The sequence below is a fragment of the Archocentrus centrarchus genome, chromosome 1, assembly GCF_007364275.1.
Source record: "Archocentrus centrarchus isolate MPI-CPG fArcCen1 chromosome 1, fArcCen1, whole genome shotgun sequence".
Taxonomy (NCBI): domain Eukaryota; kingdom Metazoa; phylum Chordata; class Actinopteri; order Cichliformes; family Cichlidae; genus Archocentrus; species Archocentrus centrarchus.
The window spans coordinates 29,980,868-30,050,550 of record NC_044346.1 but is presented as its reverse complement, the minus strand read 5'-3'; the positions used below and the strand labels follow the sequence as shown (position 1 = coordinate 30,050,550).

Here is a 69,683-nt window from a genome sequence, read left to right as displayed (position 1 = left end):
CCGAGATTATTCTCAGCAAGGTGTGTCTCCATTTTTCACCTTGGCAGCCAGCTAAACTAACTTTAAGCTTGGGGTAGAGGCTTCTTGGTTTTCTATGATTAGGCTCACTTTTGGACAGCTCTAGGCACCACAGAGGAAAGGTTGTTCCTATTATATATTTTCGAAGTCTACTTGGAGTCCGCCTGGAGGACGCATGCATAATTGGTCTATGGGGACGATCCAATAGACCTTTGCTTGCTTATAAACTATAACACTGGCGTTACACCCTTGTGATTTTAAAGCTGATCACATGAGTGGTATTATCTGTTTGAAGTGACAAATGCTTTATTAAATGATTGGTTGCAAAGTAAGATATACCGCATGTCATCTCAAGGTAAATAACATACTGTAAGGTCAAGATCTTACAGTAATATAAATGATCCTAGCAGCTAAAAGACAGGTTTTAGCAGAGCTTTCCACAAGTGTTGGCTGGCAACTAAAGAGCCAACTACTCATTTAATTAAGCCAGCTACTTTATAAAATAAAAATTTCCTTCAAATAACATGCTTTTGACAGGCACGTTATGATTTACTCTACATGTGCATGTTCACTTCAAAGTAGTGGGAACATTGTGACAGAGAAACATGCCCATCTGTCTGTATCAGTCCCACCCCAGATGCTCTATGCATGCATGTGCACACAGATGAGAAGTTGTGTACTCTTGAGTAGAGAACGCAGAGTCCTCTTCAGTTTTTGACATATGTTAGCAAAACACTGATGACAAAACTCATTAAGAATAATGTTTGCACAGACTGGAGACATCGTCATTAGGTGCCATGTTTTGGAAAGCTCATGTGCCAGCAACTTTACAATTGTGCAATAAGCATTAAAAAAAACCACTTAAAATGTTGCAGTTTGCACACAGAAATGTTTATGGGCTTTGTAACCCTGGTGGGTTGTGATCTATAGACTCTGTGGGCTGTGGGTGACAAGCAGGTTCCAGTTTCTTTTTCTTAAACACCAAAATGACGGGAAAGTATTTTCACTGCACTCTCTGTGGCACATGTCACCGGGAGACTGTCACACTCATATTTTTCTCACTATTTTTCACAACAGCTGGAGGTAGGAACCAGAATGATTTTCAGACAAGGGTGGGTGGAGGGAGTTCAATAAGCAACTTTAAATGTTACACAAATAAATATATAAAATAGCAGCTCTGAATGGTCTTGAATATTAATACACATTATCATAAGCAACACAAATTAGTATGGTAAAAGTTGTTAACATAAACTCTTATTCATCTAAATGAAACTCAGGTTTCATTTAGATGAATAAACTACTAGATCTTTATAACCTAATGAACCCAAGTCTCCTTTTACAAATACATGTTTACAGTCAGATAGAAAAAGTCATTACTAAAGCAATAATTAAATCGAGTGTATACCGTTATTCCAAAGCCATCCCAAGATATTTCTCAAAACATGAAGTAAACAGTAAGAACTGATAGTGATGTGGGAAATCAACATACTATTATTGAAATGGAGCTATTCTGTTTATTTCTAGCTCCATATTTTTATTTTATTTTTTTGGACTCTACTAGAGTTGTTTTGCATGATTCACAGTTCATTATAATTTGTCTTATTCTGGGACTTGGTGCAGCCCCTCAGTTCATCCACTGTCTGAAACAAGCTGTTTTAGCCCCTGCCCCTTTAAGGCATCCTCACTTTAAGTCAGCTCAGAAATAAAAGATTTGAATAGCAGGTGGGTGTGGCTTCTATGCTTAGGCAAGAGTTGTGTATCTGAGATGACAGTATTAAGGACTTCTGCTCTCTTTGACGTCATAAAGATCCAAGAGTTGTATCTTATATTTTGATTATTCATCTACTGCCAGTGTCATATCCCACCAGTCCCCTTGGTGGGATATGTTGGAAAGTTGACACAGTTAAATTGGAATAAGAAGTGAATGAAATTGAATGCAGCTGTTCCTTGCATGGCTGCAGGGTCTTTTTTATATATACAGTACCAGTCAAAAGTTTGGACACACTAATCCATTTTGATTAGTGCTAAATATAATTTATATATAATTTGAGTTCATGTATGTGGGGATTCATTGGAAGCATTGAGTGTAGGGTGAGTGGACATTTTAAAGGTTTGGTCCAAGTAATCCAACCATGAGTAGTAACCATGTTAGATGCACGTATAGACACAATCTGACAGTAACAAAGGCTTACAGGTTGTGAATGCATCCTTACTAGGTGCACGTATTTGTCTCACTTTAAAATCTGGATATACTGTGTTAACAGTAAATTATGATGAATAAAACAAGCAAATTTACATATTTGATATTTTACTGTAAATAACAGATTATCATAATAGTTGATCTCTTATTTTTTGTGCATTTGATTATATTTTTTTCTGGGGCATCAGTACATTAGATGATATTACCCATGTACACAATTCATTATATACATATCATGAAATATACGCATACTACAACATTTGATATGTTATCTTAAATTAACTTAATGCTGTTTTTTTTTTCTCTCTTCCTCCATTCCTCCATCTTTGTCATTCCTGATGCTATATCTACCAGGGGTATAACAAGGCGGTAGACTGGTGGGCACTGGGTGTACTCGTCTACGAGATGGCAGCAGGGTACCCACCTTTCTTTGCTGATCAGCCCATTCAGATCTATGAAAAGATCGTTTCAGGGAAGGTGAGTTTGACTGTCTGATTAGCATTTTGTGCTAACATTTGATGCGTTATGCAAGAGCACTCAACTACTGATGTGATGTTAGTTCATTTTTGTTGTAGAAAGGTATTTTACTTCACTTTTTATATAAATATAAAAAAATGTAAAAAAAAAAAATATATAGTTTCAATATTGAAACAGAGACCAAGTAGAAGCATCTGTTTTCAGTATCAGTATCGATGCCTTGATGTCAACTCTTACAATGTTCACGTTCTTTTAGTCTGTTTAGCCATTTTTTCCTTTTTTAGTCTCAGAAAATACTTTGTTGGTTGTATTATATATGTTCTGTACATATTGATGTTTCCAGACCTGTTAAAAATCATAAATTCTTTAAGACATCACATTAGAGAACCCAGTTGTTAGATCCTTGATCCAGCATAATAAATCTGATCAGAGAAGGTGTAAGATGAGCATATAGCCTTCCATTATTTCCCATGCATTTAAAAGGGGACATATTATGCTAATTTCTGGCAATAATTTTATTTTTGGACTTTACTAGAGTAGTGTTGCATGATTCACAGTCCAAAATAATACTTAAGTATCTTATAACAGGCCCTCAGTTCATCCATTGTCTGAAACAAGCTGTTTTGGCTCTGCTTCCTTTAAAGCCAGAGCTATCTGCCCTCTTTGATGTCATGCAGATCCAAGGCTACGTCCATACGTGCACGGGTATTTTGGTAAACACTGCCTTTTCTGTGCACTTTGGCTTTTTGTCCACACGTAAACGACAATTTGGATCAATGAAAATGGAGCGTTTGAAAAATCCTTGCCAGGGTAAATCTTTTTGAAAACTTCATTTCTGCATTTACGTGTGGACAAGGAAAACTGAGATTTTGTCTTGCAGTGTTAAGGGTGTGTGCCTTTATCTCCTTTTTTTGATGTCAGACTATGTGCAATGTTATTGTTTGTGGGATTTTGACTGGCCAACATTCACAGTTGGATTATATAGCCACCTGTTGCTTTGGCATGCTCTTGACAGTGGTTGAAATTGTTTTTTGTGTTTTCATGTGGACGGAGATATTTTTAAAAACAAACTTGGAAAAGTTTTAAAGAAAAATACCCGTGTAAGTGTGGACGAAGCCAGAGAGTAGAAAGAAATGTTGAAAACTGGGTGTTAAGAGCACTCTTATACATTGGCCATGTATCCACCATTTTATCAATGTGTATCTGTCAGGTAATAAGGAAAAGGATAAGCCCACTTTAAGTACAGTCATGTCAAAAAGAAAGTTTTCATGGAACTATGCAGTTCTGTGAAAAACTAAGTACAAACTTGGTGTTTCCAGTAGCAGTAGCATCATCTACGCTTGATTAATTGCTCATTAGTCTTTACCACCTACGTAAAGGCAGACGTTCAGCAGTTTGCGGGTCAGGAGTATTCCGGTGTGTGTTAACACAATGCCATAATCTTGCCAGGAGTGATTGTTACAGCAAATTCCCTCCAAGGTCAGACCGTGCAATGCTCAGAGAAATTGCAAAGAAGTAAAGAGTTACATCTCAGACTCTACAGTCCTCAATTAGCATGTTAAATGTAAAAGTTCATGACAGTACAATTAAGAAAAGACTGAACAAGTATGGCTTGTTTGGAAGCGTTACCAGGAGAAAACGTCGTCTCACTAAAAAGAACTTGGAGGCATACATCTGAATAAGACTTCTGCAGCACTTGCCTCATTGTGTGTGGAAATGTTCTGACCCCATGCATAATGAGTTTGCACACAAAATCACTGTCAGATTTCTGAAACCTGTGCACTTTTTTCTTACTGCCATGTTAGTTAATCATTCTAAATCAAGGGACTAGTGCTTGCTGTATTCAATCTGCATACTATCTACATACAGCCACACCCCCCATTTTTCTCTATAAGGAAACAAGTTTACCTGAAGGTGAAGTGGAGAGAGTGATGATGATGATGTAAGAGAGAAGCCTGCACCGCTAAGGCAGGAAAGCAGTAGAAAATCCAACTGGAGAAGCTTAAATAATAATGTCCAAAGTCCAAGAAAAGGGGCAGCTTCCGCAACCAATTAAAATAAATAAATAAAAAGCAGCATTGGGCTGAAATATAACGGGGTGCTGAATATCGTTTGGCCTGAGACACTCACTGTGACTCAAATTTTTTAAAAAAAGAAGAAAGAAACAGTTTGGAATCAAAATTGATATGAAAAAGAAGAAGAAAAGAGGTGGAGAACAATGATCTGTCAGCCCCAGATAAGAAACTCACTGCAATGAAAACATCCAGCAATAATAGAAGTTACTTTTACATGGAATGTGTTATTAATTTTATTTTAAAATTGTAATTGTAATAAGTGTTTTGTGCCTTATGGTGTTTTGGAAAACTAAGTAAAGACCAAAAGTCAATAAAATAAATGAATAACAATTATAATAATAATTGTTTTTATTATTAGTAGTAATAGTAGTATTCATTTTAAAGTCTTGTGTTAGGTTTGTTCATACACCGGGTCAGAGGAACCTCTAAATTTAAAGTATAAACAAGTTCAGGTATGAAAATATTGAACGTTTCACACACTGATCTGTGCATGAAACGTTCATACACATGATTTACACACTGATTTGTGAGTATGTTCTGTTAGTAAATGAAGGCCAATGCCCTTTGGACAGATGAGCTCAACGTGGAGATGTTTGACCATAATGCACAGCACCGCATTTGAAGAAAACCAAACACAGCATATCAGCACAAATACCTCAAACCAAGCAGTTCTGTGAAGGAGTGATGATTTCATTTGTTGTCTTTCCTTAGGTTCGTTTCCCATCTCACTTTAGTTCAGACCTGAAAGACCTCCTAAGGAACCTGTTACAGGTGAGGGCAAATATCTCAGAGATTTAGATGTAAAGGTTAAATTTGTTTTTCTTTAATGTGACAGTGAGAAAAATATGTTTGCGTTATCCTCAGGTGGATCTCACAAAACGTTATGGAAACCTCAAAAATGGGGTCAATGACATCAAGGGACACAAGTGGTTTGCAACAACTGACTGGATTGCCATCTACCAGAAAAAGGTATGTGTTTCTGAATATACTGTGTATGTGAGAATCCCCCTTCCCTTCAGTTTGTTTTATAATGGGTGTCTTTGTGCGATTTTAGGTGGAAGCTCCCTTCATCCCCAAGTTCAAAGGACCAGGCGACACCAGCAACTTTGACGACTATGAGGAGGAGGAGATCCGCGTCTCCTTCACTGAGAAATGTGCCAAGGAGTTTGCTGAGTTCTAATTAGAAAGCAAGAGAGGAAGAAAGAAGGAAATAGGGAGAGTCAAAGGTAGGCTGGTCAAGTGGGAGACGTAAGGAGAAAGTACTGTCTCCTGTCCAATCACAAGCACCAGCTACAAAAAGAGGAAAAATGAGATAGAGAAGGGAAAAAGAGCAAGGAGACTGATAACCAGCAGTGTTGCCTTTTCTGTTGTGTTTTTGTTGTGTTTTATTTATTATTCTGTCTTATTTATGGATCCCTTTATAATGAAGGTGTACTTCATGGGTGTTGAGAACCCAACTAATTTGGAGTTGCCTGTACACATTTTCACCCAAGATCTTCCCTTTTTCTTTTCTTTTTTAGTCCATGCTCTATTCATATTTGCATCACAGCATAGAGAAATCAGCGTGTCTGTGCTGACCTAGTCCAGTCTCTTAGTCATTACATGAAGACCAGCGAGTCTTTTGCAAGTTCATGTCCCAGTCTGGAAAAAAGTTTCTTAAATTTGACAACTGGCTAACATGCTCTTTTTTTTTTTTTTTTCCTTCAAGCAAGAAGGGCATGCAAGTGGCAGGTTTAATGAATCGTGCACACATATGTGCTTTCAGCTTAGATAACTTTACATTTTGCAGTTTTGGCTACATTTTTCTTTCAAAATTTAAACTTTACCCTCTCATTTCATAGACACACAACATACCCTAAGGCTCGATGGCTCAACGGAAAAAACAAAAACTGATGCGTTGTGTGCGCAAACAAATTTCAGTGAGAGACAGATGACGCTTTAAGGAAAAAAAGTCAGTTACGTTTACTGTGTAACTATCCATCTACTCTTCTTATCATTCTTAGAATTAGTGCATATCTACAGTACTCCATTTTAAATGTTATTAGATACTAGTGGCTCCATTGATATCATGTCACGCTAACAAACAAGGAAATATGAGTAAGGGAATGGAATTAACTCAGTTTTAAGGGTGTTGTGAAGAAACACCGTAACATAATGGTATCTCAGGTTTGAACATATCACTTAATAGATATTTTATCAACATAAAGCATTAGGATCAGCAGGTAAATCTGTGATATGGATTTGGGAATTTAAAGTTTTGGTTAAAATTAAGAGGAATAAAAGGGAACATTTAGACTTTTGGTTAGCGTCTTCCACAGTTTCCCCTTCCAGAAGATTTGATTTTGGTAACTAACTTGACAACTTTGTTTTCATGAACGCACTTCCTGTCTTGGCTCAGAGTTTACTTACTAGTCACAGTGATTCTGCTTTCTGAACCAAGCCTTCAGCCCTTGATTACTCCAACTGAAAGAGACCATTTAAAGCAGACTACCTCCCAGCTGGTGGCCTTCAGAGTATTTGGACCCGTCACTGATGGCAGTTTAGATAGTGTGCTTTATGGTCTTCGGTGGAAATATGTATTCATGTCCATCTCATCTTGTCACCCATCCATTATTTCTTATTATACTTGTAAAGTAGGACCACACTTCATGTGACAGTCTTGTATGTGACAGCAGCTGTTACTGTTTTATGTGTTTAAAACATGCACAGTTTTTGTTTAGTTTTGGTTTTTTGTGTGTTGGTGATGATGTAAAGAAGACTGGCACTCCACTTAAGAAGATAGTGAAAGATAGAGCACCTGGTGGTGAATCAAACTAATACTGAGAAGAGAAAAAAATATTAAAAGCGCAAGGTATACAACCTGCTGATTTGAAGAGTACAACAAATAGCACTTTGGGTGTTCAGTGTCTCCTTAGTTCTGGAGCTATGGTTACAGAATACTTAAACAATGACCAACAGAGGGTTGTTACTGTAGGATTTGGTCATATACAATTTATGAGATAAAACAAAGAGACACTGATGTCCATTTCAGACATCAAAATGCCTTCTTTATTGCTGTAATTTAATGTGCCACAATAATGATGATATTCTAATTCGGTTAATACAGGCGCCTTGTTTTTTTTTTCTCTCATCATTATAAACTGGATCATTTAAATTCACATACTTCCCTCCTGTCTGAAACAGTTCAGACACAAAAAATATAGCAAGCATTTTCTTCAGGATACACATTTGTTATGTGTAATTGTTTGTGTGTATCATTTGTAATTTGGAACAATATTCAAAACAACCCAGGAATTTAAATGCCGAGTTCTTCTTCTAATTCTTTTTTTTTTTTTTTTTGGCCCACATGGCTAATTGTCCATTGCCATATTTACTTGCTTGGGCCTTGGGCCTCTATCAAAACCTGTTTCTCACTCTGTGCATGACCCCAGATTTACAATGTGGTAACTTTGTTTAAAAAAAAAAAAAATTTAGGAATGTGCATCACAGAAGCACAGTATCGACTGAAGGTCTTAAAAGACTTTTGGTGATTCAGCTTTACTCTTTAGTAAAACTTGCAGCAGAGGCTGAATTATCCTATTAGTGCCTTGCGTGGGTCAAGCTCCAAAACACAACGTCCTACATCTCCCACATCCTTTAAATTCTAAAGAACTGACCAGTTTGTAACACAGGCTGTTTGTGACTCTTCAAGGCCCATCAGAGGTATATGGGTGGTGTGGCATAATTAATTTACTTTAATTTGTTTATTTGACAGAGAGGAAGATCAACAGAAATGGAACTATATCTAGTCCTGGGTAAACATTTTCAGAATAAATAGACATATGCTATAAAATCTCAATACACGACATAATACATATCACATCCAGTAACAAATAAAGACCTGCTGTAACACATGGTAGACAGAAGTGGGTTCGTCTCTAAGACAAGAGCCTAAACATCTGGTAATAATGCTGGATCACTTGTAAGGCTACTGGATATTGTGCTTATGTGTGGCATATTCTCAGAGTTCAAATGACCATAAACCAAATGTCACAGTAAACCTGGGGTTTCTGAGAGAAACAAACTTGAATCCAAAAGGGTCTACTGTCTCTACTCTATTATAATTTTTCATATTCAGTGGCCAACTACTGAACTATGTTTCCATTTCTTTCTCACTGAGTCAGAGTAACCAGCTGAAAAATTCCAGATTTTTATCAATGAATCTGACGTCAAAATCATAGTGGCAGATAAATGGTGGCAAGAGCTGCAGGCTGCAAGCCTACTTGTAGTCATCAGCTGGCTTATTTGTTAATTTGCAAACTATTATTATTATTTTTATTTGCATCACTTCTTGAGACTTCACATTCGCTGTATTTCCTCCATGTCAGGTTTAATGTTGAATATATCATCATGGACAAAATGTTTGAAGTTATAATACAATATTATTATGTGTCTCCTCGATGTTTTTGCAGTGATACAACTTCCTCTCCATGCAGGCACAATGCTGGTACATACTGTCGCACTTTTTAGGGAAATGAGACCCCAAATGTAAACCATATTCACCCCCGCCACAGACATACTATACAAAAATACACACACACACACACACACTGCAAAGGGAAGCGTCTAAAGTCACGGGAACAGTGACATAAAAACACGAAGTGTAATATTTTGCAACATGAGTATCATTCCAATAAAGTTTTACTTGTAAAATTCTTCTGAACTCCTGGGTCCTCATTGGGTGTGGAGCTATTTAAAAGTTGCACGTTCATAGAAAAGTGAGTGGATGTTGAGGTATTTTAAGTGTTCTCGGTGGGAGGTGTCCTTAGCTTCGAGGTGAGACATACATCGCTCCGGCTTGATGCGGAGCGAAGCCGTCATCCACCCATCTGTTGACCGCGCGGCTCAATTTAATTCGCCATAACGCTCAAAAATACAGCAGGCAACTACTCAGCGTCTCCTCGATGGAGGCTGCACGGGTGTTTCTTTGTGTTAAAACCGACTGTGCTGTTATAAACCGTGGGATGATCAGATTAAGACTGCGAACAAAGAACGTGGCTCTGAGGGACTGAAAGCGAGTCAATTCCACCTTAAATGGAATTTGCGTCTCTGGCGGCAATAGACCTAGGCGCCATCTTCGGTCCACCTTAAGCGCACAATGTGGCCAACGAACGCAAGCGTACCAGCTAGGCTTCCGTCCTCATTCTCCAGCCGGGGATCGCACTTTGGCTTCCCAGCTTTGACACAGCGTCACTTGTGAAACAACAGAGGAAAAAGACGCACTCGGGCCAAACCCCATCCGCACCAGCAGGAGAAGATGTCCGAGCCAAACAAGTACCGAGAGTGGATCCTGGAAACAATCGACTCTCTCCGCTCGAGAAAAGCCCGTCCGGATCTGGAGAGGATTTGTCGAATGGTCCGGAGACGACACGGGTCTGACCCAGACCGAACCAGGACAGAACTGGAAAAACTGATTCAAGAGCAGACGGTACTCAAAGTTAGCTACAAGGGGTCCATATCGTACCGAAACGCGGCAAAGGTGCAGAGGAAAAGCAGAAAAAAGAGTGAGTTTACGGCCGCTGGCAGCAGCAGCAGCGCGGAGGCAGCGAGGGAGCGGACCAAACGCGATCATCCGAACAACAACGGCGACAGTGCGCACAGCTTCACGGACCAGGAGGAGGGAGAGGAGGACTCGGAGCCCAGCCCAGATCCACACACTCAAACATCAGCCAGCAATACCGGCAAAAAGCTCAAGCCTGCCTCCAGCCCAAGTAGCGGAAACGGGTACCTCAGTTGTGGCGCAACAACGGGCTGTGCTGTCGGGAGCGGCTGCAAAGAGGAGAAAGCGAGTGCACCGAGAGACAAGGGATTAGGACAGCAGGCGGCAGGGGACTGCCCGTCACCCAGTTTCGGCCACAGGACAAGCGCGCACAACGGGGCTGATGGCAGCAGGACAACACAGAGCAAAGCCGATGCAGTTAGCGCAGAAAAGGAGTCTGGTTTGTCTCGAGCAGACACACAGAGCAAAACTTGCCCTGGGAGCGACAGCAGCCTCCCTCAGAATCAAAGACACAAGCAGTCTGTGCCCCTCAAGCCCAAACTTCGAGTCGGAGGAGGGAGCTCCAAAACAACAGGGAACCATGCCAGTTCAGACCTGGGCGACAGATTAGTCGCTTCTGTTCGCAGCCTGTCCGAGAAGAGCCTCCGAGGGGGCTCAGCAGCCGTGACCAGAGGCCATATGAAGCCGCTCGGGTTGAAGGAGATTTTGGGCTATCTGAGCAGCCAGGAACGGCTGTCAGAGGAAAAGCTGACCCGAGGCAAAGTCAAAGTGGTCATGGAGAGAGAGGTGGAGAGGGGTAGGCTGCGCAGGACCCGCTGCGGGAACATTACTCTTCCTCTGAGGGGGGTGGTGGTGGAGGAACCGACGCCGAAGAATGCGTCCGCTGACAGACTTGCAAAGAGCGCACTGCAGGACAAACATACTGAGAAAAAGGTGGGCAACGCTAACTTAATATTTTCGACACGTCTAGACTGTGCAGGGCTCAGTGAACAGCTTTGGCTCGATGGCTTACTGATAAATTAATGATCGCGGGTTAAAACAGCACGCGCTTCCGTCGCACAGCGTGTGCTCTCTTTTTTTCCTCTGGTCAAACCTTAATGTTTAATGTGCAAAAAGTGTTTGAGGAGATTTAAGGAGATGCATTATTGTTTCGCAGCCTCGGCTGATTGTCAGCGATATGCGACCGTGCCCGTGTTGCGTTTGTCCTCTGTAGCCTCGCCAAATGCGTGTGTGTGTGTGTGTGTGTGTGTGTGTGTGTGTGTGTGTGTGTGTGTGTGTGTGTGTGTGTGTGTGTGTGTGTGTGTGTAGCTCGGCTTCCTGCACAAAAGGTGCGGGTTACATAGAGGAGCAGACAGCTCCGGAGCGGCTTTCCCCGGCTCTCGGGGCGAGAGCGCGCACCGAAGAGCGTCTGTGCGTGGCGCGAGCACGAGCGCCTTCAGATTTCGTTTCCACTTCGCTATTTTCGGGTCAATAACACCTGATTTCGTTCCCATAAACTTTAGCCGAGCAGACTGGAGTGCGGAGTGTCTGGGCCTGCCGCGCAGTAGGCGGTGTCTGTCTAAACTTGAGACGTGCCGCTGCTGCGCTTCTGTGAGCGCTGCTCTGTCGCGCAGGCCGACGGAGGACTCAGCCCCATCAGCCGGACATCATGTTTAGTCATATAAAAGCGCCATTCTAACTCTGCGGTTTATTATACTCTTCCCGTTGTTGTCCCCGTACCCCTCTAGTTTCTTGCTTCATTAAATCCTTTGTGTCATTTCTGACAGCGTACTCTCCTCCCTCTCTTTCTCCCCTGTGTATGCAAACTTGGCTATAGTAGGCGGCTGTTGTTATTTCTGATGTCTTTCTCCAAATGGGAGGTGTTCATGAGCAACACTATCAACCCTGAAGAAGTGCAGCAGATCTAATATGCTGTTTAAACCTCAAAACTCAGGGAACGACGAACTTAGATTAAACTCATCTCGGAAAGCAGTGCACATCCACTTTAGCCTCCTTTTGTATGGCCGACATATTTTCCGATACAACTTTATGTGTCCTTGCAGTCATCGTCACCCTCTCTCCAGGATAATGATCCGATGGAAACAGCCAGTGAAGAAGGGGAACAGGGAGAGAACGAGGAAGAGGTGGTGGTGGAGGAGGAGGGCGATCCCCGGAGTTCTGATGAGGAGGGAGGACCATCCCCGGTAGCCATGACAACCGAACCAGTGCTCATTGAGAAAACCAGAGAAGATGCTGAGATCCAGAAAGCATCAAAGCAGGAGAGCCCCCAGCAGCAGCAGGAGGGAGGTAAAGGTGTGTGCACTGCATGACTGTATGTATACTCAGGAGCAGACTAATTAAAAGAGCTAGTGATAGTCTAACTCAGTTTTACTAAACACCCCTTTACTGACCACTGCTGCTACTTCTTAAAGCACTGGAGTGGTTACTTTTTTTCTTTTCTTTTCACACCAATTTCCAACTTTAAATTTTACTTTTTTATAAGTTTTTAATTTCGGACTTTAATGAAACATATCAACTGTCTCCTCTCACAGATTGAAAACAATTTAAATAATTTAATAAACACAGGGGCCGGAGCAAAAGTTTGAGCTATAAGTTAGATTTTTGCTATGAAAATGGGAAATAGGGGCAGCGATTTATTAAACTGTGCAAACACGTGGAAATACAGCATATAAGACAAGAACAGAGTGTGTACAATTCTAAGGAGCTTAAAAGTAAATGTGGTATGACCACCTTTATTCGTCAGCACAGCCTGAACTCTCTTAGGCAAGCTTTCTTGTAATTTCTTTAAGTAGTTTTCAGAAATAGTTCTCCAGCCTTCTTTTGTTCCGTTCTCTGTCAAGATGATCACACACTGCTTTAATAATGTTAATGTCTGAATTTGGACCTGTTGCTGCAGATTTTCAGTTCAGTTCTTGTGTAATTTGTTATACATCAGCCCTTTCTCCCTGTTTTCCTTCATTAAGAATACCTTCTTGACAGCCACCCTTCCACTGAGATCATTTTTGATGACGTTTCCGTAAACAGTAAATGATCAACTGAAGGGCCAGATGCGTCTCTCAGGTCCTGTGTCAGGTCTTGGATTTTTTTTTTTTTCTTTCAGGTTTCTTAAGGACATGACTTTCAGATACTGTTCATGTTCTGTAGATAGTCTTTTTAGGCCTGCCACTTAACACGTACAGTTTACTCATTTTTTTAAGGACTCAAAGCACACCATGCTGAGATATGTCAAGGCTAATAGTTCTTTGAGAATCACCTTGTTGGTGCAAAAATACTATTTTGTGCCTGCTAAGCTGTGTTATTGTTGGCATTTTTGTAGATTCAGCTAATGAAATGAGAACAAATTATGTGTTTTTGCAGCTGGCTGCTGGTAACAAAGTGCCTAAGAGATACAATTTAAAATTGGTTCTTTGCTGTCTGTTACGTGTAGACGTAACACTGGTTCATTTCTTGAGTTAGGTATTGAACAATTTATAAATCAATGTTAGGTGGCTTAACAAACAAAAAAAAATCTCCTGAAAAAGGTCAGACGCAAGGACTGGACTGAAAATGAGTGAAAAAGCAGCCAATGTTCAAAGAAAACCTTTGAAAGACAACTATTGCTCAAGAACACCTGCAAAAGTTGCAAGAAAGTCTGGCTCATTGGAAGCAAAATCTAAAGAAACAAGGGGTGACTCAAGACTTTTGCACATCACTGCACACAGTAAATTACATAAATAGTTGTTGTTCTACTACTTGTAAAGTTTTTTTTCACATTTTTAAACTCCTTTCTTCAGTCTTATTACCTTGCTTTGGCTGCTGTTTTTCAGGGTTACCTGCACTTGTTCTCCTCCCAAACACACCTGTTCAGGGAGCCTCACTGTCACAGTCTAATGGGCCAGACATGGAAGAGAGAGCTGGTTCCCCTGATCAGCTGCAAATGGAGGTGCAAGTGAGTGTAAGCACATGCATCTGTCCTATTAATTTTTTTGATGGATGAAGTTTTTTTTTTCTTTTGTAGTCATTCTAAAAACCAGTCCGTTTAGTACACAACCTCTATCAGTCAAATGCACCTGAGAATTAAAAGTGAAAGTGCTCCTTATGTAGAAATGCTCTTTTCGAAGAATTCAGAGGACTGGTCATTTGTAAAAATGCAGGTTTAAGGCACCTTTTCACTTTTCCATCCACCTTTCATATACAGCATGAAATATGCTAGGAAAGCAACTTCCAGTTTCAACCTTTTCTTAATTTATAAATTAAATGTTTGCAAAAAAAAAAAAAAGACATGAATTTGCACCATTAAAATGTTTTCTAACAATGAAAAAGACATCTACTTTTGTCCACCACATTGCTGCCTATATGATGCCAACATCTCAGATTCATCTCAGACTGGTTTCTTGAACATGGCAATGAGTTCAAATCACCAGATCTCAAATCAATAGACCTTTGGGATGTGGTAGAACAGGACATTCACATCATGGATGTACAGCCAACAAATCTGCAGCAATAGTGTGATGCAATCATCACCCAGTTTCCAGCACTTTGTTGAATTTATGCCACAAAGGAATAAAGATGTTCCAAAGGCACAAAGGAGTCCAAACCTAGCAGGGTATACCCAATAAAGCATCACTAAGCATATACGCACTATAATAATTAACAATGCAAAGCTGTTGCTTTCCTTATTTTCCTCCAATAAACCTGTTTGTGCCACATAAACCATGACAACAAGAAACGTGAAAATCCATGACATGGTTGCCTCTGCTATTCACACCGTAAAACATGAGGTACTGCAGCCACAAGTAATCATCAAGTTTGTGTTTTCATAGTTATCTTGAAAACTACTTGGTCTGGAGTCAAAATTCTTTAAAATCATTGAAATCTCTTATATCATCAGCATCTTTCTCCCATTTGACCTTTTCTCAATTTTCTTAAAAACCTGTTTTCAGCATCTGGTCGGTAGGAAAGGACCAATCACCTCAAGACAAAGTCGGGATCGTGTGCTTACTTGGTTTGTCTCGGGTTGTTAAGGAAAATTTGATATTTCAGTCAGTTCAAATATACATTCCAGTTATTTTTTATCAATATAGATCATTTAAAAAATTGCAATAACTCATGAACATACTGAAGCATTCCAATTATCAAAAAACAATAAATAAAAAAAAGTGGTGCTGGGCACAACAAACCCCACCCCGGTAGACATTTTAGCTGATTTGAACATTGTCCCTCTCACAGACATATCACTCTCCAAACACCGACTCACCGAGATAACACATCCACTCCCCTCCAAAAGAACTGGAACCATGAGTGGGTTCAGACAAAAGGCGATATCTTCTGAACTATGTATCAGATCCAGATGTACATGCCTGGAAATAAAAGCTGAGTTGTTGAGCTTTTATCTCATCTTCATCTTTTAATGTCAAACCCAAATGTTTTCAGTCTACAGCAAAAATAAAGGGATTGGCCTCACTGTTCCAATACTTTTGAAGGGGAGTGTAGTTCCTTTTTTCCAAGGTTTAAAAAGTTGAACTAAATGGAGTTTCCCATGTTAAATTCAAGTAGCCTGTATAGAATCTGGGTCCATGCAGTTTCACTTTTAAACCAAATTTAAGCACGAAAACACCGGGTCTCAGTAGGGTGCATGTGAGTCCTAGGGTCTTGCAAATGGCTAAGTAATAACCAGGAATAAGAAAAGCTAAAATCATAATAAATATGAACCACTAAGAATACTGTCACTAAGTCGTCTGAGATGTTTAGTAGATGCATCTATGGTATGAATTTGAACATGCAAATTGTTCACATTGTTCTTGAGTCATTGTGGTCACAAGATTTTCAGAAAAACCTCTGACCTCTGACTTTGACCCAACTATGGCAAAACTGTAATCAGGTGATCTAGGGGTCACTGCCCATCTTTTGTGCAAAATTGGTATGAATCAGACTGGTAGTTCTGCTGCAATATTGTTAACAGACAAATATACCAAAAACAATACCCCCCCTCTGGGGGCGGGGTAACTCATAACTGAATTTAATGGAATTTTATTAATTTATGTGTGACAGAATTTTACTTCTTCTATGGTTCATTAAAGTCTGTAAACTCTGAATTTTTAACATCTCCAAGAAATCTAAGTGACTGGTTTACTTTGTCTTTTTATTTGAAGGATTACTCAAAAAGTTACGCCTGACTTGCGTGAAAGCTTTACTAGAGGTGGGATAACTTTTGCTTTATCTTGAAAACTGATTGGTCTGGAGTAATTTAAACCTGGGAATTTTGGGGAATCTCGGAATACCTTTGCAAGACAGGACAAAAATGGACATTTGTAGCGCTCATCTTCATAAATACATAGCAAATTGAAATAAGAAAAACTGGGAGACGTCTTGAGGATCTCAACAAACTAATCCAAATATAGATCTGTATTGGATCAAGGGACTCATTTCACATGTTGTGGAGGAATAATTTATCCTTGGTTAAAGTACGCCATCGCGGGCTTTTTTTTTTTTTTGTCCAAAATACGTAAAATCGGTTCTTGTGTAAATCTCTTCCTGATCTGTTCAAAATATGTCAGTGAGTTCACAGAGACTGTATGCACTGCATCTTCTGTTTTGCAAGATGTTTAATCAGAAGTCTCCAAAGTATTTGAGAAAACACGACACCAACGTTTTTACATTAATGTAACTGTGGCTACTTGCCACTTGATTATTTATTTATTTATTTTTTTTTTTAGTTTCGACATATTTTCAGCTATTATTTACTTCTGAATCTCATCCACAGACAAACTAAAGTGAATTTATAACCACAGGAGTGGCTATGAATGGCTGAACTCCAGTGACATACTTACTGTTATTTAGGCAGTAATAAAGTCCAACATATGACATAAACAGGCATCTTAAAACAAATAAAGTAATGACACATAACACATAGGAAAGCATAACAGGCTACGTGACAGACTAAAGGGAAATTACAGCTATTTATATACAGATAATGATTATGAAATGACAAACAGGAGACGAGCAACAGATGAAAGTGTTCACACACAGGTGAAGACAATGAGGGCAACTGGGGAGAACAGAGAGGAAGCAAAACTGACACATGGTAAAAGAAAACAAGCCTTCAAAGTAAAACAGGAAATAATGACACTAATACAGACATGAGTACTAACACTTAACAAGATGTATGAGATGTACATGGGACTCAGAAAGGCAGTTACTACTACTCCTACTACAAATAATAGAATATTGAAACAGAGCACAAGCTATCATAGAACTGGAATATCACTAGAAGCCCTAAAATAAAAACACCAAGAGAATCTATTACAAAACTTTAAGAGCAGCACTAAAGTTAAACAGGAACTAAAGACTCACAGTATGCTTTGAATAATAAAGAGCCTAACAAATAATTACAAACTCAGAGCACAAGAATGGAAGCAAACACTTAAACACAAATCCAAAAACTGCAAAGCAGCTCAAAAACCTGCAACCAAAACCAGGTACAATCACACAAAGTTTTATCCTTTCTTTCTGTTTAACCTATTAAAGCTAGTTCAGTTAGATTTCAAGCAATATTCAGTCACTCTTAATGTTTATATCCTGGCATTATGTAATTCACTTGAGAAATTAAGCAAACTCAGTAATAAGTTCTAATTATTTTCAGTTAATTTATCTTTACTTTAAAACTGTCTCAAATAAATAGTGACAGCTATAAAAAAGATATATAATTTAGATTTGCACATCTTATTTCTTCTGTACTGCATTTTTGAAGTTATTATTTAAATAATGACTTATAGATCTTATAGGTTTGTCTACCCCAAAGTAATAACAATGTGGGATCAAAAATCTCTATTAATATCAAAAACCTGATTTCAAGATAACCTCCTTGCTACCCCACTTCCAGCAGTCCCTTTGCTTTTAGATCGTTCCAAGAAATTCCTGTTATTTACAATAATTGTGCCTGTGATTCATGCTGGCTCTCCAAAAATTAAATTGCACTGAGCCAAATCTGCTGAGTAGAGTAGGTGGTGTGCAAAGTTAGCACTGGTGAGGCTAAAAATCTCTGGTACACAATGTCATGTTCCACCGTTCAGGTCAGTTTCGGTTACTGTTCTCCACCAAACACATCAGAGCATTACAGACAAACTCTGTGAGCTGGAAGGACAAATTTGTCACTTAGTGTCTAAACAGCAGCAAACATGCTTCTAGTTGGGTTCTTGATGAGTCGCTTTACGGCTGGAAACTGTGGCCTTGTCAGCTAAAAAATGATGTTTGGTCACTGGGTTGTAATCACAGAGCAGTAATATTAGCAGTGATCATTCTTGAAATAAAGATCGGGTCAGTTTTGACACAGAAGTCAGTTTTGCTGTCTTCAGAAGTTCAAGTAAAATCTCAAAAGTGTCCACTTTCCCTTTAACAGGCAAAACAAATATTACATTATGATTAATGTTGAATGGCCAAGTTTTGTCACACTTTAAGGTAATTATGCAATCAAGAAATGTCTTACATTGCACTACAGGATATGTCCAATATGTGATTAAGTGCCTGATGCTGATTAACGGGTTATTAATGTGCACCAAAATGTGCAAGTGCAGAGCGAGCTAGACTGAAATCTCTCTGACCCTTTGATTAGGTCTGTTGTACTGACCACAGCTGCTCTAAATTAACAGTATTGGTAATTACCAAAAGCTTTTATTATGATTAATCTACCAGTCTGTGCAAGCTCTTTCACTGAAATGATATTTTTAATGCTAAAATATAATTGTTTTTGTTATTATCTATAAATTTTCAAATTGCCAGTTTTACCAAAAAAAAAGGTGAAAAATGTAAAGCACATCATTATTTTTTTGATTATTATTTACTTGCATTTCTGAACAGAAAAAAATTTGTTTGGTTGAATGTTATGCTTGATTAATTTCTGACTTCTCAGAGAAGTCCAGTGTGCCAGCTCAAATTAGGGTATAAAAACAAATGAATTTAGTCTATTTACCTGATTAATAACCAAATAATTTTTAGTTTTAAACACATTTTTTGACAGATTCCTAAAATACTTGTGTTTTCTTGTTTTTATGACAGTCAAATAAAATTGTTAAGCACTGTATCTGAATTTTCAAATGTGTGTGTGACAGGATATTTGAAGGGAAGATAAATATTCCAGTCATTTATTAGACAGGAAGGAGGGGCAGGATCATATAAGGTATACTTCTTCCTACTCATATTCAAACACAAAATTTGAGTTGCCTAAAATTCTCACTCAAAATTCTCTGACTCAAAAAAATTCTGACTCAACAGAGTGAGGAGTAAATGAAAATTTAGTCCTCACTATGGTATCATACTTATCACATCTAAGTACTGTATATATAGTATATAAAAATCTATGGTTTTATCTATTGATCTATCAGCTCCTAAGTACTTATGGTGTAGTGAAAATGTCAACAGAGGAGTGATTTCAAATGCAGCTACAGATATTTGTTGGTTAAAATGATGAGTAGTTCAGATGTTACTGGTTAGTATGTGGAGGTAACCATTTATCTCCAGGATGCTTTTATATGCTTTCAGAAAGTTGGGCAGAAAAATCCCATTACAGAAGCTACAGAAGACAGACCTCAGTTCTCCACTGGGGTGACTCATCAGCTTTGTCAAACTTCGCCCCCCCCCCCACCAGTCCACTTCATACCTTTGCACATCATCAGTTTACTCCCACAGCAGATGGTCTCAATGTCCCACTGTGGTTTTGTTATCATGTGTCTTCATGCAGCTAGTAACTCTTGTCCTTCATTTTAGGTGGAGGTCGTATCACTCTTTCTGTATTCCTCTGGCACTCCCATTTAATTTGACCCCCTCTTTTTTTTCCCTCCCCATGCACAGAATCAGACGCAGCATGATGGAGTAAACCACAGCTCCTCAGGCTTTAACAGTGAGTTTTGTTTTACTGCTAATCTCAAATTGTGTGCATGTTTGTGTTTCGTGACAAGGAATCACACTTCCCTCCTTCGTAGATTTGGAGTGTAAGACAGAGGTTGGTGTGTCGTCCTGCCTGCTAACACCCACAGCCTCCCCAAGAGACTCCAGCCGGTCTGAAGAACGAGGGATTACCGTTAGCAGTGAAGTGTGAGTACAGTAGAGGTTGCAGATACTGATGCATGTATGCACACAGGTGTTAGAAAACTAATAACATAAGTCAACAATTTCTTTGTACTGGCAGGATTGCACCTATTGTGAAATTGTGACAATATCAATATACACTATGTTGCCAAAAGTATTTGCTCATCAGCCTTCACATGTTTATAAACTTGAGTGACATCCCATTCTTAATCCATAGGGTTTAATACAATGTGATGCTGGTTCACAGTCTCGGCTCTAATTCATCCCAAAGGTGTTCTATCGGGTTGAGGTCAGGAGGCCACTCAAGTTTTTCCTCACCAAACTCACTCCTCCATGTCCTTATGGACCTTGCTTTGTGCATTGGCATGAAGTTGTGTTGGAACAGGAAGGGGCCATCCCCAAACTGCTCCCACAAAGTTGGGAGCATGAAATTGTGCAAAATGACTTGGTATACTGAAGCATTAAGAGTTCCTTTCACTGAAGTAAGGGGCTGAGCCCAAATCCTGAAACTCAATCCCACGCCACAATCCCCCCTCCACCAAACTTTACACTTGGCACAATGCAGTCAGACAAGTACCATTCTCCTGGCACCCACCAAACCCAGACTCATCCATCAGATTGCCAAAATGGAGAAGTGTGATTCATCACTCTAGAAAACAGATTTCTACTGCTCTAGAGCCAATGGTGACTTGCTTTACGCAAGTGCTTAGTGATGTAAGGCTTAGATGCAGCTGCTCAGCAATGGAAACCCATTTCACGAAGCTCTCTACACACTGTTCTTGAGCTAATCTGAAGGTCACATGAAGTTTGGAGATCTGTAACAATTGACTCTGCAAAAAGTTGGGTGCCTCTGCAAACTGTGCGTCTCAGCACACACTGACTCAGCTCTGTGATTTTATGTGGCCTACCACTTCATGGCTGAGTTGCTGTCATTCGCAGTCACTTCCACTTTGTTATAATACCACTAACAGCTGACTGTGAAATATTTAGTAGTGAGGAAATTTCACAACTGGACTTTGTTGCACAGGTATCATCCTATCACAGTATCACGCTGGAATTCACTGAGCTCCTGAGAGCGACCCATTCTTTCACAAATGTTTGCAGAAGCAGTCTGCATGGCTAGGTGCTTGGTTTATACACCTGTGGCCATGGAAGTGATTGGAACACCTGAATTCAATGAGTTGGATGAGTGAGTGAATACTTTTGGCAATATAGTGTATATTAGTAAATAAGGCCAGGGGTCGACAACTTTTACTATCTAAAGAGCCATTTTTGAGATTTTCTTTTGTTTTTTTTTACCAAAAAAGTGTGTATCGATTCGTAAACCATATCTGAGTCTTATAATAATGTTGACACAGCCTTAATATAAATTAGTCCATCAATATTACTAATAGGTGTAAACAATTAAAATCCTTTACTACATGTGACATTGACTTTGATTCTGCAGCGGGGTATTTGTGATTAGTTGGTACTTTAACTCTGAATTTTCATTATAATAAGGTCAGGCTTTTGTTGCGTTTCTGAAATTAGAAAATGAAAATAACAATTCTTCACTTTCATTTAATAAATGGGAAAACAAAATATGTAGTAAAAAAAAATCTGTTATCATATATAGACCTACTTTGAAAAAGAGTTGCTTTTAAGTGCTGCAGGTAACTTTGAGTGTTTGTGTGAAAATGTATCGAATTAAAATTGGCCTAATGTCATAATAAATAAAACAAACAGCGGCCTAATAAAAGCACAAAAAATAGTGCAGTTTCAGTTTAATTTTGAATAAAGTTCAGTTCAGTATGAGGGAACCCACCTTCTTTAGCACCTGGAAATTTCTTCCTGTATTACTTTTTTATGGTGTTTGCTAATTTTTTGGTCATGCTAGTTAACAGATCTTTGTTTTAAGGATAAGGCACCAACCTTTTAAAAAAAATTAAAAAATTGTTTATCCACAATTCAAAAACATCACTGCTCCTCCTAGAGTACTGATGAGAATTTAATCAAAGTTATACACAGTATTCACCAAATGGGTCTCAAGGTGAAATTCACGTTTGTCATTTTATTGGTAATTAGCTCTGAATTGTGATGGGTCGTGAGCTGGATGAGTTACTGCGTTATTGATGTTCTTAAAATATCAAACAATTATTGTCAGTTCCTGCAGCTCTTAACGTTTTTTTTTTTCTATACTTGATGCAATAAAATAAACATTTACAGGAAATGTCTTTAACTTTAGCCTTTTTCAGTCTGGTAAAATTTGGCACCTCAGGCTGCCCGAGGAGGCTTTGATACATATTTAGTGAGACTTAGTCTGCATAAGTGTGAGTCATCTGTTTTTTACAAAGTGTTGGGTTTGTATTGTAATACTTCTTCTGAACTTCCTGAATCTGCCCCTCACTAATACCTGCTACATACTAATATTAAAAAAGACTAAAACTGCTCCCCCCTGTAGCTCACCTGGTTGAACTTGCCACCCATACCCTGAAGGCCTGGCTTCAAGTTCTCTCCAGACCATTTTCTGCACATCATTCCCCAACTTTCTTCCCACTTTCCTGTTTATTGTCTGCACTGTCAACTGAAGGCTAAAATGCCCCCCCCCCCCCCAAAAAATAAGGACTGAAACTAAACCTATACACTCATATTTAAACCTCTCCTATTCTCTTTATCAGCTCTGTCTCATCTTGTTTTTGTCTTTGTGTCTTTATGTTTTTGCCTTTCTCTAAGTATCCTGAAGTCATGCGTTGTCCTCCTCTGTATGTTGTCTTTTTCTTCTAAATAATAATAATAAAAGGACTGAAACTAATAAAAACTAAATATTTTAAAGCGAGAAAAACTACTCTTTAATGAGCAAACCCACTCTGGAAAATAAATTAAACTAAGCGAAGTCCAAAGCAAAAAAACAAAACAAAAAAAAACCTAAATGAAATAAAAACTGAATACAGAATACAAAAGTATAATAACTCTGCAACTGATTTCTCACTGCAGTCCCGCACAGTACAGTATGCATTGTAACCTTTGACTGATTAAAATTAAATAGTGTAAAATAATTGAATTTCATATTAGGCTAAAGTGTATGACTTACAGACATTAACAAATATTTTCCTTGGTGTTCTTCTGCTACTGTGTCTACTGTGCCGGATGATTTACTTCTCATTTGTTTTGGAGGCTTTTTCAACTTTAAACTGCTCTTTAGACTCAGATAAGGTAATATGAAAAAGAAAGTACATCCTCATTCTGTTCAAAGGTTTTAAATATCAGGACATAATAAAAAACATCACCTGGTTCTCAGCAGGTTCTAAAATTAGATAAACACAACCTTGTATGAACTACAAAATATGACATATTACACCTTGTCGTTATTTATTTAAAACTAAGCCAAAATGCAAAAGCAGTGTGTGAAAAACTAAGTCCACTTTATTGGTTCCATAGCAATCCAGAGGGTAAGTAGCAGCCAGGTGCTGATAATCAAATGCACCTAATTAATTGAGTGGCAGTAGCACCTCTGTAAAAGCAGATGTTTTGGCAGTTTGCTGGTCTGGAGTGTGTTACCACAATGCCAAGGAGGAAAGACATCAACAGTGATCTTAGAGAAGCAAATGCTGCTGCCGATCAATCCAGGCTGGGTTATGAGGCCATTTCCGACCAATTTGAAGTCCATCATTGTACAAAACATTCAAGACAGCTGTCCCTCTTTTCAGTAGACATTTCTGTGTTATACCTTCTTGCTGCTGTTTCTTAGATTTAAAGTGTACATATTATTTATTAATGCCATTTGCACTACATATTTGGACAATGTGTTCATTCTTTTCTTTCATGTTCTTTTCTTCTCACTTGTCTACATAAATATTTCTTGCACTGCCTCACATTTTAAGGCCTTCATTATGGGCCTGTGGTACTTTTACTTTTGGCAATGTTGTTTTTATTGTTGATTATACTATTTTTATTCTTTAGCCTGCTGCTGTAACACAGTAATTTCCCTTGTGGGATCAATAAAGTGTTGATCTGTCTAAAAGTACCAGGAAATTCCTCCCAAGGTCAGACCATGCAATGCTCAGAGAAACTGCAAACAACCCAAAAGCTACATCTCAGTCTCTACAGGCCTCAGTTAGCATGTTTGTCAAATTCATGACAAGGCAATTAGAAAAAGATGAAAGAAGTATAGATTGTTCAGAAGAGTTGCCAAGAGAAAGCCTCTTCATGGAAGCATGACTTAGGGTTGCAAAGTTGCATCTGGAAAAAAAAACACACACAAAACATGTAACAGTGTCCTTTGGACAGGTGAGACTAAAGTGGAGATGTTTTGCCATAATGCACAGTGCCACATTTGGCAAAAACCAACCAGCATATCAGCATAAACACTTCACACCAACTGTAGCACAGTGGTGGAGGGGTAATGATTTGTGTTTAATTTGCAGCCACAGAACCTGAGCCCCTTGCAGTCATTGAGTTGACCAGAGTCACATGTGAAGGACAATGATCAAAGTGGCCAAAGTCCAGACCTCAACCTGATTGAAATGCTGTGGTGGGACCGTAAGAGAGCTGTGCCTCAAACCTCAAAAAAGAAGAGTGGGGCAAAATTCCCCCACAATGACGCGAGAGAACAGAGAAAACAATTACAGTCAGTTATTGCTGCTAGAGGTGGTTTTACAAGGTATTGGCACTTATTGTGTGTAAAACCCTATAATTGAAAGAGGGTGTACTTTCATTTTCACATGACTGTACGTGTCAAGAATATCCAACTTTTTTTGTGTCATTATCCTGCTGAAGTCTACATTTTTTTTGGACCATTTTAAGCCAATATGGGTATGACCACCCATAAATTAAAGCTAAAACTTTGTGCTTAACCTGTCAAATCTTAACATCAGTGCTGCAGAACAGAGCTCAGAAGAAAAAATACTTTAACAGCACTGTGAGTTTAATTTCCAGCGTAATAACCAACTAATCACCATCAAGCACTTAGGCACATATTGAGCATACTGGGCAGTGCAATATAAGCTCTTCCCTGATTACATTATGCACTTAAAATAAACCGAGACAAAGCTCGGCCCTTGAACATGGATCGAAGTGTAATATCTGACTCACTTGATTATACCAACTGTGACACAGAGGTCATTAGTTAATTTATTCATCACTGATTTTAAAACATCAGCTAATACTAGTTACCAAAACACAGGAAGCGAATGCACATGATACTAGATGGGAGCAACCTCTGCAGGGTTAGTCTAAATGATCCAGATCAGAACCAAACTTTAATAGGTTTTTTTCTGTGCCCCCACCTCACTACTAGGTTTTCTGAAATTAAAAAGGATTGATAGGTTGTCTGCAATCATGATGATTGCAGACAAACAGACAAAGGGAGGAAAAATAAATCTGGCAGTGCTATAACTGCACAAACTTTCTAGTTCAACATCTGCATGTTTTCTGTTTGACTGACTTCCTTATTTTTGCAGACTTATGAAATCTGAGGGGGTCAATGGGAGCCCAGTGAACTGGACAGTGTCTGATGTGGTCAGTTATTTTACGGCAGCAGGTTTCCCTGAGCAGGCTGCTGCATTCAGGACCCAGGTAAGCCTGTAAACTTCCTTAGTTGCCACTAGAGGACGCCATAGAGAAGCTCAATAGTTTGTACTTTAAATTTAAACACTTGTAATCAACATGCACCTGCATGCGCTGTTTTTCTCTCTTCATTAGGAAATCGATGGAAAGTCTCTTCTCCTCATGCAGCGTAATGATGTTTTGACTGGCCTGTCAATCAGACTTGGCCCCGCCCTCAAGATCTATGAGCGTCATGTGAAGGTTCTGCAGAAAACACACTTTGAGGATGACGACTGCTAACAGCATGAATCAAATACAAGCAGACTGTTATGTTTGTATCTACATATAGCTGAAGTAGTATAAAAATGCATGCATAATATACAGAACAATACACTTCACTTTTTATCTCATGTCAAACAACACAGACACAGAAATGCACAGAAACACGCACATACAGACACTGTTATTTCTTATCTTCTTGCGTCTTGACAACAGAAACGAGACTGGATTTTCTAGACAACAAGGGTTTTCTATCAAGCACAAGTGTTGGAGGGAGAAAGTAGAGCAGAGATTTTCAAACAACCATGCAATTTCTCCTTTAACAAAAAAAAAAACAAGCACTTTCCAATTTTACTGATTAAACTGTGCAAAATGTTTTGTGTTTAAGCTGTTACGTCATGCTGACTTGTATGCACATTTCGAAAGAAGTAATGTTTTTTCTGTGATTTGGGGAGGTGGGTCGTTTTCTTGTCGGTGTGTGCTTGTCCATGTACACATAGACAGGACATGTTGGATAAGATAACAAAGAAGTTAGAGGTTGACCAGATTCGAGACATTCCCAGGAGCTGAAGTAGTTGGTTGGTACGATAAACCTTCAAACTGTTCTGTTGAGAAAAAAAAATCCTGGGCGGGGTTATTAAATTTTTGGAAACGGTTGCTGGTCAAAGCAATAAACTGACTGAGCTGTTTGAGAGGCTTTTGGACTGTCAGCTTGTCAGCTGGTTGATTTAACTCTGCTTTGGGTTATGCATCACCACCTCATCAGCTGGTTTTACAGAGATACACTATAATTTTGGCTTTACATCAAACTTGGCTTGTTTAATAGACACCTAAAATCACATATCACACCAAACTGTGTACTTGTCAACTTGTCCAAATTTCTGGGAATTATGGGGAAGCTAAGAGTTTTTTTCCTAAACAAACAAAATGGACTGATTTGCTTGGTATCATCCACTCATCTTTGTTCACTACAGACTTCTAAAACAATTCAGTGAAGACCATTTAAAACTGTGTGTGCAGTAACCTCAGCACGAGTGAAGATGTTGTGGCTTCTTGAAAGGACAGTTTACCCTCAAATCAAATTTAATGGAAGTATTGAGCTACGCAACATTACAACTCAGCTGAGGACAACACTAGTCACACTCTTTGTATTCATGTTGATGAGACTGATGGGTGTAGCTTGGTAGAAAGAAAATAGTTCCTAACAGACCCACAAACAAAGTGTTTAGATTTTCTTCCCACTGGGCACTCTGTACACCTCCATTTTAGATCAAACAATCAAGCTATGACTGAAATGCAGACTTTTTTAAAGTGTTTTAATTCAAGGGGGTTTGACAAAACTGTTAACTGTTTATGAATTTATAGCCATTTTTGTAAATAATCCCTCATTTTCAGAGGCTCAAAAGTAGTTGTGTGGTCAGGTGAGGCCTGTTTCCTCATTATTCCATGACAAAGTACGCAGATAAAACATGTGGAAGTGATTCCAAGTGCATTTGTTAGGTTTTTCCACATAATTCTCAATATGAGGTCATAACAGATGTCAATGCAAATTATACAGATCCACGGGCTTAACTTGGCAATTTTTTTTTAAATAGCAGATACTCTTCCTGACACAACGCCAAAGGGATTTATGTCTCTTCCCAAACCAGGAACCTTTCTCTTGTTAGCCAAGCATGTAAACTACTACACGGTGGCGCCCCTGTGTCACATCTTAAATGTTTGATTTCAAATCTACTGAGCTGGTGTACAGAGACAAAGTTAAAAAAAAAAAAGAAAAGTGTCATTGATCAATATTTATGGATCAAACTGTATAGGTTTTTAGTGTTTTGGTTTTGTTTTTTGGGGGGGTGGGGGGTGTGCCACAAGGTAAGTGCCTTTTAGTTCCATTACAGCCAAGAGAAGCTTGACATTTCTACAGCCAATATCCTCAGATTTTAGAATTCAAATTTGTTTTCAGTATAAACTATGAGATTAAAATATTTCTGTGAAACCAGCTGCAGAGTACATTTCAGCTATGTTGATCAAATACACCAGCTAACTGAATTGAAATCAGCTGAACAGACACCTCTAAAGTATTCATTATAATGTCAATATGTACATATGGTATATTAAAGCAACCTCATTTGGCCATTTGTTAATTATTGGAATTACATTATCTAACTGAGAGATGTTCTTGCAGGGTAAAGTTGAGTCAATCAATCAACTGATCTCATACCACCAGCATTTTTAAATGTCTTTTATTGATTGATAACGACAGATGGCAACCAAATCCCTCAAATTGTTGCATTATTAATGTCCATCTGTGCTATAACGTCATATGTTCGATGTTTACAGAACAAAAACAGCAAATTTTCCTTATTTTGTATTTCTTTTATTTTTCAGCATATCCGATACATTTCACCATATGCTGATGTTCAAATCAGATCAGATGTTTCTTCAAACTTCCTCTACCTCTCACTGCCATTTCCTTTCCAAGAACTTTTTTTTAAAAAAATATATTATTATTAGCAGTGTCTGTTATGTTGTTGTTAACATAATTTCCTCCTTGTTTGTTAAATCTGTTGAAGGGAACAGCTTGAGTCCTGATTCTCACAAGGGGAATGTACAGTATGTTTAAGCCCTTGCAGCTTGTTTCCTGTTATTTGTTAAAAACAAATTTAGTAATAAAAATTTCAAATAAAATCCCACAGAGAGTGAATACTCAGTTGTTTGCAAACTGTGTTTGTGAGTGCCTGTGAGTGGGTGTGTCTGTGTGTACTAAACATAAATACACCAACAGCTGAGGGAAGCTGGGGCACAACAGCAGCTTGCTTCAGTCACGGTGACAAGGAGTGGAAGGACCACGCTGTGTTTTAGAAAGGAGAGGATTCATCCTTTAAATAAGACAGACTATGTGTCAGTTCTTTTGAACGCAGATCTTATTTTGACCCATAAATATTTCACAGTGTTTGAGGCTAGCTTGGCTCTTGCTTGCAGTTGCTGGTTAGTAGCAGGAGGAGGAGGAAATATCACACTATATCTGTTCTGGGACACTCTCCAAGGTAAGTGCTTGGGATCTTTGTGCACAGGGGAGTGTGTGTGTGAAAGTGTGTGTGTATGGGTCCACCCATGTTGGGGTTATAATAAGACAGGGAAGCAGATGGACATATTTATACCTCCACTGATAACCAGGCAGGCTGCACCTCCCATAAACATGGTGCTTTAAGACAACAGAGGAAAAAGAAAAGCACTGAGACTCTGCTGGGAAAAGATCTGCATTTCAGAAAGGCTACAGTTTCAACAGGGCAGATCAGAAGACAGAAATCTGAAATCTTTGTGCTGATTAGAAACACACAAGAACAACTTTTGAATCTACCACGGCAAACAACTAAAGAAGACAGTGAGGGAGTGAACTCTGAAAAACTGAGGAAAATCTAAACTGTGACAAGACAAAGAAGAGCAGTCATGCCAGGCTCAGGAGGAGCAGAGTGAGTAAAACAGCTGCATATACACATACACACAGTAACTTTGTGTTTGCATACGTGTGTGTGTGTGTTTACTCGTGCATGCTTCAATATACAGTCAAATATTTCAAGCAGTAAAGACATTTTATCCAGCATGCACGTTTTGGTCGTGAAACTCGCACTAGTGATAAATCACACCGCGGTTCAAGATTGTAATTGTTTGTGCAGAAAACTATTGATAGATAAATAATATTTTCACATTTATAGAGTCAAATAGTTGCTATGTGCAGAGCCACAGTGATTCTAAATACAGCACAGAGTCACATGAGGAAATCAGAGCTTCACGTACGTGTGAGAGGGCCATAATGTGTCTCTTGTTTGGAAGCCCGAAGGGAGAAGATTACTCCACTGCTATCCTGAAGCAGAAACACAGACCGAACAGACTCATTGTGGATGAAGCTGTCAGTGAAGACAGCAGCATTGTCAGCCTATCACAGGTGTGTGTAAGGTGTAAATATAGCCTACAACAGATTCCTGTTTGTATTCTTGCTAGACTTGTGTGTGTGTGTGTGTGTGTGTGTGTGTTTCCATTAGCAAAAGACAGAGGAGCTGCAGCTTTTCCGGGGGGACACTGTGGTGCTGAGAGGCCGGAAACGACGGCAAACAGTGTGCATCGTCCTGACGGATGACACCTGTGGAGATGAACGGATTCGGATGAACCGTGTGACGCGCAACAACCTGCGTGTACGGCTTGGTGATGTCATCAGGTGCAGTAGGTTTTTTTGAGTGTGGTATGGAGCTATCATTGTATCATAATCCACAGGTGTCTGCTGATGTGTTTGTTATTACAGTATCCATGCATGCCCTGATATCAAGTATGGGAAGAAGATCCATGTGCTCCCCATAGATGACACCATTGAAGGCCTATCAGGGAACCTCTTTGAGGTTTTCCTCAAGCCGTACTTTCTGGAGGCTTACCGGCCTGTACACAAAGGTACAACAACACCTCAGCTACTGGTTATACCACAATAAAATCAGCTGTGCTCAGTGCTCATAGCGTTATAAGTTAAAACAGAAAATCTCAGAGCACAGGAAGCTGCTGTGAATGTAGTGGCTTCTTGTTTCCATTATCAGGTGACATCTTTTTGGTAAGGGGAAGCATGCGAGCAGTGGAGTTCAAGGTGGTGGAGACGGACCCCAGCCCTCACTGCATCGTTGCTCCCGACACAGTCATCTACTGTGAGGGAGAGCCAATCAAAAGAGAGGTCTGTGAGAAATTTATGAGTCTGGTTTGTGTGACGTTAGTGTGTGTTAACGTTTAAAAGTTAGAAAAATCATCCTATGTGGGCAATAATACCACCAGTTTCCAGTTCCAGACTGGAGTGCTTATACTGTAAAGTACTTTATAAAACTTCAAGTTGCATGTATCTTATTGCTTCATTTGTTGCATCATCAGAAATAAAACCTATGTTTTCACTTGTTTCCAGCCATGATTTATATATTGCAGGACAACTCCATGAACCTCACATTCAAAAGAAAATTCTGTACGTCTGCTTGTATTGACCCCAGTTTTGGTTATTTTCTACTCAAAAATTTTAAATACTTTTTGCATTAAACTTTAGATGAAGATTTTGTATATATGTATGTGACTCTGCAGGCCTGTCGCATAAAGTCTAATTTCTAGAACCTGACTTTGAAAGGTCTGACTCAGAACAAATCTCTTTTTTCCTTCAGGAGCATCAAATTGAAATAAAGTGGCTTAAAGGGACATGTTATGATGCAAGGACATACATGCATAATGTTACACACTGCGGTCCAAATAAAATGAACCAATATGGATGGATTCTTGTTATCAAAGTGTTGTTGTTATCAAAGAATATTTTTCTGTACTTCAGTAATTCCCTTTGGAGAACCTCACACTCTCATAGAAATCTTATCACTTCATCTGTTAATCAGTACATACAGTAACAGTCTGGCTTTTTGCTGCATGACAGGATGAAGAGGAGAGTCTCAATGACATTGGCTATGATGACATTGGAGGCTGTCGGAAGCAGCTGGCCCAGATCAAAGAGATGGTGGAGCTTCCTCTCAGACACCCGGGACTGTTTAAGGCTATCGGAGTTAAGGTATCACTCACACACACAAATGATCATCCCCATCCAACAATACAACAGACTATTTCCGTTTTTAAATTAAATGTTTCTCATTGCATGACTCTGTGTTCTTCCCACCTCTGTTCTTCCCTCCTTTCTCAGCCTCCCAGAGGTATCCTGTTGTACGGCCCTGCAGGAACAGGAAAGACCCTGGTGGCCCGAGCTGTAGCCAATGAAACCGGTGCTTTTTTTTTCCTCATCAATGGTAAGATTTCTGTCTATGGAGGACAGAAACTGCCAAAAAACAAAAGCATATAATGAAATAAATGACTCAGTGCATAAAGTAATATGCAAACAAATGTCCCAAAACAATATTGGTAATAAATGATTGATAAATGATAGTTGTTATAAATTAACATAAGGTGATTTTTCTGGTTTAATGTGGTTTTGCATTTCTTTACTTTCGTAATAATTGTGCTCCAGTTCTCTAGTGACCTTCTGGTAGGAAGCAGCTTTTTTTGCTGAGTGTCTAGTGTGAATTAATCAAGAGGCCCTGTACAGATTGAACCTTCTTTGAAAAGTGAAGCAGAGATGCGCAATAAATAGAAGAAGGAAAAGCATAAATCAATAACATTTTGGAAATAAACAGAGAGAAAGTTGAAAAGGGGAAATTTATTATTTATTTCCTTTTATTTAACCACAAAGTTCCATAGAAATTGAATCCCTTTCACAAGGGAGACCTGGCCAAGGTAGCAGCCATACAAACTCAAGATATATTAAATATGCATCAAATACAACATAAAATGCAAGATCTGCAACATGATATACAAAACACCAGTACCTGCAACAAAAAACACCAGTGGCCTCTCAGAAAAAATAAAACTGTTGAATTATGAGTCATCGATTAGATGTTATGGTGGTAAACAGAGGCTCTCTTCCTCTTGGCCCTGTGTAGATGTTTATAATGTATTATTCTGTGACCAGGTCCTGAGATTATGAGTAAGCTGGCAGGAGAGTCAGAAAGCAACCTAAGGAAGGCATTTGAGGAGGCGGAGAACAACGCTCCCGCCATCATCTTCATCGATGAGCTGGATGCCATCGCTCCCAAGAGGGAGAAGGTACACACAAGAGGCTAAGTCAAGAAACCTGTTTCTGCTCCGTCAGATCAGATTATCTGCAGAAAACTGTATTTCAGCAAATCGTTACAAGCTCCTGTGTTCTCCTGTGTCCATGTAAATAACAGCTAAATGCTTTTGACTGTGTGTGTGCGTGTGCGTGTGTATGTGTACGTGCAGACTCATGGTGAGGTGGAGAGGCGTATAGTGTCCCAGCTCCTGACCCTGATGGATGGCTTGAAGCAAAGAGCTCATGTGATTGTCATGGCTGCAACAAACCGACCAAACAGCGTGGACTCGGCTCTGAGACGCTTTGGTCAGGAGAGCCACAATCACACATGAACACACAAACACACGCACATGCACGCATTCACAAATATGTCAATTTCTTTCCAGGCAGGTTTGACCGTGAGATTGATATTGGAATCCCAGATTCGACTGGTAGACTGGAGATCCTGCAGATCCACACCAAAAACATGAAACTGGCTGATGACGTCGACCTGGAGAGGGTGAGCCAATGTGAAAGGAATGTATGGTTTAATATAAAAGTAAAACTGAAATGGTGAGTTAATTAACAAATAAATGAATCTGCTATTGTTTTATCAATCGCCTAAAAGGTTTCAAGCAAAAATGCCAACACTGAGTAACTTTGAACTTTTAAAATGGTAGAAATTTGTGACCATTATATGATAACAAAATTAGTAGCTCCATAGTGCAGTGGTTTACACATTTGCCTAACAATTGAAAGATCCCTGGTTTGATCCCAGAAGGAGACACAGATTCCTTGGGGGGGGATTAAATCTGGTATAAGAATCTGCTAAATCAAATATGTGGCGCTGTCTGCTGTGGTGGCCACTTTTGATTATGGGAGCAGCTGAAAGCCACTTTTCTGATAACAAATTAATATCTTATAGTGCTGAACTGGTAGCACGAAGCCTCAAGATTAAATCTTTAGCACCAGAAAGTTAGAGTGAGTATTTTCTGTAATTTAAAAAAAAAAAATTTAATTAGGAAATAGGACTTAATGAGTTAGGAAGCAATTCAAAGAATAATCTATACTGAAAAGAAGTAGAGCAGCATGAAGAAAATCCTTCCTAAATAAACTGATCTGGATCAAAACTTGTGCATTTCTTACCAAGACTTCACTTTGGCCCTCCTGCCTTAGCAGGGGAAGAATCATTAGGTGCAATAAGGGCTTCTTTAATATTCTTGTGATACGACTTGAGCTCATGGCAAGAGAGTCTCGTTTAATTAGAGTACTCCTCATAAATTTAATGACGCTGATGATTCTGTAAAACCGTTTTCACTTAAATTACAGTGCTGATAGTGAATTTTTAAATGGGATTTGTTATTAAAGATGAAATTAAATATTTAATTTTGGCAATGTCCCCTTTTATTTCTGTAAGTTTTGCAATTTGTAATTAGACAGTATTGCATTATAATGTAAAGCTAATAGATAAATATTCAAATTAAAGTGCTAAACTGCAAACAATAACAGTTCAATTTTCCTTTGAATTCAGTTCATTTAAGCAATATAGGATCCGTTGAATTAGTTAATATAATTGAATATTAATACTCCACTTTCTAATGAGATCTGTCCCAATCATGATATGCAACACAAATATTTGTAGACGAACATTTGGACAGATCTGCTTCCAATGCAGTGTGCATTTTGAATTTTTTCTTTAGCTGCCTTTAACGTCAGTTTTATTTATTGTGTGGTTTTTATTGTTTATTGTTTTTCTTAAATTTTGTATTGCTTTTATTTCTGTGCTTTTTACATTTTATATTTTTCCAATATACTTTATTTCTTCTGCTATTTTTAGTTTAGAGTTTTTCATTTCAGTGCTCCTTTTAAATTTTGTATTGCTTTTAATTGTTATTTCATCTTTGGTAAAGCCATTTGTGACTCTTGTGTGCAAAAAGTATTATATAAATAAATATTACTTGCTTTCTTGATGTTCAGCATGCTAATATTAATGTGATTTATTTAAAATATATCAGATTGCTACAGAGACCCACGGCCATGTGGGTGCTGACCTGGCTGCTTTGTGCTCAGAAGCTGCTCTGCAAGCCATCCGCAAGAAGATGACCCTCATTGATCTGGAGGATGAAACCATCGATGCTGACCTGCTCAACTCAATGGCTGTCACCATGGATGACTTCCAGGTACAAAGACAGGGACACACCTGAAGTTAGCTTTGTGCGCTGGTAGAATGAAACAAATTGAGCTAACAAACAATATCACATAAGCATGAGCTACACATGAGTAGTTCTTTAGGAATGAATAAATGAAGATATAACATCTCTTTACATAACATCACCCCACTTCAGTGGGCTTTGAGTCAGAGCAACCCATCAGCTCTGAGAGAGACGGTTGCAGAGGTGCCTCAGGTCAACTGGGAGGACATTGGTGGACTGGACGAGGTCAAGAGAGAGCTGCAAGAGCTTGTCCAGGTGGAAGAAACACTCACACATTCATTTCAACACAAAACTACAAACATAAGCTTGATCAGCAATCCATAAACCTTCATTTTGCTCCCCATAGTATCCTGTTGAGTATCCTGATAAATTCCTCAAGTTTGGAATGACCCCATCTCGTGGAGTTTTGTTCTACGGCCCTCCAGGCTGTGGGAAAACCCTGCTGGCTAAGGCCATTGCCAATGAATGCCAAGCTAACTTTGTCTCAATCAAAGGACCTGAGATGCTCACCATGTGGTTTGGAGAATCAGAAGCAAACGTCAGGGATGTGTTTGATAAGGTAAGAGTGGAGAGAGGAAAGCATGAGCTCGATACAGATGAAAGTACTCTATCAAACCTGCAGCTCCAAATTTACACCATAACCTTCCTGACATTTTCCTTCTGCCTGCAGGCCAGACAAGCAGCCCCCTGCATCTTGTTTTTCGATGAGCTAGACTCCATTGCCAAATCTAGAGGTGGTGGGGCAGGGGATGCGGGTGGTGCCGCTGACAGAGTCATCAACCAGATACTCACAGAGATGGACGGCATGTCCGACAAAAAGAACGTTTTCATCATCGGTGCCACAAACAGGTGCACACATTTTTGCATTTCTGTATCAAAAGAGATGTTAATAAATGAAACTCTTTGCTGACTTCTCTTCATTTCACTTTCATCCTTCATCTCATCACTCCAGGCCAGACATCATAGACCCAGCCATCCTGCGGCCGGGTCGTCTGGATCAGCTCATCTACATCCCGTTGCCTGATAGACCATCTCGCACGGCGATTCTTAAAGCCAACCTACGCAAATCCCCTGTTGCACGAGTTAGTGATACACACATTGTTATTTTGCTTATGTACACCACCACAGTGGATTTTAAACCAAGACTTTCAACTTTAATTCAAGGGATTTAACCAACATATTACATTAACTCTTTAGGAATTACAGTCATTTTTATACAGTCCCCCATTTTCAGAGGCTGCCTGAGACCTGCATGTCTTCCCCTATATCTCTCTCCCCACTTTTCCTGTCTCTCTTTACTGTGCACTATCTAATAAAGGCAGAAAAGAAATTGGAAAATTGGACAAACTAAGATAATTTTAAATATAAGGATTGTTATTAGTACTTAGTTCTAATACTTTGCATTCAGTGACGGCCTAAAGTCAAAAATTCATGGACATCACCTAATGCTGTATTTTCTCCCTCTTTGCTAGGTCTCTACAGCAGGCTAAAAATTAATTGGATAATTAATTCACAAGCACTTTCATGGCCAGATGGGTCCTGTCCCCTCATTATTCCTTGACAAATTAAGCAGATAAAAGACCTGGAGGTGATTCCAAATATTGAAGTTGTAATTTGTAGCTGTTCACTGGAACTATCAATATGAGATACAAAAAGGGATGCTGATGCAAGTGAGGGAGGCCATAATTAGGCTAAAAAACCCCAAAGCAAACCTATTAGAGAGATAGAAAAAAACTTCAGGAGTGGTCAAATCAACAATCTGGAGCATTCCTAAAAAGAATAAATGCACTGGCCAGTTCAGCAACAGCAAAAGACCTGAAAAAAACAGAGAACACAAATAAAGTGGACGATCACAGGATTCTTTCTTTGGTTAAGAAAAATGTCTTCACAACATCTAGCCAAGTGAAGAATACTATTAAAGAGGTGGTTGTATTATTGTCATTCTACAACCAAGAGATGCCTTCATAAACGGAAATACCGATCACACAGCACTTCAACCCAGTAAAGCATGCTATATAAATAAAAACCGAATTGAACTGAATTTCAGTTACTGAAGACAAAACTAAGGGCAGCCACTGCAGGCGGCTGCAGTAAAGGCCTGGCAGAGCATCTCAAGGTAGGACACAACATTTGGTGATGTCCATGGGTTCTAGACTTCAGGCAGTCATCAACTGCAAAGGATTTTTTATCCAATAATTAAAAAAAAAAATCATTGTAGTTAAAATTGTGTTAGTTTGACCCTCTGAAAATGGGGGACTATGTGTAAGACTGGCTGTAATTCCTAAACAGTTAATGCAACACTTTGATTAAACCCCTTGAATTAAAGCCTAAAGTCTGAACTTCACTTAACCGTTTCACTTGAAATCCACTGTGGTGGTGTACACAAATGTTATTGGCCAAAAACTTAAGGACATAATTGTGTATCTGTCCTCTATACTTATAGTTTGCTATATAATGGCAATATCACATCTATTCACTGTTCTTATTTAATCCTTAAATTTTTATTCTAATAAACCATTAAAATAATGGATGTGCAGTACCTGAGTGATCTAGTTCATACTGTGAGGGAATTTAAACTCTGAGAGTACATCATTTTCATTTAGCCTGCTGAATGTTTTGGATTGAAACTTTATATTGTGAAACAATCTGTAACTATTAAGCAGTTAAACCCTGCAAAGTAATAATATGGAATCTGAAAATAAATAATCAATTAAAAATACTAATTGTTACTAGTGTAACCCCTGTAAATGGTACTTTATGTTCCTTGAGTTTTAGTTTTTATTTTCTCACTTTAGAAATCTAGGAGCTCTGGATTTTTTTCCAAGGAGAAACACGCAATAACCATATCGCCAAATAATGTCAATCTAAATAATATTTTAACAATGTCTTAGGTTCTGTCTTTTGCTCCTCTTGTCTTCAGGATGTGGATCTTGAATACCTTTCTGGCATCACAGAGGGATTTTCTGGAGCTGACCTGACAGAGATCTGTCAGCGGGCCTGCAAGCTGGCCATCCGTGAGGCAATAGAGGCCGAGATCAAGGCTGAGCGTCAGAGGCAGAGCAGACCAGGCATCCCCATGGTCAGCTACTGCTGCTGCTCTCTAATTTTAATGCATCATCAAGGAGACTATTATAGAGAGGGATTGGGTTTCTCTGAGTTTCTTTTATTATTAACACAAGGTCACATCTCAAAGTTGTACCAGGCTGTGTGTGCATGGTACAGACAGAGACTGTGGGAGATAAAATGTTCCCTAAAGGGCGGCTATGTGTTTTGTTACTTTCAGCCTTTGGACTGGGAACACACAAACACACACACACACACACACACACACACACACACACACACACACACACACACACACACACACACACACACACACACACACACACAAAGTGTATTATTTCTGCATGAAATAATTTCTTTGTTTTGTTTTTGGGTTTTTTTTTTATTGCAGGATGAGGACTTTGATCCAGTCCCAGAGATCAGGAAGGACCACTTTGAAGAGGCGATGCGATTTGCTCGTCGCTCCGTTAGTGATAATGACATCCGCAAATATGAGATGTTTGCTCAAACTCTGCAGCAGAGCCGAGGTTTTGGAAACTTCAGGTGCACATACTTAACAAACATAGTTGTGGACAAGTCAGTCTTGTTTTAGTTGTACTCAAAACTCTTTTCTCCCCACCCAGATTTCCTTCTGCTTCTGGTTCCCAGTCTGGAAATCAAGGCTCTGGGTCAGGGAGGCCAAGTCAGTACAGAGATGAAGGCGATGATGATCTCTATCAGTGACAAAAACTGCACTCAGCTGCTGCGCACTGCCTCTGGAATGAGACAGATGAATAAAGGAAGTAGAAACTTCAAAATAATAGTAAAAAAAGTAAATAAAAAAAAAAATGGGAATCATAAGGACCCCTTTGAAAAACAAGTATTGAAAATTGTATCAAGATGAATAAAACAAAAGATTGAATAAAATAGCTTTTGTGTAAAAACAGTAAAAAAACAAAACAAAAAACAATAAAATAAAAAATAAGAAGGTTCTTCATGTAGTCCTCTGAAAAGCTAAATACACCTCTTAATTCATTAGCTTGTTGAACCGCCTTTAGCAGCTTGAGGTAATCGTATATTTTCTGTATAACTTCATCAGTCTTTCACATCATTGTAGAGGATGTGCTGACATTTGGTATTGTGTGTTTGAGTCAATATGTTGTGTTTGGTCTTTGCCAAATTTTTGCTGGCACATCCACTCCTGGGAAGATTGTTGCATTGTGTTAACACACACCTGAATGCTCCAGACCACCAAAATAATATTTGTCTTACTGAGAAAACTTCTGCTTTTACTGAGGGGCTCACACTTTGTAATGATAAACTAATCAAGTGCATTTGATTAGCAGCACCTGGCTGCTGTTTATCCTGTCCATGGAAGCAGTAAAGGTATACTTAGTTTTTCACAGGACTGCAGAGTCCTATGGAAACTTCCTTTTTCACATGAATGTATAAAAAAATAATCTTGTGACCCTACTAACATACACTGTAAAACCTTGTCACTATGAGCAGTTTGCACTTTAAAATTGGTGTGTGTATGAGTTGAGAAATGAATAAAAACTTCATTTGTATGCCTCACATCTTGGAAAAATATAAATAAATATAAAGTAAAAATGCCCAGAAAATATCTTTAGTTTAGAACTACTCAACCAAGTAAAGGAAAACAACAGGCCATCACTACTTTAAGAATTGAAGGTCAGTCAATCCAAAAAAATTTCAAGAACTTTGAAAGTATCCTCAAGTTCAGTCGCAAAGACCATCAAATGTTGTGATGAAACTGGTTCTCATCGGGACCGCCCCAGGAAAGGAAGACCAAGAGTTATCTCTGTTGCACAGGTTCAGTTCATCAGATTTAACAGCCTCAGAAACCGCAAGTTAACAATACCCCAGATAAGAGCCCACCTTAAATGCTTCACAGAGTTTCAGTAGCACACACATCTCAACATCAACTGTTCAGAGAAGACTGCGTGAATCTGGACTTTATGGTCAAATTGCTGCAAAGAAGCCACTTCTAAGGAAGAACAACAAGAGGAAGAGAATACCTTGGACCAAGGAACACAAGGAATGGATGACAGACCAGTGGAAATCTGGCCTTTGGCTCTGATGAGTCTAAATTTGAGATTTTTGGTTCCAAATGTCATGTCTTTGTAAGACACAGAACAGGTGAGTGGATGGTTCCTACATGTGTGGTTCCCACACATGTAGTATGGAGTATCTATCAGGAAGTATGGAGGAGGAAGTGTGATGGTATGGAGGTGCTTTACTGATGACACTGTTGGTGATTTATTCAAAAATCCAGCATGGCTACCACAGCATTCTGCAGTGACATGCCATCCCATCTGGTTTGTGCTTAGTGGGACCATCATTTGTTTTTCAACAGGATAATGATCTCAAACACACCTCCAGGCTGTGTAAGGGCTATTTGACCAAGAAAGAGGATGATAGAGTGTTGTGTCAGATGACCTGACTTCTACAATCACCTTATCTAAGCCCAGTTGAGATAGTTTGGGATGAGTTGGACGGCAGAGTGAAGGCAAAGCAGCCAACAAGTGCTCAGCATCTCTGGGAACTCCTTCAAGACGGTTGGAAAACTATTTCAGGTGATTATCTCATGAAGCTGATTGAGAAAATGTACATGTACAAGTACAAGTACAATGTGCAATGACAATAAAGGTTTATTTCATTTAATTTCAAAATGCCAAGAGTGTGCAAAGCTGTAATCAAAGCAAAATGTGCCTACTCTTCCTGGCACTGTATGTTCTGACCACCCATAATATAAAAAGTAAAACCAAACTGAAAACAAAACTGTTAAATATCAAAACACAAAACTCTGGCATTGTTACAAGCGGAACCTTTGTTATTTGTCTTGTTTCTCGACTCGCTTAGCTCGGCTGTTTTTCCGGTAACAGCCGGAAGTGGTAGCAGGAGGTTTGTGGAGGTGACCGAATGGCAGATAGCAGAATAATTCAGTAAAGATTTTATTATTGTTAAAGCTAAGCGACCCGAATTTGTTAATTTTAACAGTGCGGACATTTGGTAGGTGATATGGGAGCTCACCTGGTCAGACGGTATGTCACCGAGACGGACACCGAACCGGACCCAGCGAAGAAATTCGAGTTCGACCCGCAGTTCGGCTTTGCAGAGAGGAAAGAGAGAGGTTGGTCTGCAGCTGCCAGTTCGGCCTCTTTTACAGCTGCATTTTATTTATTTAAATTCATTGGGACTGGAGTTTGTTTATTAGCAGTTGCTTTGGCCTGTCAAACTTTATCTGTCGTTAGCTTTTGTGCTAAAATTTCTGCACTGATTACTCATAAAACCGAGTCTTATCTCCATTTAAGGTACAGTTGTAGATAAGTACAATCACACTAAATTTTATATCACAGAAAGCTGTATTTTTATGGGTTGCACAGCTGGTTTAATCGCTTGCAGTTTAGGCTGGAAACGGTCTGCGGAGCTCTGTGCTAATTTACCTGGAGGTAGGTGTTCCATTGTGAGCTGAGGATGCCCCCTTCCTGATAAAGTTATACAAAGAAAGTCTATACCACCAAAATCTGCTCTTCTCAAGAGTTTAGTGTGAGTTTTGTCTCTCTCACAACAAGTGGTGTTCATCATTTCAGTTCAGGTGAGGTCAATTCAGTTTTATTTAAAGAGCGCCGATTCGCAACAAGAGCCGCCTCAAAGCGCTTGATATTGTAAGGTAAAGACCCTAAAATAATAGAGAGAAAACCCCAACAGTCAGACCGCCCCCACAATTAGATATCCTGTATAGAAATCGAGGAAATTCACAGCTTTCATTCGGAATGGGCATCCCAAAAACAACCTCAAAACTGCTGCTGAAATCCTTCTGACTTGCACAGTCATGTGTCTGCTGTAATAAAGCTTGTGACAGAAGCCACTGCAAGGTTGCAGAAGCCCTCCAGGATACTCCACAACTGGCTAAAATACACAAAGTGGGAAAACGTAACTTTGCAACAAAACCTTATTCAGCTCAGCAGTGCCTTGTTACTGTAGTGACAACAGTCCTCTCAAGGCACTTTTTATTGTAGGATAAAGAACCTTTACATTAGAGAGAGAGAAACCCAATTATCCAGCAGTCTGCTTTGGGCAGACACTTGGCAACAGTGGGGAGAAAAAACTCCCTTTTACTAGAAAGAGACCTTCAGCAGAACCAGGTGTACTGAGGGACATCCATCTGAAGTCACCAGATGGGAGTGAGGGAAATAAGGAGTGAATAAAAAGGAATTTCCTGTTTTGAAAAGATGTCAGAGTCCTGACTTTAACCCAGTTTGGATGTTGTTGACTGATCTGAAGGGGGCTGTAAAATTAAGTCACTCCAGAAACATTAATAATGTCAAACAGTTATGTACAAGGAATGGTCTGAAATTCCTCCTCATCATTTAGGAACTGGAGCAGCACTCAAACATCAGATGTTGTATTTTAGCACACATAACCACTAGGGTGTTTGGCTGGATAACTGAAAACTTGTCCTTTTGTCAGAGATGATAGCAACCCAGGAGCAGATGAACTTGGCCCAACTTCCTTTGGAGCAGAGGGACTACTGTGCCCATTACCTCCTGAAACTCATGAAGTGCAAGAGGGATAACTGGCCCAACTTCCTGGCCTGCAAGCATGAGAGACATGACTGGGACTACTGCGAACACCAGGAGTAAGTGTTTAGAGTTGTGTAGATACATTTCAGAGCTGTTGTTAGTGCTGCCTGTCAAAACTTTCACCATGAGGTCCATTTAGCAGTTTTTCCTTGACTCACTAAAACGTTGGTCCAAACTTCTTGGACCAGCTGCACCACATAGTTGGCTGTATTATTTTTCATAATGTTTTATTAAAAACACTTCTCAAACAGCACAAACATGTTGAGGCAGTTCAGTTCCTTGATTTGATTTAGTGAAGGTGAAATCTAGCTGCCAATTTGCTACAACTGCCTGTCATCACACCCATTCAGTTATAAATAAGAAATTCCTTCCTCATGTAGAATAGAATAGAATGCCTTTATTGTCATTATACAGGATAAAGGCGTGTACAGTTGTTAGCAAGTTGTAAATTAGTGTTGGTGACCCAACGTGTTAATTTCATCTCTGAAACTGAGGATCGACTTGCATTTGAAACCAAGCACAGGTAAAACTGCCGTTTCTTGCACTTTGAGATTGCTGCTTGGTGGAAACAAAGAAACTAGTTTTCCTATTTGAATATCAAAACAACATGAAACCTCAAAGTAGATCAACTTCAAATTTAACTAATAAATTTAGCCCTCATGAAAATGACCCACAGTATAACCACAGATGCCTTTGTCTTTCTCCCTCCAGCTATGTGATGCGCATGAAGGAGTATGAGAGGGAGAGGAGGCTCCAGCTGAGGAAGAAGAGAATTGAGGCACAGGCTCATGCTGCATAATTAGTTCATCCTCTGATTCTACTTCTTTGTATATACCTGCTACTGTTCACATTAAACAATATTGTTTAAGCTGTACAGCCCAGAGTCTTGTTAATAAAAACAAAGATCGACAGTGAAACTGTGGTTATAAAATGCTTATGTACAACTCAGCTTATCCAGACTAACCACTTCACCTTAAAATGTCAAATTATTTGACCATTGCTGCTTTAAAGGGTAAGTTTCATCATTCAAATAGTGTAGATTAAATTGTTCATTTAAAAGATAAGACCACATGTTGGTTTACTTTTTTAATAAATTACATCAGACATCAACAAATTAAATTCTGTTTTGGTTTCAGATTTGGATTTATGGAGATGTCACCAGATGCAAATTTGAGTCATAAACAGCAGTATTAGATGGGAAAAAGAAAAAAAACGATGCACAGGAAATCGTTCTATAGACATTGGGAGTTTAAAGGTGAAAACTGCTCTGGGAGAGCAAATGTACGTCAACTCAGTTAACCAGTCAGAATGGGTTTGTTTGTCCGTAATAAAAAAAAAAAGAACTAGAACAATAGTGTTTTACATTTTCACACAACACAAAAAGGGGGCTGATTACAGGAACGGAAAATGAAGGTTGAACCTAAAGAAGAAGAAAAAAGAATAGGTTCTTATTCTTTCAGTCAGTCCAAGAGGTTCCAGTGTAGATTTTGGAGGAAGGAAAGGACTGCACAGGATTCCTGCAAACCAGCAGCGCTGACTAGTCCTCTACAGGATGAAAGGCAGGATGGGTGAGCGGAGAGGAGGGTAGTCGCGGAACTCCTTCAGGTAGCTGCGGTGCTTCCCCTTGGCCCAAACGGTCATCTGGATGAAGCCCACCAGTGTGAAGAAGGCCACTGGCAGACACTGGGTCATGAGGGTGAAGCCAAGCCAGGAGCCCAGCTGCGGAGGACAGAGAAGGATGTGACAGGAGCTTTTTTTTTTTTTTCTTCCTCCACCTCACTACACCTGTGACAGAGACTGCTATCAACAGAAGTACAGAGTTCAGATGTTTATGAATCCACACTGGAATCTACAAAACAGGACTGCTATGTAGAGCTGATACCAGGAAGCAAGATACATGTCATGGAGATGGCCTCAATTCCACTAAAGATTACTGAGGTCAGTACCCATTGGGTTTATTTCACAGATTAAAACATTAAAACTGGTGAGGTTAATGATAGACAATTTTTTTTCTGTGCCATGTTCTGTATTATTCTGCAGAATAATGTGCACCACCATACTGCAAAAGCCACTCAGAAAACTAAAAAAAGCACAACAAAGTGGCCAAAATATTGACCTGGCCTCCAGACTGCAGATTATCTGCTCTATGCAGTGGAATGTAAAGGCCCACCAAGCAAACCACAAGACACCTTGGGACACCTCCAGTGGTCCCAGATCAGAGCTGTGTTGGAACCTCCACGATTTTTGGCAGGTGATTTTAAAGTTGCAGTTCAGTGTATTATGCGCTCTCTCAAGGAGAAAAGTCAGTGATGTGATAAAGATGTACTGATACCACCAGAGGGCAGCAACCACCCATACAGCCACAAAATCTGTTTAATGCAGTGGTTTCCGAAAGCTTGCTTGCATGCCCTTGAGAAGACTCAAAGTTTTTCACCAGTCTTTAACAATTAAAAAAAGGATCTGAGTTGATGTTCAGTGAAATAAGTGGCTGACAGTGAAGTGTTAATTTTCCTCATCTAAAAAAAATGTGTATATAACCTTGGCACAAAAGTAAGGAGTTTCTTTGTTGTAAAAATGCTTCTTAGCAAGAAATCTTATACTGTTGGAAAGCCTGTTTATTTTTCCCTTAAATGGTGCCACATTTGTAAGAAAACAGCATTTTTGGGATGAGCAGCAGAGTTCAGTATGCGTGTTGTGCCCATGAAAAACTTGCCAAATCTTCTCTGCCATTGCCAAACAGCTTATTCTGCTATTGACTTATTAAACTTCTGAGATACAGATCTGGTCAGTTAAGTAGCAGAGGGGTTGTTAATCTTCAGCTGATTTGGTGTTAATGAAATTAACATGCTTGACTGTAGGCAAGATACAGGTATCTTGGTACTCCTCACCAGGACACCGCCACACATTATTACACTGGACAGAAAACTTTGGCCACTAAAGTCAGTGAAATAGTTACCTCATAGGTGTAGTTGGGGCAGGAGACCAGCAGAAAGATCCAGGTAAAGGGGTTCTTGGTTGGATAGGGAATCTTCCTGGTCTTAGAGCCTGGACAAAAAAAAGTGAATAAAAAGTTAAAATATTCTCAACCCATCCAGTCATCTTTAGTTTTATATTGACTAACTAATATTTAAAACTACTGTGGACCAGAGAGACCAAAACCAAATTTCTCAGTCAGGTTCTCACTATGAAAATAATACATTTCAGTTAGTGTAATGCCATTTATTATGCTTGAATCAGAATTGATCAATGTGTTTTTGAAAACTAACTTTGTTTAGTCACAAATACTAATGACTGATACAAAATCATGATTTCAAGTGTATTTTGAGTTTGTCATTGATAATTAGGAAATCGTTTAACGACACATTCTAGAAAGGGAAAAGAAGGAGGCACGTAAATATGCCGTACAGATTTGACAGGTGTGTTTACCTGGTGGACGGAGGTTCCGAAGAGCAATGTGGATGGAGAAGTTGCCGATCTGACAGAACTGAGAAAAAAAAGAAAAAAAAAAAAGAACGTGTTTCAGTACTGAATGCACATAATGCAAAAGATGACAATTCAATCAAGATCTGTGTTTTTATATAGTTGTCAGCCCATAAAATGTTACATGTTCAATTCCAACTAAAAAGTCGTGGGGTAGAAATTTTTTTTTTTACCAAGAATATGATGAGGGCAATTCTGATCTGTTGCTCCCCATAAACTGCAAGAGACACAATCAACATGATCAGTGAAGAACAAGGAGTTACAATGACATGTGAGAGCATCGACTGTAACAACGTGTTGCTGCATGCATACTCACTGGGTGGTGTATACAATGGGTGGTTGATGTAATAGGCCATCCATGCTGCAAAGCCCCAGTAGTAGGTACAGTTCTAAAACAGAACAAGACAGAATCAATGTCACTCCAACATTTTCAGCCACAAAATTGAACACTTTTCATCTTGTACTAAATTTAAATCAAGCTGTCAAACACATTCATGTAAGGTAAAATAGTTTGAGTGGAAGAGTGTAAATATGATGCGTTTTTAAATCACCTTGAAGATGTTGCGTAATGGCATTGTTCCATGCGAAAAGCGGTGGACAAAAAGCGTCTCCAGGAGCCTCTTAACGTAGTGGAAAGAGTGGCACATACAGGCAAGACTGGAAAAATATAGATTTTTAATTAGCCTTAATATGTTTAAAAAAAAAAAAAAAAAAAAAAAAAAAAAGAAAGAAAAGGTGGCCTTCTCCAGGTGCAAACAAAGCAATGCTTCTTTCAGCTGCTCCCTTACACACAATGGGTCAGATAGATCTGCATATTTGGCAGATTTTCCTGATGCAACCCTTCTAGGATTTGTGTTTCCTTCTGGTCTTGAACTGCATATTAGGCAAATGTGTTAATCACTAAACTATGGGGCCACTGCAGATACAAACAAATTACAAAAGTGGTGTAGTGGTAATTCTTAGCAACATTAAAAGGATATTTATTTGCAGTCAGTGAAATTTCTCCTGAAAGTGAAAGACTGATCATTTTGAAAGAATTTATTTGCTTACTTGTCCACATAAAGACTAGAAACAGATGAAAAACAGCTCAGTGCGAAACATCTGATTTTTTAGTACAACTTTTTTTTTTGACTGACTGAAGCAAATTCCTGGAGTTTTGTCAAATTACCAGGTAACTGGCACAAGACTTCAAAGAAGTCCCTTCTCACACTATGCAAGTCTTGAATGAATAGCCATGGATCGTCTGCGTAAAGACTGATTTTGTATTGACTAATCTGCCTAAAGAAAAAAAGAAGAAAAAGAAAATGTGTGTGTTTTAGTTTATACAAATTGGTGAGTACATGCAGTCCTTTTTTATAAGCAATCTGAATAAGATGTTTAGGAAATTAAGTAAAAGAGCAGGCTGGGGCATCAATCTCATTTTGGTTTATGGGTCACATACAGCCCCATTTCATCTGAGGAGGTGCCCAACCACCAAAACTATTATCTGATTTAAAAAAAAAAAAAAAAAAAAAAAAAGAAAAAAAATCCCCAAATTATTATCTTTTTAGTATAAATAAGTGTATTCTGAAAATGTATAAAACTGATTGGCATGGCTTACAGTGTTACATTTGTAGAATTACATAAAAAGTTCTGGCAGCTCATTACCCAGATCCTGTCTCATAATTTAAAAATTTATATTTTCTGTTAATTTACAGAAGAAAAAAAAAAATTCTATTACATTTTGTTTCCTCTATAGTTAAAAAGCTTGCTTACTCTGTCAGTAATCAGGCTGTAAAACTGACAATGATTCAGACCTCTGGCTCAGATTAAAGTTGGTTCAAACTCTCGTGATATAATCTGTTATTAACGACAAAATATTGTAAAAATCCTACATGTGCAGTTTTTACATAGAGTAGGCCCGATTGGTCTCTGTAGTGGGCCACTTCGGGCCCCCCAGGCCAAGTCTAACACCTCTGAGTTATAATAAGACAAATACTTTAACCAAATGATTGCTCAGACATACAGTGTGTGCTGAACTGACCAGAAGTGCTTAGAAAATAACTCTACAGCTAAAACTTCATTTTTAGATTACAGACACAAGAGTGGTATCAATCTTCTATTCATGCTGTTGAGATGCTCCCAACAGAGGACAAGCAAGCTCTGTTTAACTACATAAAGGTTGTGAAGGTGTGTTTGAGACACTCACTGTACGACCCAGTGTTTACTGGTGGTAAAGTCATATTTGGGCGGGTAGATGAAGGGAACTCTGAAGTAGAACAACAGATAGATTACCAGTGGACCAGTGTACTCTGTTAGGAAAACCTGAAAAACAAGAAAGTAGAAGCATAGTCAGAATCTCGGAGAGTCAAAAATAAATAAAAATCAGCACACACGCTTAGTCATTTTAACCTTGGTCATTTATTATCTCCCATCTGCTTGTTCTGCTTCTCCCTGCAGAGTAAAAGCAACCTTCACTGAAACAGAGGACGTCTGTGTAGCAAATTAACCTCAGAAGTTGAGCCTAAACTTCTGTCCCACAAACACACACTGTGACACACAGGGAAAACAACATAGCTCAATGTGTTCCTGTGTTTAGAGCTGTCTTTGTGTTGTACTCACTGTGACCCAGCTGATCTGAGCCCCCAGGTCTCTGAAATAGAAGGTCGCCGTAGTTCCTACAGGAAGATGCTGCAGAACATCCTCATCCTTCAGAGACTTCCCCTCTGAAACACAAATACACACACATTACCTAATATACAACTTAAAGTGTTTTTAAAGTAAATAAAATTTACAGTAAATAAGGATTTTAAGATACATAGAAGTAGGAGATTAATTTAAGTTGACCTACTGGGGTCAAGGCGAATAGACTGTCTAGCTGGGTACCACTGAGGATCTGAAACAAACAGAAAACTGACTTAAGATTGCTGTGAAGCATTTATGCATGTGACGTTACAAGATTTCCTTGATCTTGTCTCAGATTTATGATATATTAATCTCCTGCAGACAGATGGCACTCACGGCTCTTGTGGAACATAGACTTGATCTCTCCGATGGTGGCATTTGGCTCGACCTACAAATAACACCACAATAAATAAGTGCAGGGAGGTGTAAACACAAAGGAACAGATAATAACCCTGTTTTCCATTCATGATGGTGATATAGGGGTAAATTTAGCTCTGACTGTGCAGACACACCCCATGGATGTGAGCTATTTAACAGCTGGTATTAGGGTTTCAAAGAGCATTGGTGCAGACACACATAGCCAAAGTACACAACCTCATGCCAGCCTGCCAGCAATGGCTCAACAACCCCCAATATAAAAAACAATGACGACAAAACAGAGACATGAAGAGAGCACAAAGGTAAATATGGACATGAACAGTTGTTACGGGACAATAAACAATGAAACCCTGTGGAATTAGCTTGAATTTTGTTATTTAAAGTAATACCCACATTGACAATTATTTGATCACGTTTTTATCTGTTTGAGCCAAGGCAGCTTAAACACTATATACCTCCCCCGTTTTGCTTCTGATAAAGCTGGAAAAAAAAAAACTATAGCCAAAAAACAGCAGTTGATAATGTGGTGAGTTCTGCTAATCTACCCTTTATGACCTATAATAGAACAAGTCCACCAGACCATATCTTTACATTTATACATGCTGTAGTACCATCTTGTGGAATATTTCAACTCACTATACATCAACAGAATCTTCATAACCCTAATTATAATTATATCTATGAAGGAAATCCATAGTAATTACACAAAGTAGCTAAAAAGTGCACTAACCCACAAAGAAATTGAAAAACGTTTTTTGTATGTACATATTATGCTAGATACAGAAATACCATAGCTGTACATGCTAATGAACACGATAAAGTGCATGGAGTACATTTTGTTGTTAGTGCTTTTTGTGTGATTTCTGGGAACCCGTTAAAGTGCTCTGGGACACGTTGAATGCATGATATGTAAGCGTAAGTCCTCTGGTTTTATATGCAAAAAGAATTATTCCTCTATCGTATGTGGTTGCAATTCTACTGGCATTTAAAAGCAGTTACAAAACTGGGAGCACCAGCTGGTCACAAAGCACATACTAGTTTTACCCTTTTGTTTTATTTGTGATCAGATTTATTTAGAGTAATGTAAAATTAGGCAACAACGAATCATATTGCCAGATGGCCCAATTTAACCTCTTTGTGCTATTTGGCTGTACGCACATTAGGTCATTTATTAAAGTCATTAAAAAAAAAAAAAATTCACTGTTAATGCCAAACTCTAGTCCCAAAAAAATCCTTCCTTGATGCAGTGAGTTATAAAGATTTTAAATCAGGGGGACAGTGCTTCGTATCAGTGCACACCCTGAGTTGTGGTAATGGGAGAGGAAATTTTCAGCAAATCCACAAACAAACAACAACAACAAAAAAAAAAAAAAGAACACACACACACACAAAAAAAGCCCCACCATGATTGGTAACGACACAACCCTCCCTGATGCTGCGTTTCCTCCCTGTTGGGAACCAAGGACCTTTTGCGTATCAGGTGACTGTGAGAACCACTACACTATGATAAGACTGAAATGCCATGAAAAATATTAATGTTAAAAAATATTTTTGATATCAGAATAAAGTGCCACAACGGCATAGATTTTTGGAAAAACAGAACATAGAGGTTTATGAGGTAGTGTGCTGCCACAAACTGTGAATGTTACACAATGACAAAACTCTAAACAAAAGCAGTGCAATAAATATTCAAGTAAAAATTAGTAGAATAGGAAAAAAAAAAAAGGACAACAACAATGACAAAATATGGGTATCACTACTCTCAGAATCACATTAAATTATTACTTTTTTTTTTTTTTTTTTTTTGCATTGCCATGCTGGTTGCTTATTTCAGCACTCGCAGCAGATTTGCAGTGTCAGGAAATATTCTGTCATCACCTTCTTGTTGAAATGCTGCTCCCTCATCTTGGTTTTCAAAGATTGTGTAACAAATCTGTAGTAAACTGAGCAGGTCTGCTGCTGTAATTGACTTGGCTTCTGTTCATGTCTCCCTGAAGACCACAAGCCATTTTCAGCAGGATGACATCATTATGGATGGATTAGATGGACCAACCACCTCTCTGTGAACTCCTCTTTCTACAGGCCTCATTTAGTATCAAGAACATTCAGTCAGTCCTATATTCACACTGCCCCAGACATGATAGAAGACTTGATTTTTGTGTGTGTGTGTCTCACCCAGCCTGTCAGTTTAGCCTACTTTGGGGGACCAAACCAATCCCCCAAAGGGCCTTCTGTCCAGATCCAAATCTATAACTGTCACATCTGTCAAACTGCCTCCAAAGAGGTGATAAGATTGAGGATGTTCTCACCATAGAAACTCTGCTAAGCTGACAACACGACATAATCCAATAAGGAAACAACCTTATACTTCGTGGTCCTGAGGAGTAGCCTTTAATAAGCCTGCTGAGTCTGCCCTGACTGATCACACCGTGAATGTGACTAATATAACTATACACTCACAGGACTCACAACAACAATATACTAAACACTTCTAATGCAAGAGCAACAACCTGCAGGCTGAGCACTAACAATTTAAATCTGTCAAATACAACAATAACAAAGTACTGTAAATATGCCTGATAAAGTCGGCTTAAACATCCTTTCAAAGTAAATGTGGCTAATGCAATATTGATACCTACTTAGCCCCAACTGTAAACACAACTAAAAGTCCATCAGTCAACACATTGGTCACATGTGACAGCAGTGCAAATGGGTTGTTGTATTGCAGCTGTAAAACAGGGCACACTTAAATATTAAACTATTTTGGAACTGATTTTAAATGTCATCTAGGACATGATCTAAATGTGTTAAGTCTAAAGAGGTCTAGTAATAACTCTGCTTTTATTGATATAGATTTTATAGTTATTACAGTTGTTAAAGCCTCTGATAACCTCTATACTTAAAGTCAGAGGGAAAACAGAGAAATTGTTATTTTCTTGTACCAACTGCAGATAAAACCCATCTAATAAAGCCCTACAGCCACATTTTGTTGCTAAAAATATAAAAACTCTCCATTATATTGTGACACATGTAAGGGCTATGTTCAAATGCTCCCACTTTTTGTCTTAATATCTTGTGTCACTTAGAGCAGGTTCAGTCAAAGCCATGACGACAACATTTTCAAATCAAATTATAAACAATTTGATAAATTCATACATAAAAGTGGAAATATTTTCAAGGATTATAGGAGCTCCTGGCTAAAGTGGGTCAACCCTGAATTCAATATACAGACTGTATATAAGATGAATGTAATCACTGTGATGTGACTGATTAGTACCATTAATAGAATAGAATAGATAGAACTTTATTGTCATTATACATACAACGAAATTCATTATACAACAAATTATATAACGACATTCCGTCATAATATAACGAAATTGCGTTCGGAACAACCATCCAGAGAAGAAGAGACAAGACTAACATAGGGGAGATGGGTGTCCGCAGACATGCAAGGGATGAATCTGAGAAACTACAGACAATGCATAATCATACTGCAGCAGCCTGTCAATCTAAAAGTAGATTTATCTAGTGGAAATTTTTACTCTTATGCTGCAGTCACACTGGGGAAAACAGCAGTTGGTGACTACAGCACAACCAAAATTACTGCGACTGTGTAAGATAGATCCCACGTCTGCAAACACTCCGTCGCCATCTTCGGTGTCTTTGGTGCTTCAAGATGCCAATAAAATGGCAATAAGAAAGATTAGCTCTGGTATTGAATGGAGTCATATTGGCAATTACATGCAATTGGTTTGTGCTAAACTAGCAAAATTGCAAATCTGTTGCCGTTTACATACACAGAAATTTGCATTAGCTACATTTAGTCACAGTCCAGCCAGATTTGAAACCAAAATTCCTCCACAAATAGTGACATATTAGCTGCAGAATCAGGAATAACCAGAATACAACCAGTTGGCAACCAGTTGAGGAGTGTCTCCTATTGCAAAGAGACACATTGCAGGCACATTGTGCTCATTGACACAGACTGACTCAGACTGATTGCTAGCATGTTACAATCAGTCTGCATTTATAATTTACACCACAATTATTTGCAAACCTCTACCAGTCAGTCTGAGTGATTGTCCAAGTTGAGCCAGTGTTAGAGACAGGTTGTCCCCCACTAGGTGACCTGTGCAACTGCCTTGCGATCAAATTTGGTTGCCCACAGGCTGAGGGTGTTGCATGCTTAACTTCTGAGCAACCAGTTGTTTGACATACCTGCACTTGCAATTGTTCACTAAATGCGAAGATTCAATGCAATCACCTGGCAACTTCTGATTTTTTCCTAGTCACAAGGTTACTATGCTATGTTTACTCTAGTGTGACTGAGCCATTAATGGGACCATTTACCAAAGAACATTGTGTTACATTAAATAAGATATTAAACTAGCAATTGAGATGATAAATTCAGGCTATAAGGATGAATACAATTTTAAGACACTTCTCCATTGGCTTGCTTTTTCAAACTATGGAGCTATGCCCATCTTTTATATACAGGCTATAATACCTGTTCTAATTTGCTCCTTCACAGTTGAACCACCTGAAACTGGGTGGCTACCACAGTGAAACAACTTCTGAAAGGCGTAACGAATAAAAAGAGATGATGTTTCTGGTCATATTTTCTAAAGTGTCATAGTGCAACATAGTGCCTCGAATTTCTATAAGTGTCTAACAACCATACATTATAAACTGCACATAAGCACCTGTATTTTGAAGGTCATGCAGGAAGATTTTTAGTTGTGATTACTGCACAAAGTGGACTGTCTCCCCACCCCCAGAACTCCAAAAATAATTAGTATGGGAATAAATATAGGCTACATATATAATACAGATTGCATTAGGCTGCAGTTGTTTCTGTTACTTTGTACTAGGGATGTGCCGATCCGATATTCAGTATCGGTATCGGTCCGATACTGGCCTAAATTACTGGATCGGATATCGGAAAGAAATAAAAAAATGTAATCCGATACATTAAACAACGTTTCGCTCACATTAGCTGCATTACAGTACTCAGTTGTCTTCTTGTTCTTGTGGGTTTGCGGTTGACCAAACCAGCTTAGAGCTGCATTACCGCCACCTACTGGAATGGAGTGGGGGATCAGGAGTTAGAAAACAACCCCCTCAGATCCTCCGTCGCTGCGACGGATTCCCTTTGACACTGAGCGATCATCGCCGACATGTTTTTCCGCCTCCACCGCTCTCTGCCTTGTTTGTGTGTTGTGCTCGCTGTGCTGAGAATCAGCTGTTATTTTTTTCTCTACTTCAGCTCCCGGACATACTGCTAGCGAGCACAGCTATTAGCACTGGTGACCGTCCAGTACCAGAAGGACCCCTTCCCCGTCAAAATATTTTTGATACTTTAATCCCTGATTTGTGACTAAATATAGACCTGCAGTAGAAACGTATTTAGGAGAATGCTTGTGACTATAAAGCATTACAAGATTGCGCTCACGCAGCCCCTAGTTTTTCGCGTGAACACTGATGACGCAATAGCAGCAGTCAGCTGATTTACGTGCAGTCTGTCTGCACAAGCGGAAAGAGGCGGAGCCGGCGCGCTCAGATGGAGCAGAAGGAAATGTTTTTCTATTGTCCAAAAGAAGCCTTTTCGTCCCTGTAACCTCCATTAAACCTTTACTGGGAAACAGCTGGAGGTCCTTCATCAACCATCTGATCAGTAAGTGAAGAAAAGAGAACTTTGTAGCTGCTCCATCCACCCTGTTTGTTTCACACATCCTCGCTGCAGGAAGGAGCGCTTTCGCAGGTCATTCATCCCAACAGTAGTTAGACTGTATAACACATCATAATGTCTTGAGTCACTTGGACACTTTACCTCCACTGCCATCACTTTATCCATACAGTCAGATACATTTTATTTATTACACTCACCCATATAATGCATACCGTGTATGCTGTGTACCTTACCGGCTACAAATGTATATAATATTTTGATATCTTTATATAGTGTGTGTATATGTGTGTATATGTAAATGTGGGTATTGACACTGATATATATATTTATGTATATAGTGCTTATGTATATGTGTATAGTTTTTTGCTATTTTATTTTATTCTATTGCATTTTAGTTTTTAGTTTAGTTATTTGTTCTTACTCATCCTTTTCATTTTTTCTCTGTATTTGGGGTGGCTGTAGCTCAGTAGGTAGAGCAGGTCACCTACTGATTGGAAGGTCAGGGGTTCGATTCCTGGCTACTCCAGGCTACATGCCAATGTATCCTTGGGCAAGATACTTAACCCCAAGTTGCTCTCCGACCGTTCCGTCGGAGTGTGAATGTGTGTGGATGTTATATAATTAAAAAGCACTTAGCTTAGTAAACATGGAAGTGCTTGTATGAATGGGTGTGCATGGGTAAATGTAAAAAACGTGTTGTATAAGCGCTTTGAGTGCTCTGACTGAGTAGAAAAGCGCTATATAAGAACTAGTCCATTTACCATTTATTGCGCTGCTGTAATGCACAAATTTCCCCGTCGTGGGATTATTAAAGTTTTATCTTATCTTATCTCTCTTATCTCTTAAACTGCAGTACGGAAGTTAAAATATGCAGATGAACTGTTAATATGAAAAAAAGTATTTCTTATCCAGTTACTTGGGTAATCAATATAAATAGAATACACAATTGCTAAAATAATCGATAGTTGCAGCCCTAATGAAATTTGCAACATGCTTCTCACACAGAAGCAACAGGATTCAGGTAATAGTTATTGTTGTAAGTAAAGTTTATTTATATAGCGTTTTTCACAGACAGAAAAGCGCTGTACAATAATTAAAACACAATATCATCCCCACCTCCAGAAAACACTATGTTAAAAACATAATAACATTACCATATAAAAGAAAAAGAATAAAAATAAAGTCAGAAACCAGAAAGCCTGGTTAAACAGAAAAGTTTTCAACTATTTTTTAAATGATGCCACAGAGTCAGCTAAATGGAGCTGGAGTGGTAAACAGTTCCAGAGCTTTGGTGCCAGTGCCTAAAAAGCTCTGCCCGCCCTGGTCCTTACTCTTGTATGTGAGACAACTAAAAGACTTTGATTTTGTTGTGTGAGAGACTGTTGACTTCTTTTTAAAAAAAAAAAAAAAAATTTTATGTTTTTAAATGCCTGGATCAATTTTAAATATCGGATTTCTATCGGTATCGGCCGATATCCAAATGTAAAATATCGGTATCGGTATCGGACATAAAAAAGTGGTATCGTGCCATCCCTACTTTGTACATGTGTTTTCTGGGTGTGTGCCATTAACCTTATCCAGATAAGTAAACCCAGTTCAGTGCTGTCCATGTATGAAAGGCGCTTCAGTGTGTGCTCCATTTACAGACAGCAACACTCAGTCTGCTCATACCCACTGACAGACAGCAAGGACTACAGCTACGGCAGCTCCTCCATGTTCTAGAAAACAACTGACTTATACACTGTACTGTAATAAAAGGCTGGGAAAAACTGTGATGTTCACAGGGAGTTATAAAAAAGACTTCTGGGTGAGCTGCAGGTATGCATGTTAACTTGAAGTTGCATTTAAAAAAAAAAAAAAAAAGGTTAAGCAAATATGTGAAGAAGAGGAATGACTTCTCACCTTGTCCAGGAAGCAAAGCTTGTCCTTGGTCTTGGCGTCCAGAATCTCCACCTCAAAGAAAACAACAGCCTTTTTAGCTTTTTTGGCAGGTTTGCGTTTAGTCGGGGCTTGAACCGGCAGTGGGGCAGGCACAACCGCCCCGTTAGCCACCCTTTTATTGCCTGTGGCCTCTAATGCCAGGGCATCCATATCCACAGTTCTCCTCCTCCTCTCGGTATATTCCCGTCGTCCCTTAAGTCTTCCCCTAAGTTCTCTTGTCACCCTCCACCTCTCAAATGTTTATCTCAGATGCACGCTAAGCCGGAGAAGAGAGGGGAGGTACTCAGCTGTGGAAATAAATCTCTGTCCCTCTTCCTCCTCCTCTTCCTCCTCCTCTGTCATTCTTTCACTCTCCCTCCCTCCCACTCACCCTGTCTGCACCCTTCTCATTCCTTCACTTCTGTTGCACCACTTTATTTAACTGCCAGATGACCCCTGCAGCACAAACATATGCCACATGTGTGTGCACAGTTGCATATGTAGGAATGCCCAGTACCCCCCAGCTGTCAGCTGTGTTTATCATTAAAGAAACTTCCAGAGCAGAGAGCAGTAGCTTCCTTTCAGAGCTGCAGTGACTCTCATTTGAAATACAACTCGTTCCTAAAAACAGACACCTGATGACCCCTGACACCTCTCAACTCCCAGCTAAGTAGGATGATGGAGGAGAGGTAGAGTGACACCCCCCGTGCCTGAACAGAAAAACGCTTTCTAGTTTGACCCCCCCCCCTCAGTCTTCCTCCACCTAGCTAAATATAAACACTTCCTGCTAACACCGCATAACCCACCCTGTCTCTCTCTCCAGACCCCACACTCATCAACGTCTATCTCATGATGTCATGGTCTTACTGTTGACCATACTATGCTGACATTCAATCAACTACTAACTCTGACCCCCATGTCCATCACTAAACACTATGACACCAGTTTAGGGTTTCACTCTCACAGCCTACAGGAGTTTTACACAGTGAAACCAAATTGAACACCCAGATGTCGCAGTCACATACACCTTGGGTTGCCTGTTCCTGCCACCTCGGGGTGATAATATCCCCGACCCCAAGGGCTTACTCAGGGTAGTCCCCTTGGCAAACTTCAATCTTCCACTATCTTAAGACCAAGAATTGGAATACAGCTCATACTTGGCCCAGAGAACTTTTTGCGTTAACCTAAATGATTTCAGATCTTCTTCTGCTCCATTGTCATGTGGGGTGCCGCAATACTATTTTCTCTGTATCTGCTGCCCCTTGGTTCCATTCTTACTAAGCACAAAATCACTTTCCATTGTTATGCAGATGATACTCCGATTTATATGCCCCTAAAAAACAAGGAAGCCAATTGCAAACAGACTCTACGTGTCTTGAAGAACTAAAAGCTTGACTGGCTCTTAACCTTCTGAATTTGAATATAAAGAAGACAGAGGTGACTGTTTTTGGTCCTGACATCACTGGCGGGTCTCCTCCTGTGGACATGGGCCCATTAGCACAGTATGTAAAGCCTACTGTCACAAACTTGGGTTTTATGATGACAGGCGTTTTAAGTTGGAGGGTCAGGGTATTACACCTCGGTTGGATTACTGTAATTCTTTGTATGTTGGTGTTAGCCAGTCCTCCCTGTCTCATCTTCAGCTGGTCCAAAATGCTGCTGCACGGCTTTTAACTGTCCTTGGTCAGTTACTCCTGTTTTATCCTCACTGCACTGGATGCCTGTCCATTTTAGAGTTCATTTTAAAATTCTTTTATTTGTTTTTAAGTACTTAAATGGCCTTGCCCTGCCCAACCCATCTGAGCTGCTGCACTTGCACTCCCTTTCCCGGTCTCTCAGATCAGCTGACCAACTGCTCCTGGATGTGGACACAGCGGAGGGTCACGGGGGACAGAGCTTTTGCTGTGGCGGCTCCCAAATTGTGGAATTCGCTGCCATTACACATTAAACAGGCCTCTTCACTGGCCATTTTTAAATCTACTCTTAAGACCCACCTCTTCTGCTTGGCTTTCGACCCATTTTAAGATGTTGATTTTGCGATTCTGTGTTGTATCTTTCAGATGCCACATTTCCCATTATTTTGTCATTTGTGTAAGCCAGCCTGTCTGATTAAATTAAGCAATTTATCTGGTTTATTATCATACTGAAAAAAGTAGTCACATAGACAGGCAAGGCAGACACATGGCACTGTTGCTGAGACTGTGGGGAAATAATCCCATCTCAGTTTCTGTGTCAGGCATACCCTCTGCCTGAGCACCTCCCCCTGTCTCATCTAGCTATATTAAAGCTCTGGCAGTGACCATGTGTGCTGGTAATACACTCCAGGGTGAGAAACGGGAGCACCAAGCTTAAAAGTTGCTACAGTACAATAACTAGACAGAACCTATTTCTTCAAGGTAAGAGATCATTTTTGAAGTATTTTTGACCAAAGTAGAACTATTTGGTTTTTGTACACACTTCTAGATACTAATTACATGTTGATGACTAAATTTGCAGCTCTCTAGTGCTATCTGGTGTAAATGCACTGAAATGATGATTTAATTGGTCAAATAATCCAAAATTGAAAATAATTCCAGTTTGATTTAAGTTTAAAAATATGTGAGAACTGTCACAATAATGGTTTTGAACCATGAAGAGCTATAATAAGATATATATTGTCCTGAATTTTGTTACACAAAGATGCTCTCACCACTGTAGTACAAAGCAGGATTTTGTCTTTTCCAGGCAACTCCAGGGTTAACCCTGGTTTTCAGTAAGACAAAGGTGGTTCACTTCTTACTGCGGTACAGCGCCATGCTAACTTATGCTGTGAACCTAACCTGCTACAGTCAGGTCATGTCACCACTTCCGCAGGGGAAACCCAGGGTTAACTTAGGGTGTTAACGATCAGCTTCACGTGACCACTTATCCTGACTGCCAATGTTAGGGTAACTGAATACTCAGAATGTGGCGGGTTGAGTTTAGCAAAGTCAAGATGGCAGAAGGAGCACTTTGAATCTAATTCAGCTGTCTGGTTTCAAAGAGTCACACAAAGAACATCATATGCTTTTAATTAAAGTTTAGCAAATTGACACCCACTTAAAATAATGGCCTGAGTCATTTTTTAACAAAACCTGAAAAATAAATAAATAAAACTCAGGCCATTATTTTAAGAGGGTAATGTATGTATGTTGCTTCAAAAGTCGATGAACAACCGTGTTTAATATTTGTGAATACTGATCAAATTAATAGGGATTATAATTTTTTGCCAAACGATCGAGTCACCTGGTTTACTTGATTCCGTGTAGATCCATAAGTCTGGTTATCGCACAGTAACTGCATGTATACATCTAAAATTTTCAGTATGTACATTCTCAAATGCAGCTAAAGGGCTTGTGTACAAGTTCAGGAGGTGATAGCTGAAGCGATAAGGTGAGTCAGGCAGCTTGATTAGAGATCTTAAGAGGAAGCTATGATTGCCACATTGGCCAGTCAAGTTTTTACTCATGCACTGAGGAGTTTTTGGCACCCTCCTATACTGGTTTTGCCAGAGTGAAAGGAAATCACCAGTACTGTAATGTGATTTGCTTTTTCCAAACTGGGGTTGCATTTACTCAAGTATAATTATTTTGGTTCATCAAACAGCCATAAATCAATGTCAGTGCTGTATGCAGCCTGAGCGTTAGGCTGACTGTGAGCCAGGGGAAAAAAAGCCCTTACAGTGCAAATAATTCTGATACAGTGTGAATAAGAAGAAATATTTAAACCAATGTTTAGTGAATGATTTAATGTATTATACGTTTATAAGCACGTTTTGTTTTTAAACTTCACAGACACTCTAATAGAGTTTGCTCTTAGATATGTCTTATTATTTTTGGTGTTTTTAGTGAAAACTTCTCATCTAAATATCTCACCCTTCCAACAGGTCTCAAAAGCGACGCCTGCCAACAGAGAGAGGGGGAGCTAGAGCAGCCACTGGGTGGGTTAGTTTCTGTCTGACTGCTTCAGAGCCTGTCTGATGGGTTTTTCGTGCTCTTGAAACTGTTAACATCTGGAAAAACGTAAGGTGCTTGCACAAGTAAAACGGTCAGTTGCAACAAGAAGCTTTTCACGTTTGTGAGAGAACTGTTTAAAGAGGCCCTTGTGCACAGTTTTCCTTCTCGATATCCAAGTAGCTCATTCAGCTTACTTATTTTATTACACTTAAAACGTATTTTTATTTTATTTTTTAAGCTTATAAGGATTTTTAAACTACAAGGGTTAATTTAAAAGCGCTGAGATTGTGCACTTGACCGTTCACCTGCATTATTGGGTAAGAATAAGATAAGAAGCGCCATGAGTCACTGCAGCCAGAGATATCGATGATGCCGTGCATTATCATACACCCATCTGTCTTCAGCTAACAGTGAAGTAGGCTACACTTTATAATGAGAACTTATCAAATGCACAGCGTGGGTATAATGTTTCAGGTACGATATTAGCCAATGAAACTGCTAATTTAACCACAACAGGCCACAGCTCCCTGGTCATATAGCGCGCAGTATATGACAGGCGGCGTTGCAGCAGCATGCTATCTTCGCTGCTTACGTTGAAAGTTTTAAATTCAACCTCTTTTCTCCGATTTGGAGAAATTGCTGGTAAGTTCTGGAATTATTTAATTCATTCATTTCTAGCCCCACTGACGGCTAAAGTTTCATAAATACTACTTACCTCGTAGTGCTTCATCTTGGCAATCTGCACCCCTTCCTTGGTATCCCAGATGAGTGACAGGAAAGCCTCCAATCAGCAGAGTAGTACACAACTGCTGAGGAACAGAGCCGTGGGATAGAGCGCAACGGGGCGGCACTACGATCGTGTCGCAGCCAATCAGCTCCCGCATCAATCAGGCGAACATGCCCAGCTTATCAGCGATGTAACCAATGAGAATTGAGCACAGGGAGCAGTCGCGGCCATGCCAAGATAATAGGATTTTTTTGTACTCTGAAGGGCAGTTGTGTCAGGTGTGTCAGTGACTGTATAAAAGTTTTTCCTGCAATCACTTTGTCTAAATTATCAGCTGTCTTGGGACCTTTTGATTACCACTACATCACTGAAACTGTAAATGTTTACTTAGTCTTTTCTAATGCAATTTGTCATCTTTTCCTTGTAAGCCAAGCGTTTGAAATACAGTTTGCTTTTTCATTGCCTGTCATATTGTCACTTCAGTGTCTCACATTTAATGCATTACTGTCTCTAGGGAAAACGTAATGAGGCTGCAAATTAATCACATTAGTGAAGGGGAAATTATGGTTCAGCGGTGGTAGGGTGTTAACAGTCCGCTGGGAGCTACGGGCTGCCCATCTACCTGCAGAGACCACCTGTTGTCAGATGGAGGCAGTGTCAAAAATATGTGGTATGACTGGTCTGTGGGATACTCTTGCTTGTGCTGTTGTTGATGGATCAGCCAGCAGTGGAGACATTAGTGTTAAAAATAGTGACAAGTGTCCACTGCAGTAACTCTCTGTACTTTTCATACTGTTTTTTCTAATCTTTGACATTTTTTTTTCACATTTGACCCATTCCTGGTGAACTCTGCTGTCACTCTCTTTCCTGTGCAGCCCACATGGATCCACGTTGAGCAACATGCATTTGGAGTTTTTTTGGTTTGTTTTTTTTTTGCTCGTTTATGGGCCCTTTCTGTGTGGAGTTTGCATGTTCTCCCTGTGTCTGCATGGGTTCTCTCTGGGTACTCCAGCTTCCTCCCACAGTCAAAAGACATGCATGGGGTTAGGTTAACTGGCGATTCTAAATCTGTCCCTCTGTATTAGCCCCGCAACAGACGGGCAACCTGTCTAGGATGTACCCTGCCTCTCACCCTGTGGCAGCTGGAATAGCCTCAAGCCGCCTTGTGACCCTTAAAAAAAAAAAAAGTGCTACAGTGATTTGGGTGGGTCTTTCTGTTACCACTGTTGAACTGGCAACAGTTGTCTTATCCCTGAAAAACAGGTTTTGCTTCACATGACAGCGAAGTATAATCTCACAAATGGGTGTAAATCACCTTTATACAACCTAATTCTGACTTTGTACAACAGTTAATAAAACAGACACATGCAAACAAAGATAAAAAACAAACAAAACAAAGATAAAAATGTACTTTGCAAAGGTGAAAAAGTTGGCTTTAATTCCATCAGTTACCATCGCTCTTCTCATAAGTTTCTTCTCTTTTTCTCAAACTGACATCGCAGGTCTAAAACAGACCGATCTCCACTGAAGGCATGGCGTTATGCCCTACATCTTTCTGTTCATCAGCCGGTAGACAGACATCTGTTCCAGTCGGTAGACAGTAAATTTATTTGTCTTAAATCTGAGCCACACCCAAGCATATAAGTTCCTGCCAGCAGTTCATTCTGTTTCATATTGCATTTGGTCTGTCAAGCCAATAATGCCAAAAGACATTTAGGAATGGAACCATTTTTGAAATATCTCAAGATAATGAACAGGGCTCTTGTTATTTGGTTTTGCATCAAACTACATCTAAAGTTAAAGTTGTTTATCAAGATATTGAGGGCTGTCAAAAATGTCAGAACCACCTCAGTACATGGCTTTGCAGAAGTTGGGGTGTGGAAGCTGCAGCAAAGTCCTTGATTAACATTTTTCAATGAAAATGATTTTTCAATGATTTTTCAATGAAATCCACTACTATCTCTCATAAGGTTATGTGCTATCAGCATGACTAGACAAGAGTGATATATACTTTGTCCTTTACTTATAAATACTCTACATATAAAGGTTTTGTGTTTTTAACTTATTTATCTGTATACAACTTTTTTAAAACACACAGTTTCAAAGTGCTTCACAGTTTGGATAAAACCACTGATTAAAGATAACCATATGTATGTACACAGTCAAACATATGGTCTTACATTCATTCTAAAATACACACTTGTATACACCCATCAGATGTGAACTATGGCCAAAAAAAGCTATAAAATGAGTTTTCAGCAGTCATTTAAAACAAATCACTGATTCATCTGACCTGATAAGCTGAGGAAGACTGCTCCAAGGTTTAGGAGCGACAACCTCAAAAGCGTGATTGCCGGGGGTTTTAAATTAAGAGTATGGACCAGTTGAGAGACCCTGATCAGATGATCAGAGGCCGATTGCTGTTATAAGGTCTAATGAGATCAGCTGTATATGCAGGAGCATGGCTGTGTAGAGCTTTATATGCTTTTAAATGGATTGAGTGCAATTTGTAAACTGAAATGACAATAGTCCCACTGAGTGTGTAAAAAAACCAAAAACAAAACAGACATATGGTTGAAATTAATTAATTAATTAAAGACGGTTTTACTGTTTTACAAATTAGACAAGTTCATTAGTTCTGTTTCATTAAAAATCTTACTTATTTTGATGTGAAAGCCTGAAGAACAACGAAGTATGAACACACACATTTTCCAGGAGAATGTCAAGTACGTAGTTCTCACAGTAAAGTGTTGAAAATTGATATAAACATATAATCTACAGTTTATCTACATCAAAATCACATAAAGGAGAGATTTATTGAAGTTTGCAACACTGATGCAACAACAGGCCAGGAGCTGGAGAATACTGTAGTCTTCCTTCTACAGAAGAAAGGTCTGGAGCTGAAAAATATGTGTGGCTAGGGCTACAATGGAGCAGCCGACATGAGTGGCATTTACAAAGGTCTTCAAGCCATATTACGCACACTCATTGAGAAGGCCCTCTATGTGCACTGCAAAGCACACTGCCTGAATCTGGTCCTGGTGGAAGCCTAAAAGTCAAATAAGCACTTTGTAACCTTCTTCAACCTTGTGCTTTATGCCTTCTGCAGCAGCTCCCCAAAGGGCCACACTGCTTTAGTTAGTTTGCAGCAGTCACTGGATGCAGAAGGACACATTGTGGAACTTAAGAGGCTGTCAGATACCTGTTAGGCCTGCAGGGAACAAGCACTGAAGGCCCTGCAGAGAAATCTGAAAGCTATAATGATGCTCCTTGATGAGCACCATCTTCCACCAAATTTAATATATTATTTAACATATTGTTTGGTTATCAAAAAGCATGCACAATATGGCTTTCTTTTTGCCTGTTTTTCATTTATTTGTGCAATTTGAGTTATTTGATTAGATGTATATTGATTGTGTTAAGAATACCCTACCCTTAAAGACCCTACTGTGTTTGTTTTTGTTTGTTTGTTTTTTAATTTTATGAATAATTTTGGCGATGGGTTCCCCTTTTTTGGCTTGAGCCCCCAAAAATGTCTGTGCATGGTTGTGACAGTGGAGGGCTTAAATAAAATTTTAAGATGAGTGAATAGTTTATTGTCTTCTAGACAAATATGTTGCTTTATAGAGAATCCACCTACAGGATGGAGGTCAAACGTCTGGCGTCCTGGTGCAGCCACAATAACCTGGTACTGAACGCCCAGAAGACAGTGGAGATTATAGTGGACTTTAGGAAGCACACAGCCCCTCTACCCTCCATCATCCTGACTGACACCCCCATCACCACAGTGGACTCTTCTCGCTTCCTGGGAACTACCATCACCCAGGACCTCAAGTGGGAGCCCACCATCACCTCTGTCATCAAAAAGGCCCAGCAGAGGATGTACTTCCTGCGGCAGTTGAAGAAATTCAACTTGCCAGCAAGGACCATGGTGCAGTTCTATACTGCCATCATTGAGTCCATCCTCACCTCCTCCATCACTGTGTGGTACGCTGGAGCCACCACTAGGGACAAACAGAGACTACAGCGCGTTGTGCACTCTGCTGAGAAGGTGATTGGCTGTAACCTCCCATCTCTCCAGGACCTGTACACCTCCAGGACACTGGGGCGTGCAGGTCGGATCACAGCCGACCACTCTCACCCTGGGCACAGACTTTTTGACCCTCTCCCCTCCGGCAGGAGGCTACGGTCCATACGGACCAGAACCTCCCGCCATAAGAACAGTTTCTTCCCCTCTGCTGTTGGACTCATGAACAATTACCCTAAGACTGCTACCACCACCCTCCACAAACGCTGATGACCCTATGTCTATGCACCTGTCTGACTGCACTGATGTACATATTAGTGGAATATAGTCTACATTCTTTTATCTTTTAATTAGTCTCTGCACTGTATATTCTGTAATTTTGTAATATTGTGCTATAGTTATAGCTCTAATATCTCTGTATATTTGCAATTTGTATACTTGTATATTGTCTTATAGTTTTTATACTTATTTGTTTTTTTCTGTAAGCACGAAGTACCGCAGCAATTTCCTAATGCTGTGAACCTGTTCACCCATATGGCAATAAAAACCTTCTGATTCTGATTCTGATTCTGAATTGTTGCATGCTTTCTTGTATATATTGAATGGGGCAGTGCAGCTTAATCAGCAGCAAGCGTTTTATGTAGGTTATTCTCCAAGTATTTTTACTGATCTGGTCCTCTTCAAAGCAGATTCGGCTGTAAGTGGCCCATGAACTAAAATGAATTTGACACCCCTGGAGATGTGGAGTTTACAGAATATGTCCGACAGCACCTGAAAGCATCATGGCGTGACATCACGCTGGGCGTGTTCCTGCCGCCGCGTCACCATTGAGATTGTTCAGGCTGGTTATGGAAAACTCTGGAAGTTTCCACACTGTTTATAAAGAAAATATGTCAGGCTGTGCAGGCTGAGTTGAGACAGGACTGAGGACGTGCAGCAGAAGTTCATCACCGGCGATTTCCGAACAGCAATTTAGACCGTCGACTGGTCAAAATGGGTAAAGACTACTATGAGATTTTGGGAATTAAGAAAGGAGCATCGGAGGACGACATCAAGAAAGCTTACCGTAAGCAGGCTCTGCGTTATCACCCCGACAAAAACAAGTCACCGGGTGCTGAAGAGAAATTCAAAGAGATTGCTGAAGCTTACGACGTTTTGAGCGACCCGAAGAAAAAAGACATATACGACCGTTTTGGCGAAGAAGGTAAGTTTTACAAATCATTCAGCATTGTGGGGCTGAACGACGAGTTAGGTTAGGCAACGGTAAAATCACACAGTTGTGGCTGTCAGCTGTCAAAAGGACTTGGCTGAAACGTAACACATAAACATGTACAGACTAAACCGGGGTAATCCTGTGTGTCATGGCGCTGTCTTGGCTCCCCTCCTGTCCTCCGACCTTCAGTCATGGGCTTGTCTAGCTAGGTGAGGAGAGTGAGTTTGCTAACGGGAAAAGTCGCATCGTATGTTTCTGTTGGAACTTGATGGAAATTTGTTATCACGGAGAGGAGCTGGTCGGTTCTGTATATATTGGGACAGGAAGGGGGCGGGAGTTTAGGATATTGGCCCTAACGATGGCAGCTGAAGTCGGTGTTGATTTTAGTCCACAAAAACCTGAAAGGGTGGAAAGTTGCAAGGAAGAGAAGTCCTGCTTAGCCAGGGCCGTTCCCGGGATTCCTACAGGAATGCAAAAATATTTTATCCCACTGTGTTGGAAAATAGGTCAGAACAGACTTGATTTCATGGTATTACACGAAAAGCAAGGCTGCACAAGGGTTTAAACATCACTTTGTTTAACGGTTTGGCAAAATGGCAAAACTAGTATTTTAGAACTTTTCGTTTAATTAAAAGTTGTAAATTTACTTAAGTATTTGCACAAATGTTTTATCATCAAAATAAACCAAAAGTAAATAAAATAAGTTTGCAGGGTGTTGCAGCAGGAGATTACTTTAATCACCAATAAAGTGTTTGGTAGCTTTATTTGTCAGTGATTATAGCGTAATAGTAGATCAAAGTAAAAAATAAAAGAAATCCAAAATATAGTGAAGTGGAAGCAGAAATTGCATAGCAGGAAAAAAAACAAAGTACATTAAACTGTACTTCAGTGTAGTACTTGAGTACATGTACTAAGTTGCAGTCCACCGCTGCTCCTACTCTGCTATTCATGGAATGCCCAAGTTATTCTTAACCATTGTCATGCGATGGCAGCTCGAATAAAGCCTGGCAAAATAGTGAAAAATCAACAATGCAGTACAGCGAAAACACAGTAACGCAGTGAAAGGCTCGGTTATCCGCTGGGATCACAGCATTACGCAAACATTCATGTTGTATTTATTCACATTCTTTTTGGTGCTTCCTGAACTGAGAGCATTTCCAAATAAGGAGGCTGATAAGTAATATTTTGGCATGCAGTTAAACAGCTGCTGCTGTATAAACTTAGGTTTGTGGAGCAGTTTTTTTTAATGATACACTGGCGCTCAAGCCTGTGTGTCAAGGGTGCTGCCACTTCACACCAAGCTTTCTACAAATTTGGCATCCTGTGAGAATAAATTAAGCGACTATGTCATCATAGTTGAACAGTTAGGTCACTAGGTCATGTGTTGTGGGCTTCCATATAAGTGTGCACATGTCAGTGTTTTATTTTGGATGGCACAGAGAAAGTCTTTTTGTTGTCCCAATGAACAGAACATGTCATGGAACACTTTGTTGGATTAATTCATAGAGCTTTTTTTTTACCATAAACCCTACCTGTGTTAATCATTCCATCATCACAAATTTGTTCATCCCTGTTTCCTGGCTGCTCTTAATTTTAGTGTGCTTGCAAAGTAAAAGCACAAAATAATTTTGTTCATACCATTGTTTTAAAAAAGCATTGGGTTTTTTTATAGTAGCATTCAAGTGAGACAGATTAGGGTATGTGGTACTTACATCATTACCAATAAACCACAAAAATAAGTAAATTATAAGTATATCATTTACAGTAAAGTTGCACAAAATTAAATATGATTATGAATAGTAACTGTCCCTTAAAAGAATTAAAAACATTTTTATAACAGTGTATTAAACTAAAATTGGATTCTATTAACATGATTGTTTCCATGAAATTTCTAGGACTAAAAGGTGGAGGCCCCGCAGGTGGTGGTGGTGGTGGTGGTTTTGGTGGTGGCCCTGGCACCTTCAGTTACACTTTCCAGGGCGACCCTCATGCCATCTTTGCAGAGTTCTTTGGTGGACGTAACCCCTTTGAACAGTTCTTCAGCGGGCGTAATGGAGGCACGGATGAGGACATGGACACTGATGACCCATTTGTCCGCTTTGGGATGGGTGGAAGTGGAATGGGCGGGTTCCCGCGCTCCTTCAGCTCTGGCATAGGCGGTCACACTAGTGTGGTAAAGAAGCAGCAGGACCCTCCTGTAGTTCACGATCTCCGGGTAACCTTGGAGGAAGTGTTGTCGGGCTGCACCAAAAAAATGAAGATCTCTCGGAAAAGGCTGAATCCTGACGGCCGAACGTTAAGGAAAGAAGAGAAAATTCTAGAGGTGCAAATAAAGAGAGGATGGAAAGAGGGCACGAAAATCACGTTTCCTAAAGAGGGAGACGAGACTCCTACAAACGTTCCAGCTGACATTGTATTTGTACTGAAAGACAAGCCACATCCAGTGTTTAAACGTGACGGCTCTGACATCATTTACACTGCCAAGATCTCACTCAGAGATGTAAGTTAAAAATGCATACGTGACTTTTTAAAAATATTTGTAATCGGTTTGAATATTATCTAAATAACAGATGAAATATAATGGAGTTTCTAATGTTTATTAATTTTTTTATTTTATTTCCTTTTATCTTCTCTTCTGTTCCATCAGGCTTTGTGCGGCTGCACAGTCAACGCACCCACACTAGATGGCAGAAATGTCACTGTGTCAACAACAGATATTGTGCATCCGGGGATGAAGCGACGAATTAGCGGGGAGGGGCTTCCTTATCCCAAACGACCTGATCGTCGGGGTGACCTGATTGTAGAGTATGAGGTCAGGTTCCCAGAGCGGCTCACACAAAGCGCTCGGGACACCATCGCTCAGGTCCTTCCTCGATCTTAAAGAAAACAATCATACCAATAGGACTTAAATAAGCTGCCAAATATCATGCAGC

General features: G+C 39.5%; 6 protein-coding genes across 12 annotated transcripts in view; 5 read left to right on the top strand and 1 right to left on the bottom strand.

The window, feature by feature from the left end:
* prkacab (protein kinase, cAMP-dependent, catalytic, alpha, genome duplicate b) overlaps positions 1 to 5,969 on the top strand; it is a 20,178-nt gene extending 14,209 nt beyond the window's left edge. Inside the window, exons 7-11 of the mRNA XM_030723827.1 lie at positions 1 to 20; positions 2,573 to 2,695; positions 5,482 to 5,541; positions 5,635 to 5,739; positions 5,825 to 5,969. The exon at positions 1 to 20 is cut by the window's left edge and continues 76 nt beyond it. Coding sequence (XP_030579687.1) covers positions 1 to 20; positions 2,573 to 2,695; positions 5,482 to 5,541; positions 5,635 to 5,739; positions 5,825 to 5,950 — 434 coding nt within the window. The 3' untranslated portion in view covers positions 5,951 to 5,969. The remainder of the gene's footprint in view (positions 21 to 2,572; positions 2,696 to 5,481; positions 5,542 to 5,634; positions 5,740 to 5,824) is intronic.
* A 3,777-nt stretch (positions 5,970 to 9,746) lies between these two features.
* On the top strand, positions 9,747 to 28,873 carry samd1b (sterile alpha motif domain containing 1b). Of its 5 annotated transcripts, none has more exons than XM_030743167.1 (7): positions 9,747 to 11,242; positions 12,373 to 12,601; positions 14,116 to 14,243; positions 20,135 to 20,183; positions 20,266 to 20,377; positions 25,810 to 25,924; positions 26,051 to 28,873. In XM_030743167.1, exons 1-7 carry the CDS (start codon positions 10,067 to 10,069, stop codon positions 26,192 to 26,194), a joined length of 1,953 nt encoding a protein of 650 aa, XP_030599027.1. In that variant the 5' UTR covers positions 9,747 to 10,066; the 3' UTR covers positions 26,195 to 28,873. The 5 variants fall into 5 exon arrangements, with proteins under 5 accessions (XP_030599027.1, XP_030598948.1, XP_030598871.1 ...); XM_030743088.1 differs by having other exon boundaries at positions 9,748 to 11,242; positions 12,352 to 12,595; positions 14,116 to 14,237; XM_030743011.1 differs by having other exon boundaries at positions 9,748 to 11,242; positions 12,352 to 12,595.
* Positions 28,874 to 28,976: 103 nt separating this feature from the next.
* On the top strand, positions 28,977 to 39,626 carry LOC115782729 (transitional endoplasmic reticulum ATPase). Of its 2 annotated transcripts, none has more exons than XM_030733122.1 (18): positions 28,977 to 29,214; positions 30,002 to 30,113; positions 30,211 to 30,383; positions 30,468 to 30,610; positions 30,751 to 30,881; positions 31,611 to 31,742; positions 31,872 to 31,974; positions 32,694 to 32,827; positions 33,005 to 33,140; positions 33,221 to 33,333; positions 34,829 to 34,993; positions 35,159 to 35,281; positions 35,373 to 35,585; positions 35,697 to 35,875; positions 35,979 to 36,108; positions 37,947 to 38,105; positions 38,481 to 38,632; positions 38,713 to 39,626. In XM_030733122.1, the coding sequence occupies exons 3-18, from the start codon at positions 30,331 to 30,333 to the stop codon at positions 38,810 to 38,812; spliced, it is 2,166 nt and encodes a 721-aa protein (XP_030588982.1). In that variant the 5' UTR covers positions 28,977 to 29,214; positions 30,002 to 30,113; positions 30,211 to 30,330; the 3' UTR covers positions 38,813 to 39,626. The 2 variants fall into 2 exon arrangements, with proteins under 2 accessions (XP_030588982.1, XP_030588973.1); XM_030733113.1 differs by lacking the exon at positions 28,977 to 29,214 and adding an exon at positions 29,290 to 29,640.
* Positions 39,627 to 40,945: 1,319 nt separating this feature from the next.
* Positions 40,946 to 43,592, top strand: ndufb7 (NADH:ubiquinone oxidoreductase subunit B7). The gene is made up of 4 exons (XM_030731615.1): positions 40,946 to 41,003; positions 41,090 to 41,222; positions 42,563 to 42,731; positions 43,387 to 43,592. Exons 2-4 carry the CDS (start codon positions 41,111 to 41,113, stop codon positions 43,472 to 43,474), a joined length of 369 nt encoding a protein of 122 aa, XP_030587475.1. The 5' UTR covers positions 40,946 to 41,003; positions 41,090 to 41,110; the 3' UTR covers positions 43,475 to 43,592.
* Positions 43,593 to 43,748: 156 nt separating this feature from the next.
* On the bottom strand, positions 43,749 to 61,606 carry tecrb (trans-2,3-enoyl-CoA reductase b). Of its 2 annotated transcripts, XM_030731603.1 has the most exons (12): positions 61,499 to 61,606; positions 56,792 to 56,842; positions 49,156 to 49,207; positions 48,986 to 49,030; positions 48,757 to 48,860; positions 48,344 to 48,459; positions 46,707 to 46,812; positions 46,472 to 46,544; positions 46,329 to 46,372; positions 46,102 to 46,159; positions 45,632 to 45,720; positions 43,749 to 44,394 (listed from the first exon to the last, which is right to left on the bottom strand). In XM_030731603.1, the coding sequence occupies exons 1-12, from the start codon at positions 61,511 to 61,513 to the stop codon at positions 44,221 to 44,223; spliced, it is 927 nt and encodes a 308-aa protein (XP_030587463.1). In that variant the 5' UTR covers positions 61,514 to 61,606; the 3' UTR covers positions 43,749 to 44,220. The 2 variants fall into 2 exon arrangements, with proteins under 2 accessions (XP_030587463.1, XP_030587456.1); XM_030731596.1 differs by lacking the exon at positions 61,499 to 61,606 and having other exon boundaries at positions 56,792 to 57,108.
* A 4,732-nt stretch (positions 61,607 to 66,338) lies between these two features.
* Positions 66,339 to 69,683, top strand: part of dnajb1b (DnaJ heat shock protein family (Hsp40) member B1b) — a 3,861-nt gene continuing 516 nt past the window's right edge. Inside the window, exons 1-3 of the mRNA XM_030736510.1 lie at positions 66,339 to 66,741; positions 68,646 to 69,250; positions 69,398 to 69,683. The exon at positions 69,398 to 69,683 is cut by the window's right edge and continues 516 nt beyond it. Coding sequence (XP_030592370.1) covers positions 66,531 to 66,741; positions 68,646 to 69,250; positions 69,398 to 69,631 — 1,050 coding nt within the window. The 5' untranslated portion in view covers positions 66,339 to 66,530 and the 3' untranslated portion in view covers positions 69,632 to 69,683. The remainder of the gene's footprint in view (positions 66,742 to 68,645; positions 69,251 to 69,397) is intronic.

Bases quoted from the DNA above. Each gene is read 5' to 3' on its own strand.
- samd1b (XM_030742855.1), top strand. From the start codon at position 10,067: ATGTCCGAGCCAAACAAGTACCGAGAGTGGATCCTGGAAACAATCGAC. The intron at 11,243-12,351 runs GTGGGCAACGCT...GTGTCCTTGCAG, and splicing joins ACAAACATACTGAGAAAAAG to TCATCGTCACCCTCTCTCCA. The intron at 12,602-14,115 runs GTGTGTGCACTG...GCTGTTTTTCAG, and splicing joins GCAGCAGGAGGGAGGTAAAG to GGTTACCTGCACTTGTTCTC.
- tecrb (XM_030731596.1), bottom strand. From the start codon at position 56,980: ATGGATGCCCTGGCATTAGAGGCCACAGGCAATAAAAGGGTGGCTAAC. The intron at 48,861-48,985 runs GTAGGTCAACTT...TTTGTGTTTCAG, and splicing joins GTCTATTCGCCTTGACCCCA to AGGGGAAGTCTCTGAAGGAT. The intron at 46,813-48,343 runs GTGAGTGTCTCA...ATATTTTTCCAG, and splicing joins AGTAAACACTGGGTCGTACA to TCTTGCCTGTATGTGCCACT.
- ndufb7 (XM_030731615.1), top strand. From the start codon at position 41,111: ATGGGAGCTCACCTGGTCAGACGGTATGTCACCGAGACGGACACCGAA. The intron at 41,223-42,562 runs GTTGGTCTGCAG...TCCTTTTGTCAG, and splicing joins TGCAGAGAGGAAAGAGAGAG to AGATGATAGCAACCCAGGAG. The intron at 42,732-43,386 runs GTAAGTGTTTAG...TTCTCCCTCCAG, and splicing joins GACTACTGCGAACACCAGGA to CTATGTGATGCGCATGAAGG.
- LOC115782729 (XM_030733113.1), top strand. From the start codon at position 29,618: ATGCCAGGCTCAGGAGGAGCAGA. The intron at 35,282-35,372 runs GTGGAAGAAACA...TGCTCCCCATAG, and splicing joins AGCTGCAAGAGCTTGTCCAG to TATCCTGTTGAGTATCCTGA. The intron at 35,586-35,696 runs GTAAGAGTGGAG...TTCTGCCTGCAG, and splicing joins TCAGGGATGTGTTTGATAAG to GCCAGACAAGCAGCCCCCTG.